General features: G+C 39.5%; 2 protein-coding genes and 1 pseudogene across 2 annotated transcripts; 1 reads left to right on the forward strand and 2 right to left on the reverse strand.

Moving 5' to 3' along the window:
• Positions 1 to 10,122: 10,122 nt before the first annotated feature.
• On the reverse strand, positions 10,123 to 17,451 carry SLITRK2 (SLIT and NTRK like family member 2). The gene is made up of 3 exons (XM_087829317.1): positions 17,359 to 17,451; positions 14,012 to 14,065; positions 10,123 to 13,535 (listed from the first exon to the last, which is right to left on the reverse strand). Exon 3 carries the CDS (start codon positions 13,490 to 13,492, stop codon positions 10,955 to 10,957), a length of 2,538 nt encoding a protein of 845 aa, XP_087685443.1. The 5' UTR covers positions 13,493 to 13,535; positions 14,012 to 14,065; positions 17,359 to 17,451; the 3' UTR covers positions 10,123 to 10,954.
• A 17,561-nt stretch (positions 17,452 to 35,012) lies between these two features.
• On the forward strand, positions 35,013 to 42,833 carry LOC148090366 (uncharacterized). Its single transcript, XM_087813593.1, has 2 exons — positions 35,013 to 35,943; positions 41,951 to 42,833. Exons 1-2 carry the CDS (start codon positions 35,190 to 35,192, stop codon positions 42,313 to 42,315), a joined length of 1,119 nt encoding a protein of 372 aa, XP_087669719.1. The 5' UTR covers positions 35,013 to 35,189; the 3' UTR covers positions 42,316 to 42,833.
• A 13,893-nt stretch (positions 42,834 to 56,726) lies between these two features.
• Positions 56,727 to 57,209, reverse strand: LOC107530057 (glycine cleavage system H protein, mitochondrial pseudogene; annotated as a pseudogene).
• Between the last annotated feature and the right edge of the window lie 14,880 nt (positions 57,210 to 72,089).

A 72,089-nucleotide genomic window follows, 5' to 3' on the forward strand; every position in this document is an offset into this window, starting at 1 on the left:
CATTTTCAGGTCAGAAAGACCAAATACATCAATCAAAGACACCTTTGTCCCTAACTAAAGCTTATTCATTTGCATTCTAAGTAAGACCCACAGTTTGTGGGTCAAATATAAACAAAAGACCAATATGTGGCCCAACATCTCAGGCTTCCGAAAGCTCCAGGCTTCAAAGGCAGCTGTGAGATTTGCCTACAAGCCATTCCTATGTGCCTGACAAATGCTTGATAGAAATCTGCATGGGCGTCTGGGGGAGTTTTTGCTTGTATAATGCTGTCATGATGTGACCTTTCTCATTTACTATTTAAAGAGTTTTGCTAAGAATAACTGAAAATTTATTCGGGTGCTGTTTAATGGAAATCCTCAAAGGCTGTTGAAGCAATTTCATTTACAATGAAGCAATAGAAAGTAATCGAAATATCCAGATCCTGTCAATCAGGCTTTAATCATATCCACCCCCGCTCCAACTTACTGTGTCAACTTTTCCAAGTTCCCTTTCCCTAAAAATGCTTCTGGTTCTTTACGATATTAAATAGAGAAAATTCTGCTCCCTGCCTTTTCCTTTCTTCTTAAGGCTGTTCTGATGAATGAAGCCTGGGTCCATTGGAAGTTATTTTTATGGTCACAGCTTAGATGACAGAGGTAAGTGGAGAGTTTTAAAAACTACACAGTTTCTTTCTTACAAAGCTTACCCAAATCATATAAAGCCATTTTTTTCCCGTGCCTTACAAAACCCAAATTGCTCTTCTCACACTGCAAAATTATTTCACTGCTTTCACCAGCTATACACTGTTGAGATAAAAACAGGCTGTGCACATAACAGAAAAACTGCACTTTCCCCCACCACAACTGCTTTAGTATTGGATGCTTTTTTCTTTTGACATTTTTTACTGTTGACACTATTGCAGATGTTCGCCCTTTGCCCCCATCCACCGAGCCCTTGCACCCCCCACTTCAGCCCTCACCACACTGCTGTGTCCGTGGGCTACGCATGTATGTTCTTTAGCTCATCCCTTCACCTTCCTTTAAGCAGCACCCCCATCTCAGATTCCTCAGCCTATTCTCTCCCTTCAGAATCCGGGAGGAAAACTCCTTTTTTTCTCTTTACCCATTTTGACTTACGCTTTTCCCTTAGAGAATACAAATATTCTTAAACTAAGAATCTGCTGATGATAAAAGATGGATGTTACTAAATATGGCTCTTTTGATCAATTTGTATTCCCAGCTTTTGAATAGTCTGTGGTTGAACACAAGAGCAGGGTTTCTTGGCTTCATTTTCTCTCCATTTTCCTAATGATTTCCTTAAACCTGAATCACCAGAGAAGGTTCCTGGACCCCAGTATCCTCCCTGCCCAAATGCTCAGATCACTCTTTATACTGGAGGATTCATGGCTTCTCTGTTTACCCAGTGAGGTCTAGTGATGGGTTCAGTACATGGGTTCAGTCAGTCAGAAATGGTTTCAAACACCTTTGCCACTTTTTGTTCTGTTTAACAAGTGCATTTTATTTTGCAAATATTAACTCATCGATGCTCATAACTACCCTGTGAGGGCGAATATGATCCTTGTCACCTTGTTTCAGATGAGGAAACTGAGGCTCGGAGAGGTTAAGTGACTTGCCCAAGGTCACTCTGTTGGTAACTGGCAAAGCTGGGTTTCAAATCTCCACATGCTGGTTCCAGAATGCCTGTTTTTCACAGGCTTATTTCTGTCTTTCCATTTTCAAGCTTGATGATTCCCCAAGCCTTTTCCTAATTCAAGGCTCTTTTTGTGGCCTGCCTCCTCCAAGCAGACTTTTCAGATGATGCCAGTCTAGTCTGCACTGATCTTTTTATTTCCTGACCCTGACCACTCATACCCTTTTCATGGATAAAGTAGCTCACCTTCCCAACTTCGTTATGCATTTCCTAAGGGCCGTGTTCCCATTTCTCCCCAGAGTCTCGTCCCAGTGCTGGGCACAGGCTGGGCCTTCAGGAACACTTGTGGATTTTAGATGTGCACACAATGAGCACTTCATAAGCTGTATTTTTAGAGACAACCTGTTACCACATAAAGACTACCAGAAATTACTCATACTCTTTGTGTAAATGGATTGATACAATTAAAATGTTTAGGAGCTAGAATAAAGATGAGGGAAAGAACGGCATGACACTGTTTTTTTAAACTGAAAGGAAAAATAGAACTTCTAATCCAAATGTTTTCACTGGTGTGTCACACAACAGGTGTGCGGTTTGTGGAAAATAATTTGTTATTAATGATAGTTATGTGTCAAGTTTGTGAATGATTTACTTTTTTTGCGAATTGAAATGGATTCCAGGTTTCCCCAGTAATAAACTCATTTGTATTCAATCACTTTCTTGACTGGCAAGACTAAGTTTAGCTGCTTTTTTTTTCAGATGAGGAAACTGAGGCTCAGAGACAAGAAAGAAGTGGGTCGATACCACATGGTGAGTTGGGAGACGCATGGAGGCTAAAGCTTCGGGCCCCTTGTCCTCTGAGCCACCTCAGTCAGCGAATCTGAAGGAATCCGTGTGACCCAATGCCCAGGTCAAACAGAACCCAGCGAAATCCAAAGCCTTACTCATGTAGGAAAATGTTTTTTTTCCGGGTCAGGCATCAAAACTTGGAAAAGATTTCCCTTCGAGAGGCAAGGCAAAGGATTTTGTGAAACTACCTATTTCCTGGCCCTCTGTTAGAAATCATTCAGGAAAGTAGATATTCACCCCTCTCTTTCTAAGACTATACCTTGTGTTTGTACAAATATCCATCCTTGGATATTTGATTTTGTTTTGGAGAAAAACACCACAGAAATTCCAACTTAGAAACAACCAACTTTATCAACACAGGAAGAGCCTTCCCCATTTTAACTTGTAAAAACGGGAAAAAATCAGTTATTTTTACATTTTCCGAACATTTGAACTGTTTACATAGTAGAACTGAAAAACTTTCTGATTAATTTGCACCAAAAAAATCTAAAAGTAATGAGATTCCTTCAACAAGCCCCTCTTTCATATTACCTAGATTACTGCTTAAAAAGTACTCCCTTTGCAGAGATCAATTTAGTAACTAAAATATATTTTGTTCCCAAACCTCAAGTTAAACATTTGAAATTTAATCATACTGTAAGTCTTTAGCATCTCAATGCCATCTTAATTATTTATTTTTTAAGGTGATGGCTTGGACAAGGATAACCTTTTTCACAGCCTTCTGGAACATGACAGAAGAAACAACACAGCAAAGCACAGCTGCATGTTCCTTTCATTCAATAATGCTTTTTAAAAGCCCCTCAGAAACCTCTGCAAAGCAGAAGACTTTGAATGGATTTTTCCCCCTTTTTCGTTCTTGCAAAGACCATGTCAGCTGAATATTACGAGATTGAGGGCTTTATTTCTTTGCTTGTTTCCAGTTAAAAATGTATTTGACCAGATACATTTATTGCTGGGCCAGAGACACGCCGGCCCAGCAATAAAACAAGGGCTGAAGTTTATGATCAGGAAGAGGCCAAACACCACTTGTCAGTGAACAGCTTTGCTCACTAGAATAAATCATTGATTTTCTGAAGCTCAGCTGAATTGTTCAAGGGTCCATCAGCTTCTGTGATGATAAGAAACTTGACAGTGTTGCTTAAGAGGGTGGCATAATTAACAACTGAATGGGCAAACTGGTCTGTGCTCTGAAATGTGATAATGTGATCTTTTTAGATTCATCATTAAACTTTCTTATCACACAGAATAATTAAACTTATCAACCCCATACACAACTCCCCTGCAAAACAGCTAAGTGAAAAAGCTATCACCTCCCCTGCTACCCCACCCCCACCACCAAAAGAAGCAGTAGAATGTTGTGATTTACAAAGAAGTAAGAAAATTGGTTTAAACATTTAAAGTCAAGTCTAGGAAGACAAATTAATCCAAGACAAATGGTGTATTTTAATCCCACAAAAATAAAATCACAGTAAAGCTAAGTCCAAATTAGACAACTGAAAGAAGGGGCGTTAGATATTTTCAGGCTTGATCATCTGAATAATTCTCAATGCCCTGTTTTGTGTGTATCGACAACTCCCCAAATAGCCAAGAAACATAGAGTACTAAGGTTGGATCTGTCCGTTGAGTCCATCCAGTCCAATGCTACTCCCAGATGGGGAAACTGAGACCCAAAGAGAACTGTGACATCTCCTCACAGCTTTTTAGCTGCCTGAAGATCAGAACCCCAGATCTCAGGACTCTTCATTATGAAACATCACCTGTAGGTTCTTATTTTGTATAAATTAGAACTTAAGAGACAACCATGTTCTGACAGAAATATAATTTAATATAGTTTTGAGCCCAAAGAATTTCTCCTATCTAGAAGACTCGAAGGGACCAATAAATACACAGAGCTTGTCAGGGAGTGCATTTTCCCTCAACTCAGAATCTCCCAATTCCAAAAGTCAATAACAAGGCAATCTCACAGCTGAACAGTGAAGCTACTTTTAACTCTAGAATGAGATCATTGGGTTCAATAGACAGACTAAAGTAGCACTTAAAACTGAGCCCGCCTGCATGTAATAAACTTTGGGTCTTGGCTGTGTGTTACCATAATTTCTTTTCCATCCTTATGGGTGTGTGTGTGTGTGTGTGTGTGTGTGTGTGTGTGTGTGTGTGTGTGTGTGTTTCTCATAAGTTCTGAAATGTTTCAACTAAATATTTTTTAAGGGTTCCTGGAACAGCTAAGAATCAATTGTAATTATGCTTTGAACTTACATCCTCCAGTTTTTAACCCTTTCATGTTCACATGAGCGCCAGAGTTTTATTCATTTATTCATTAAGGAAATATTTATGAGAGAGTTATGTTCCAAAACAAAACACTATGTCAGGTGTTGATGATGTGAAGGTGAAAGGGGTTTGAGAAGTAAGGACCATGGCCAAGGATTACCCAGACAGACTCCCTTCACCTATCCTGTCTTCCCAACTGTCATTTTGTGAGCCAGAAAGTACCTGACATACAAGTTGTAGCCAACATTCTGTCAAGATCAAATATGCCCCAAAATGCCAGGTAACTGGATCTGACAGATAATTAGCTCAAATGTTCTCTTTTAAGGTAAAGTTGACAGTAAACATAAAAAATATTTGAAAATCGAATTAATAAAAATGATGTTTAACTAATTACAGAGCAGTTTCCCGGGGAAACATGGATCAGATGCATTTCTAGTCATTCAGGAATGACATTTATTTTGATGGTCTTTTGCCAGTATAAAAAATCACATATGACTTGCTGATGTTTTATATTATATATGTTCAGAATGGAGAGTTGTACATTACTTTCATTCCCATTCCATTTCAACTAATCTTTTTAAAGGATCAGATAATCTACTGTACTAAGCACCAACTCTCATACCTCAACAAAACACTTTAAAATGAGGCTATTCCAAATGTTTCAGCTACCCTGTGAAGGCTACATGAATAAACTGAATATATTGTGCATATAGCAAGTTAATAATCTCAAGAGAGGATAATCTGTTTTAAGTCCTCACATCCACCACAGGAATCTCAAATCCTTTGTTTATGTTATACATTTGTGAATGGAGCATACCTGGCAGATATATTCTTCTGTTCAACCAGATTCAAATCACCAAAGAAGTCACTTTGGTGTAATATCACCACAATAACAGCAACAAATTCATTCCCATTCCCTGAGTCTCGTTTGTTTTAACTCTATCTAGACTTTGGGAATATAGTGATATCATTTCCATTAATGAATTTAAAATTTCTATCCCTTGGATTTGCATGTAAATCTGTCTCTTATTTTATAAAATATAAATTTATTAAATCATATATAGTATTATACCTTTATGATGAAAAGCAGTTGGTTGTGGTGTGGGTGAGTGTTCCTAGGGAGATATCTCTAATTGAATTGCTTTTGTTAATTTTTTAAAATCTGATACTAATGGACATTCATGGAAAAATATCAATATGTTTTTTAAAACAGCTCATTTTCCCCTTAATATATAAATTATGACCTTAACTTGTAAACATTTGAACAGTATATATCAAGGCCAAGAGGATGGTTCCAGTAATACTTTGTCATTAATTCCTCTTAAGATTCTGAAGAATTTTTCTAATTCAAATGTTTATTTTTAGTGAATGTTTATTAACTAAAAGCTAACTACAGTATAAAATAATGATGTAAACAGTTTATCCAATAAAATACAATATCATTTGATCACATTTCCAATATTACAGTTTGCCTATTAAAAGCCCAAAATATGACATTTATCTTTGAAACAATGTCAATATTTGGCACAGAAGTATTTACACGAGAGCTTGTTTCATTTGCCATTTATTCCAATAACTTGAGAACAATTATTTGCAACTAAATCTAACAGTATTTGCACAAGTACTTTCAAGCTAAAATACTGCTAAAAATTCCAACACACATGCAATTTAATGTGTTTACATAATAACATATATGCATTATAAAACCTGTGACCCTATGCACTTTATAGGATGTGAATACAGGAGTCACTCTACCCTCTACTGAATCACGGCCACATCTGGGAGGAGATGCTGCTGAGCAGAAGAGTTCTGTGTTCAATTGAGTTGAAATGGGTTGGCTACTCAGCCTGTCCAGGAACGTCCCTGTGCCATCACAGAATCGCTTGACAGCTCAATTCACACAAAACTGCAGCAGATTTTCAAGTATAAGCCCTTAGCAACCAAGAAACTGGCAGCACAAGCTGCACTGGCGAAACACACTCTTATTGTGCAGGTGGGCTCTGTTTTAAGCAAAGTTGATATTGAAAATCAAATATACAAAACAGAAACTAGGGAGTGATTATTTGTAGTATAAAATGGTTTTCTGCTTTATAAAAAAATTTACAAGTCTCCTCTAAATGGCAGCTCTCCTAACACATTTAAAATACAATTCAATTTACAGAACTTCAATTTACACATAACTTTTTCACAGCCATAGTGAGAAGCAAAGTACACCTATATACAGTACTTACTTTTCCTCTCAGAACTTAAGTGCCTTGTCATTGTATTAGTAAAAGACACTTAAGCCAAAATTTTATCTTCTAAGCTCACTGATATATAAAGTAAATATTGACTCTAAAACATGGATATTCCAGAAAATTTAAGTAGGTTTGTGATTTTGTATTTACAGTTTTGGGACTCATCTTTACAATGGAGATCTTTAGATAGCACATGTATGTAGCTATTTTCAGGCCATAATATTGGGCTGTGTCTTGCAGAAATTTGTTATTTTATTTTAGTGGGGTTTTTCCTTTTTAGCTGTGTAACTGCAAAGAGATGTTAATGGTGGTTACAGTGTGTAGCTAGTTTATGATATATCCATTTATACTTCATTGCACAGAATCACCTTTGAAAAATGCAACTTCCTGCATTTCATTACTGTTCCCACTGTTTAATCTGGGTGACTGTCATTCATGTCCTTTATCAGCACTACACTCACTGCCAGAGATGGGGGGATGGGGTGGGCCAGAGATCCTGTCGACTGTACCTCTGTGCCCCTCAGCAAGCAGTATAGAGCCTGGGACCTAAGAAGCAAGCACTCAATAAATATTCATTGAATGAATGAATAAATTGCTGGATTTGGAGAACTGTCTGGAAGGCTTTCTTCACTCTAGCATGCAATCCTGTATGTGTCTGGAATGTTTACAATCAAAATTAATTTCCAGAATCTGAAAAATCACAGAACTCTCTTTCGTTCCTTATATACTGTAGTAAAATCCATAAAACAGAGAGTCCTTGATGACATGGAAATACTTAGAAAATTAAATCATCTTAGAGGTCAGAGGACAAAGCAGAGGAATTTGAAGGGTCATTTCCTTACTCACCAACTGCGGGAGTGAACTAACAAGGCACACAGGTTCACCAAAGTCCAGAACCAAGTTAGACTCTTGGCAATTGTGTCCAGACTGAGGAATGGTACTTTCAAGTGTTTGAATACAAACTTAACCACAGGTATATTCAGAAACAGTGAAAGCAACTAATTAAGAGCTAGAATCATAGAGAATTACCATGTGCCATCTGCAGGGCCAGACACATAGATCAGCTCTAGGCAGGGCCAGAGGAGACTGCGTCCTGTTTCTTGGAACCATTTTGCTGAGCTGACGCTCAAACCCATTACAAGCTGCACGTGAAATAAAAACGAAATAGCAAAATCCAGCTGTAGGAGATAAAAATAAAAATCCTAAAGTAAAATATGTTCGACAGCACTTGGGTGCATAAAGCAAAGCAATATAATCAGTGGGCATGTTAATAAATTAATAAACAAAGTGTTTGTGATTACATTAGAAAATAAAGATTCAAAGTATATGGTGTATTATGCCTTTAAATGAAATAGTCTGGGCCAAATTCAAATGATTTCATTTTAAAACCTACTACAAATAAAGCACAGATCTAAAAAGATGATAATTATTAAGCAAGGGAGTTTATAAATCTGAGTTCTTCCAGGAGGCCTTTTTAAATCGTGTGACTGAATATTAAACTATCTTTATTTAAAATTAATGAATTTGTTTTTCTATGGATAATGGCATTTTACAGGAATGACTTTACTTTGAGGAGAATAAAAACACTGAAGTAGAATCATATGTTGGTAGTTCGAGTCATAAAAATGTAAACCTAAAATCTATCTTAATAGAATGCATATACTAATTTGTCTTCATAATCATTTCCCACAAAACCTACATCTGTATTCTGTATTTATCATTGTACCAAATGAAAGCAGTGACAAGAGGATTTTTTCAACTCTTTTATATATAAATACTCCACTCAAAGAAGAGTGGTTTCCAGGAGATATCTCCAAGTTCAACTAGTATAATCCTCTAGCTCCTTTTCTGTGAAATGTAACATTTCTGTACATTAACTTTCCCATAGGTCATTTCAGTCCATTTTCAATTTTGATCTAACAGATTTAAATAGGAATTGTGATCTCTAATCAAAGAATGAACATGTTACCTTGACATGGTAGATACTTAGAGATTCTAGGTTGTTAGAGGCATTCTTTTCCCTGAATTTCCTTTACATTTATATACACACAATTACCTCCTATTGTTTAAAAAACTATTTTGCATCTGTCATTATTAATCCAAATAATTTGGATTTAAGTAATTTCTAATTGAGAGCCTATCACATGAATTGTTTATAGTGACAGACAATATACTATTAGTCATTTTAAAGCCTTAAAAGTAAGTTATCAGGATCCACTTCAATCTTCACTGGATAATAAAGGATTATTATGTGCAGTAACCTATTTATGAAAAGGAAACAGTGTGCTTCTTTCAGACGCCATCAATTGCTTTAATAAGGATTTGAAAAGCTGGACTACTTTATATGCAGATCACTATCCCAGTTGCATAAGGATTTACAATAGACAAAACAAAACTATTTTTGTTGTAAAGAAGGGCTGTTTGTTTAAATCACACAATAATGTTTGCATCTAAAATTATTTACAGGCTAATAAGGCTTCATAAATGTTATATAAACTTGGTTAGGTTAAAAATCATTTTAATGCTTAAACAAAAGGCTTGCTCAAAGTGACAAGGAAATATTCAAGTAACACATAGCTAAAGAAGGCAGGAGAAAAAAAGAGGCTTACTTTCTTGGTTTATGTACTTATGAATCAATTTGGAGGCGCAAATAGTACGACTTGGTAGCACCCCTTGACGCGTCAATGAACTCAAGAGGAAAACGCTTTCTCTGAACACGTGAAAATTGAGAATTCTGAGCCTAACTTTTAATCCTACAAGAAAGTAATGTATACATTTGCCTCTGCTGCCTTGAATTTGCAGAGAATTTACTTGGGAAGTTTTAACCTCACCTTTGAAGTCCTCCTTCAAGGTATTTAATGGCTATATGTCTTTATTAAATGAGGTGTGTGGCGGCCTCTACTGGTGTGTGTTTATAGAAAATGTTTCAATAGACAGAAAAAATATTAATTTCAATTGAAAAGTTAGAAATACAGACTCTATAATTTAAATATATAAAAATATCTAATTTAATGCAGAAAAAATATATTACAAGTTGTGTAATGTACTCTTAATTAGGAAAATAATCTAAAACATTGATCATGTTAGTGTAAAATAATGATTTACAGAAGGGCATTAATTGTTCGATTCACTCTGATATTGGGTTAAATATATTTTATTAATGAATTACTAATCCCGACTGAGGTGGTTTATTACCTCTAGTCCACTGTTAAATCCCCTTAGTTGACTTAAATAAAACCACTTAGAACAAACCCAGCAGAAAGGAAATATTTTACAGTTAAATCTATAAAGTCCTAGAACTAGAATCATTTGATGACAGGCTGGTTTCTATAACTCAAGCAAACTGTACGTTGACTTAATATAGCTGACATTTCGATCTATTTTACAGTGTTTTAATTTCAAAAATACAACACATTAAAATATGTTCAATTTATCAAAGCTAAAAGCAACATTTAAGTAATGTACTTAAAGTGCAAAGGCACTTTAACACAAAGGAGAGATGCCTATTGGCTATACTTGGTAACTGAAGATGGAAATACCATATATCATTATTTACAAAAGAATTTATAGTCTCAAAAGATCTTTGGAGATCTTCTACAAAATACACTAAATAGCCATTTTCACTTGAAAAGTTTGCTTACTCTTTCTTCATTCACTATCATCTCCTTTTCCCATCCCCCACTGGAAAACTAAAAGAGAAACAAAACCATAAACAAAGTACATGAAAAACTGCATTGTAGAAACATTCGCGTTCCATGATGATGCTTAACGAGAGAAGGAAAAAGAGGCGGGGGGAGCAAGAGGGAAATAATTTAAAAGAAAGCTTGAAAAAGCAGTACCATTGCTTCGCCCCATCCCCCAAACATTTCCAAAGTCCCCCACCGACGCTGGGCGAGTGAGAGCGCAAACACACAGGAAGACAGTTCGCAGCGGCGTCCCTTTGATGCCCCGGGTTGCCCGTGATTTGCCTTCACAGCTGACTGATCGCAGTTTGTTTTTCCAGAACTTCGAGGTAGTCCGGTTCCGATTGCGGCTTGGCTTGCAGTAAAGGGTGGTCGGGTTTTGACTGCCCCACAAAGCATTTCCTGGGAGTTCCGTACAAAACGGTTTTATTGATTCTGTCTTGGTTTTGGCGTCGAGATTCGTAGGAAGGGGCGAAGTGCCTCTTCGGTAGGGTACAAAAGTTGTAGTGGACCAGGCCCGCGCTGGGCAGCTCCTTGGCGCGCTCGGCCAGGTTCTGGTACAGCAGCTCGGGCTCCCTGGGCGCGGCCTGCTTCTCCCGCAGCTCGCCGGCGCTTATCGTGTAAGCCACAGTGGCCGGCTCGTCCTTTTTCTCCTCCAGGCTGCTGTAGCTGAATTCCTGCAGGTTTCGGTAATAGGCCACCGGGTCCCCTTCCTTCTGCATGTAGATGGGGTTTTGGCACATCTGCCCCACGGGCGGGGGGATGTAGTTATAGACGTGGCCATCCGTTTTATCCTGAGTCTCGCCGTTGTAAGACCCATACTGTAACTGAAAGGAGCTCACGTCTAAGTTGTTGGCACTCCTGGGAACACTTGGCACCCCCTTTCGGCGTTTCAGGACAAAGACGAATAAACCAGCCCCAAAACAAACAGATAAAATAAAGACCACAAGCAATCCTAAAATTAAGACAGAAAGTGGGACTTCGGTGTGTAGCTCAGGATAGGAACTGGGAGACACACTAAGCGAACGAGGTGTGTTTGTGTTATGATTCATTGACAGAATGGTTCCGTCGGACAAGTTTGGACTGTCTGGACAGATAGCATCCCTCCCCAGAAACTTCAGGATCTCCCCTGCGTGCTTAGCAGGAGACTCACAGGTCACCTCATTGATGATGACAGGGGAACTGGCATGTTCTGTCCAGTCCTTTAGCCCCATGATGTCACAGGTGCAGTCCCACGGGTTCTCTTGCAGATCTATCTGGATAAAGGCTGGAAGCTGATCCAGAACCCCTTTCACAGGCAGGTGAGAAAAATGGTTGTTTCTCAGATTCAGCCTGGTGAGGGCCGTGCCCCCAAATATGTTATCGGGTAAGGACCTCAGCAGGTTGTTATTCAGAAACAGTAGCTGTAGGTTAATCAAAGCATCGAAGGTGAGCGGCTTAATTTCCTTAATGACATTATACTCTAAATAGAGATACTGCAAGCTGTGCAGTCCATCAAACATAGAAGGATACAGCACTTCAAGGTAATTGCCATTCAGATAAAGTCTCCGTAAACTGGTCAGGTTTGTGAAGGCACCTTCCTGAATGACTGCAATCCTGTTGTTTCCTAAATGTAACAAATCCAAAGAACTATAATCTAAGAGGTCGTTCTTATAGACAGTTTGAAGATAGTTCCCTGTCAGGTAGAGTTTCTTTGGACTGGTAGGTTTGGGCTGCAGGTCGGATATATTAGTGAACTTCCTTTCTTGGCAGTTTACATTTAAACCATTGTCTGAGCTCTGAGAGGTGCACACACAGCTACTGGGGCAGGTGAGGGGGACGGGGGACTTGGTCTGGTATACCATGATCGGGCCAAAGCTCTGCCGGTCCTTCGACACACTGACCCGGGGAGTTGGACGATTTCTCATTTTGGGTGGGCGGCTGGATTTTGGAGCCCTGGTTGGGTTAAGAGCAGGATTCATTGTAGGCGACAGCCTCTGGCTGTGTGTGTCAGCATGGCTGCCCCTCTGACCTGAGTCACCAGAACTTTTTCTGGGACAGAGGTCTTGCCTGGTTAGTTGGGTCACATCTTTACCATGCAATCTAAAGGGAGTTTCACAGACAATCTCCCCCACAAAAACAGTTATGGTGTCCAGCCAAGCCTTGAGAGGAAGTAAGTCACAAGTGCAGTTCCATGGGTTTTCCTCCAGCTGAATCTCCATGATCCCTCCGATATGTTCAAGGACACCGGCGAAAGGCATTACTTTCAGCCTATTTCCCCTCAGGTCTAAGTGGGTCAGCAGGACAAACCGGAACACATTGCTGGGCAGTGAGAGCAGCAGGTTGTCGTTCAGGATGAGCACTTTGAGCTTATTCAGTTTGCTGAATGCCCCTGCCTCTATGGCGCTGATGTAATTGTAGTCAGCCTGGAGGTACTCGAGGCTTTCCAGGCCCAGGAAAGTGTCCTCCCTCAGCACCTCCAGCTTGTTGTTGTTGAGGTGGAGTCTCTTGAGTGTTTTCAGGCCACTGAAGGCCCCGGTTCGGATCTCCTGCAGCCCGTTGTTACCCAGGTGGAGAGTCACTGCGTTGGAGTAATTGACGAACTCGTTTGGGTACAATCTTGTCAGGAGGTTTCCATTGAGGAAAAGCTGGTAGATTCGATACTGGGGAGGCTGAAGCAGGCTGACAGTCGTAAATCCTTTGTTTTCGCAGTTAATATTCAGTACGTTTTCCTTCTCTTCACACAGGCAGCGGATCTTGCAAATGTCTTTGGCAGTTTTGCGACTCTCTGTCTGTAAGAACCCGGCCACGGTTAACACACTGAGGAACCAAACGCTGCTCAGCATCTTTAGGCACCGTCAGTGTCAGCTCAGGTACCTACAGGCAAACCTTTGGGAGAGGGAGGAGCAGGGCAGAGCGGGGTGCAGGGAGAGAAAAACAAGGAAGCCCGATTAAAATGGCAAGGCGAGGGGGCAGAGTGGGAGGGAGGGGGAGGGAGGCAGGGAGGGAGGGAGGAGGCGGGGAGTGGACCACACGGCATAATGAAATCACTGCGTTTTGCAAAGCGGTTTCTTGTCTCAGGCCTCCCCTCCCGCCCCCAGCACACCCATACACGCATCCCCGAGCCACGTGCTTGCACCCGGTTTCCCCGCGGGTCGTGGCCAGCCGTGGAGTCATTAGTAAGCGAGATGTCCTACCAAATGCAGCCCACCTCCTCCCCCCCTGGGGTATATTGCAGAGATCTTGGGCGGCTCACCCATCTGGGCTCACCGCAGAAATTGCTTTACTTTTTTTTTTTTTTTTTTAGCTGCTCAAAAAGGGGCTTGGAAAATTAGGGGCCTGGCGGCGGGAGAGGGGTTACTCACACATCAGGAGAAGACGGGACTCCTCTCCTCTGCAGTCCGCCAGTAGTTTAGCATCTTCAGAAAAAGAGGGAGAGCAAGGTAAAGGGAGACGCCGCTTCGGGGGGGATGCCCCGCATTCTGTCAGTTGATTTAATTTGGCGTGGGAGGGGGCGCAGAAATAAGAAATCTGGCAGGCGGTCGAAGAGAAAGGGGAAGACTGGAGCGCGGGGAGGCCGAGCCTATACGGCCCGGGGGTACGGTTGCGTAGACGGTCAGAGAGCCTGCCCGCAGGGTCCGCAGGCGGCTGCGACAGCCGATCCGCGATGCGTGCTTCCAATCTGGTGGCGGCAGCAGCAGTGCGCCGAGCAGTTTGAATTTGAGAGGCTTAGCAGGCTCCCCCGGACACGGCCAGGGTGACGTCACGGGGGAGGGGCAGGCGGTGGGTGAAGCCCGCTGTCGGGGCGGGAGGGGCGCACGCTTCCCTTCCCCCGCGGGGGCTTTGCTAAGCTCAAATCCAGGCTGCGTCAGTTTATTCCGAGCTACTCCCCCTCCAACCCGCGGCAGGCGAGCGGTTAGTGGGGCTCCTCGGGAGGGCTTCTCCAGGAGGGGTCTCGCTTAGGAGCTGGGTCCCTCCTAGTGATTTCTTACACCCGCCCCTCCCTCCTGGCCATTCCGGACTGGGTGTCATTCCAGATTCCCAAGCAGTGGTCCAGACCCTCTCTGCGTCTCTATACCCCTCTCCGCCTCCCCGTGTATGTAGATGCGCCAATTTTGCTACAGGACTGGAGTCCGCCTGCCAGGCTCCTAGCTCAAATGCTCTTGGTGCGAGGGTGGAGTGTGTGCATGCAGCAGTGTGCCTGTGTGGGAGGACTGGGAGTTCTCCTAGGGGATGCATGGTTTACAGACAGAGCTTTGCTTCACTGCTTAGAGAATGACTTTCTGGGTGGTGACTAGCAAGATACTTGCCTGGACTCTGGAAAGCCAGCTCAGTGTTAGATTACGGAGATAAACAACAAAACCCTTCTCCTCCTGAGGTTTACACTTAGTCAGATAATGACGTTTTAACGTGTACTTTTGGCCCGAAGGAAGCAGAAAAGGAATCAGTGTCAGAAAGGCACTTCCAGGCCCAGCTTCAGCTGGGAGTGGGAGTCCACCAAAGGGTGCCTAAGCCTTCCAAGCTGCAGGCAAGGGCCAGGGAGGCAGGAGAACAGAAGACAGCAATGCAGGAACACTGGCTCCTGAGAAACAGAGGAGAGATGAACTGAGTCTGGCCTGAGACCTAGTAGGCCTGGGTTCTGATCTAGATCTGTTGCAAGGCATGTCACCTGTTTGTGAATCTTCCCTTCCTCATTGTTAAAAGGGGTGGACCATATGGGCCCTTCCACCTCTGCCATTCACTGGAATTCAGATAACCTTCCTACAGAATTATTAATGGCCAAGTATTGGGTTTTGCCTTCATTATCTCATTTCTTTGTTATCTTAAGGTCCCTTGGACCCAAGTGTCCGTGTGGACTCCATTTGCAACATGTGAATGTCTGCTGTTGCCGGAAAGTGCCAAATGCTGTCTCTCAGGGGAGATGAGGCAGGAAAAGGAGGGAATGAGAGTAGAAAAAAGAATTGACCAAGCCATGTGCCAGTTCCACAAAACATTCCAGCTTGCTTTCCCTGTCTCTTCAGTCCCAGCCTGCTGCAGAGGGAATCAACACAGGGTGCCACCGCCCGGCCAAATTCTGAATAGAGATGATCACATAGGCCAACAGAGCCATCTGAGAAGGGAAAGCTCCCCACTTCTCCCGTCCTCCTTCCCTATTAAACTCAGATCATAGGATTGTTTATCTGTTTCAGCTCTTCCTCTCCAAGAAGGACTCTGGACATTTTATAAACTTAGGCACTGAGACAACCTGTAGCTCTGGCAGTCACCGTTGGAATTTTTCTCCTTTCCCCCTCCTTTTTCTTAGGGGAAGAGCCTTGAACCAGACATCATGATACTCCTCCCCAATCTGTAATTCTTGCTTGGTCTTGGGCAACATCCTTTCCTTCTGGGGCCTCAAATTGTCCTTCTCTATGCCAAAGAGGAACATTGAGATGAGCTATCTTAAGAGGGGGAGAGGGCCTTCCACTTTATTGCAGCTGCATCATTAGTTGCAAGCAGAGTGATGCAGTGCAACCTGATTAAGCATCCTTTCATAACCAAGGGGCATTTCTTTCTACATATTTCCAAATATTAGATATAAATAGTTCCTAGAGAGACATGGTGTACTCCTTCAGTGGTTCACTTAACAAACATTTATTATTTATGTTAATATTTCATTGAAGTAGAAGCCAACATGAAACTGGGCAAGATCTTTGAAATCAGACTCATTTTATTGATGAAGATATTTCCCAAGTAGGGAAAACGCTGACTTGCTTAAGTTTAAGAATCTATGAAATTATAAACAGAACCCGGGAATTCTGAGTCCCAGTCCAGCAGCTTTTCTGAAAACTCACTACTGCTTAGAGTGAAGTAGAGAAGAACCACCTAAACTTAAATACTGGTACTGCTGTTTTACGTACATGTGTTCTTTTTAAAAAATTATATTTGAAAGTGAAATATTAAATATTAGTTTTAGTTCTCAAATATAGTAATTTCTTTTATGACACTGATGATACTGTCAAGACTTATTGAAAACACTCTTTTCTTAGGAATTTCAGAGGAGGGGGGTTGTAAATAGACTGGGGAGAGAAGGAAAGTTGAAATTCTTGACAATCATGGTGAAGGAAATGAGTTGGCTCGCTGCAGGGAGTAAGTTTCTCGCGGCCCCGCGGCTCCGGGCAGAAGGGCCGCAGGGCCGAGCCGGGCAGCGGCGGCCCCCGAAGAAGGCAAACGCTCCCTGTCCCTGCCCGGGCGACGGAGGCAGAAGCGGGGCTCGCTGGGCGCCGCGAGCCTGCTCCCCACGTCCCCCCGCCCGGCCGCCCGGCCGCCGTGGGGTAAGAGGCGTCCCTAAGCCTGCGGTACTGTACGCGGGCGTTCAAGTGTCTGCCGGCGGCCGCCTTCCCCGCCGTCCCCCGAGCCCCGACCCTCGACAAATGCCATTCTGCAAGGACGCCTCCGTGCGGCTCGGCGCTAGGAAAGTAGCGCAGCCCACGCAACCCTCCCCTCCGCCGCTAGACGCTCGAGGGCGGGCGCGGGCCCGCAGCCGCGACGGCACCCGCAGTTTCCCAGCCCACGAGGCTGCGCGCTGCCCGGAGCCCGACCGCGCCCGCACTGACCGTCCTGGAGCCGCGCAGCGCCGAGTCCCAGGCGGCTGGCGCCCGGCCCTCCCGCGCCGCGACCTCCGCCAGGGGGGCAGGGGATGCACCCGCGGCGCCCCGCACCGCTCCCAACTTACCCAGGGAGCGCGCCTCCGGCGGAGGCGCCCGCAGCATCTGCGAGCACGGGAGCCGCGGGAGCGGACGCCGCCTGGGCCCCGCGAGCGAGCGAGCGAGCGCGGGCGGCGCCCCCGGCAGGCGGATCCCCACCGGAGCGGCTGGCCCGGGGCTGCGCTTCCAGCGGGAGGAGGGCGGGAGCCGAGGGGGAGGAGTGAAGCGAGCGCGCGGGAGCCGGGGAGGAGGCGGGCAGGGAGGGCCGGCGCCCCGCTCCCGCACTTATCAATCACTCCGCACAGCAACTGGCCCCGCCGCGCACCCCGGCGGGGGCTGCCCCGGCCGCGGCTCCGCTTCCCTGACAGGCGGCTGGAGCGCGCTGTGCGCCCCTCGCCCGGCCCCTGGAGCCCTGCCCGGCCCCTGCAGCTCCCACCGTGGGCCGCGGCTCAGACCCAGTCAAGGGAAATGAGCTTGGCACTCGGCTGGTACCAAAGCCAAGGGGAGACCGAGACCACGGGGCAGAGTTACAGGCAAGGGTAGGAGCAGCCGGCCCCCGAGCCGGGCGCCCGCCGAGGACCCAACCGCGGGAGGCCGCGGGCAGATGTGTGACGACCCCCTAGGGGGGTGGCAAACAGCGAATTTCCATAGAAGAGGGGGCTGCGCTAGGCCTGTGCCAGTGTGTCAACAAAAGCAAACCCTCACCAAGCTGGGTCCACCAGAGCATACTTTTGGCCACCCTTCCTTCCTAATTGGCTGTGACTCGATTAAAGGAAGGCTCTCAGAGAGAGAATCACTGTGGTTCAAGAGGTAGGTGTGCTTTCTGCCAAGACCCGATTTTCCTGCGGCCTCTCTGCAACCCTCCCGGGGTATACCCCCTAAAGTAGCAGTTTATGAATGTGAGCCAAAACAATGGGTTTCTGTTGAGATTTCTCTGTTTTCAAGGTGATTTCCTATACATTGAAACCAGGTTTTCACAGCGCTGACTTCCACCTCATTGCTGTCCTTTCCCTGGGGAATCTTTTGTGCTTCTTCCTGCTCTTCTTGGCTTTCTTCTCATAATGGTTTTCTAATGAGACCATGCTGGGCCTTTTTAAAGGAAAATTACTGATAATCTTATGAACATATGCAGAGTTTACTTTAGTAATACTCCAAACAATCTCTATAATCACGTCTGATGTTTTAAGAATCATTGCTGTTGCTTTTACTTCATCCCTAAGAAAAACTTTTTGAGATTTCCCTGCCAGTCAGAAACATTGCCCTGCTTTACTAATATCCCTGTGTGTGTAAAACATCTCACCAGCTATTTGCTACAGACTACAGCAGCCGCCTGGGAACATTATTACTAGCTGTGGACAGTAAATGCTGTCTCCTCTGTCTTAACGTCATTTCAGACTGTGCCATCATTTACTGTAATTATTTAAAGGGTGCTATAGACAACCACAAAACACACAGCTAAGAGTCCATTCACAGGCAAAAATAATGTGACACTCATGCTGAATAAAAGGAGACACGTTACTGAGACAGGTGGTGTGTCCCTAGCTAACGGGAACACACACACAAAAGCAGTAACTTCTATACAGATAAGATGAGGAACGTGGCATCAATAATAAAAACAGACATTTTATTTTGGTCCAGTAGAAAATTGTACAATACTACATGTATCAATTTAATTAGCCTCATGTGTTTACCAGCCCTCAGAAAAGCATTTACAAACCTGCCTTTCCACAAGGGATCATACTGATTTTAGATACAATGAAAAAGTGCAGACTTTTCTTTTTGTCAGCATCGAATTTTCAACTGGGTGGGCAGCTTTTCAAAGGGTGTCCTGAATGCAAGCACAAAACTCTTTGAGGCTTGTTGCGTAGATAATTGCAGGGAAAGAGAGCTGGAAAGCTGTGAGAGTTTTCACCATACCAATTTATTTGAAAGCTGTTTTATACTGACTTTTCTAAAAGTTTCTCTGTATTTTCCTGATACAGTTGAATATCAAACACATATATATTACTGTACTTTTGCTAATTAATAGAAGCATGATTAATTCTTTGGTGCAGTGGCATTGTAAATGCATCTAGATATTTGTTTGCTGTTCTATATTGATTAGTTCATATCACTAAAGGGCTTAGAGATTCCTAATTGCAATGCTAGTGGGGGTATAAGGAAATAAAATCAAATTTTGCTAGTGATTTTATAATTGTATTCTAAGATTAAGGGAAAATCAGATATTTCATCTAGGATGAATAAAAATATACATGTACATACACTGCTAGGATGAAGGAAATGTTACTCTATTACTATGCAGTCATAGTTTGCCAGAGGATGTTGTTTCTCCGTTTTTCCACACCTAACCAGACCTGAAAATTTTTAAAAAATAAACAAAAAATAATACAAAGTAGAAACTTCATGCAGAGTCAGAAATTCTAAGACAGATGTGAAGCATTTCCAACACAGAGGGCACACCTTCAAGACCAGGAATTATAATTTAAAGAATATTGTAGACTTTGGTTCTATGATGCTATTGGAAGTGTAGATATTTTTAAATTCAATTTAACTTTTTTGATTATGTTGGCAAGCATGTTGGCTTGGTTGGAACAGTGCTGAACCAGGACCCAGAGTAGTCTGCCTTTTCATCACATACCTAAACCCTTGGAACAGACACATACACATATATATATATATATACTATTTATGCTTATTTAACACCTAAACAAATGGAAGGAATATAATGTACATTGTGACTTGGTGACAGAACCAGAGCAAGATGTCAGGCTTTGTCATCTACTACACCCTGCAGCCTGCCACCTTTCATGCCCGGAGTACCATGAATGGACACAGGCAATGTACACCGGTGCTGATCTTTTTGAAGAAATGTATTTCCCATCATGACCGAGGACACAGTCATGGGTTGAAAATAGGGTTTCTGAAACAACATTACCCTTGTCATAGCCATGCACCCTGAAATGTTCTATTGTAGTTGATTTTTAAAATGGCTGGCTGTGGCCTACAAAATTGATTTCATGGGTGACTAATAGATTGTATCTCACACCCTGAAAACCACTGACATACTGGATTGAGCAAGGGAGGGAGGAATAATAAGACAAAACCCCCCAAAACGCAGTAAGAACCATATTCAAGTTTACTGCACTTGAGAGTGAATATACATGGCAAAAGCCATATATTTTACAGATAAGGCTTAGGACAGCATTAGCAGGTATTTCATTTATCGTGACACATTCCATCCTATTAATTTCACTGCGAGTGGAAGTCAGTCTGGAGTTACAAGCTAATGTGTTCAGGAGAAAACCAAATTTATTGAGCTCGACATTGCACATCATTAGAATAATATAATGTAGTTGAGCCTCTGGACTAAATTCTGTTGATTTTATTTATGTATTTATGTTTAGCTAGTATAAATATGTGGTAAACTATGGGCTGTGGTAGAGAGCTTAATGCTGACTCTGCTGGAACATTCAAAAGTGTCTGCACACAAGATGCCCAGTTCTAAAAGGTTATATCCAGAAGAGCAGCTATGAAGGATTTGCATTAAGTATTTGTGATTTTTTTTAAAAAGTCATCACTTACGAAGAGGACTAGGCTATTAATATTCAAAAATATCAAGGATGACATTCCGGATCTACCCTGAATTTGTGATTTGCACAAAATGAAGCAGGGTTTAGAAATTATGAGTTCAGAGAGGAGGCACTTAAAATCTAGAAAGTAAATAAAATCATTTCCAAGGAATAGCTGAATGCAGCATTCAACCTTCATTGCAAATCAATAAGGAGAATGGATTTTTTTAGCTTGAATCTTGATAATTTATTACTCACATGTGATCTCAGTTCTTCTTTTCCTTCCATTTTTCATCTCCCAGGAAGTTTCCTAAGTGACATTACAATGACACCTGGTACACACCCCTAATTCACCTGATTACTGCAGGTGAGGCCAGCTCTAAGTCAAATGTAACGGCCCCAGGACATGTCAAACAATTTTTGCATCTGTCTGTGATAGTATTGTGGTTCCTAGGCAAATTAAAAAGAAAAATAGCTCCAAATTTCATGACACATTTGGTAACCTAAATATCCCCAAAATTCTCTCAGAAAAATACTTTGAAGTCTATCTGGGGTGGAGGAGCCATATGGAGTTTCCCTAAAGCATGACTTTGGGGCAATCCCTGGAAACCATGACAAAACTGGAGGCATAATCACCACCAGATTTGTCCCTTACTCTGGGCATCGCAGCAGCTCAAGTAAAATAATAGTATCAGTATCACTTTATTAATATTTTGAAAGGAAGCAAAAGCAAGCTCATTTTCCCCCCTACACATTATTGCTTTAGAATGAGTTTGGTTTGCTGAACCTTTAGTGCGTTATATACAGAATTGGTATGGGTCAGAAAATGACACCATTTGAATCAGACAACTTATTTACCATCATTTAAATATACTTTTTTTTTTCAGTTGGTCTTTTCTTCCCCAATATTTCCTTCCTTTTATTTCTTAAATTTATCTTCATTGTTGAAAGATCATTTAAATATATTGAATTGTTTTATTTAAATACATTTTCAATAGAAATACTAATATTTAAGAAGACATGTACAGTATTACTAAGTGATAAATTTAGGTTATTATTTGCAGCAAGGAAGAGCAATTGTCAAATTAATAAATTGATGTTCTCCTTACAATTTTTATAAAATATAATCACTCAGCCTAAGATAACTCTTATCTCGTGAATAAAATAAATAGTACATAACAATTTTGGATAAGCCTGAGTCCCTGCTATAAAATTCCAGTTGCTTGGAATTCAAATATATAACTTACTCAAGGGTCTGAACAGATCCATTATGATTTACATGAACATCATTGGGGTGTATAGGCAAAAATGAAATTATTCATTTGTTATCCCTGTTATGGCCATTAGCCAAATTAAGTCTTGAGCCGTAGAGATGATATTGATCACAGACCACCCTGCTTCATTAAATTACACTTCTCCACTGATTTTTAACTAAGTGGTTTGCCTAAAAGAGTTCTAAAACATTAATGAAACATAATACCTACATGGAGTTAAAGTACCCAAATTTTTATCCATTTCCAGTATTAATATGCAATAGCACCTTAAGTAATTTTTAAAAATCAACTAAGATATATTAATATAACAAGTAATTCTATGTAGAAAGATATGAAACATACAGGGGAGTAGGGTGAGTGATCTATAACTACAGATCTACAAAGCTGCTTTCAAGCATGTTCAATTATCTTTCATCAAGATACCAAAGAAATCAGTTACCTTGAAGAATTTTCTACTTGCAAAATGTTAGGAATTATTTTGAGTATAGTTGTTGACTAAAAGCACTTGATAGCCTAAGAATCTGTTTTGTGTATAGGCCTGCCTACTTTCTTTCATTCCTTCTTTCCCTCCTTCTTTACTTTTAAAGTTGATTTGGGATTTTTTTCATCCACTACTAGATGTTTCGGCAAAGAAAACAATAAACACCACAGGAAGCAGTCTGTATCTTGGGAAAATGATTCTTGAAATGGGCCACCACCACATAAAAGTTTCTACAATAAAGATGCCATCTTGATCGCTATTTTAACTGAATTTCCCATGCACTAGTAGAATGGTGGAGCCGGAAGGGGACTTCGATTTAGTGCATGTGGTCTGTGTGCATCTCTAGCACCCATATCCCCTGGGCCCTTGGTAAACAGGCAGGTTTCTGGGCCCCATCCTTAATTCACTGAATGGAATTTCCTGGAGGTAGATTCTGGGCACGGCATTTTTTATAGGACTCTCAAGGGAATCTGATGCAAATTGCAGAGCCAGTTCCAGTCCATTTTCATTTTATAGAAGAAGAAACTAAGACTCAGAGATGTGAAGTAACTTATTCAAAGTTCACACAGGCAAAGCTAAGAATAAAACTCAAATCTCTCAACTCTTATGTAAATGCAGGTGCTTGGTTGTTTGGATACTTCAGCTTTAGAATTGCATTTTTTTCATTGATAATCAGTGTTAAAATTTAATGCAGCACAATACACTCTGCTTATGAACCATGTTACAATATGCCCATAAAAAGTGGCTTCTTGGTCAACCACATGAAGTGATAGCATTGTATTTTCAAACTCTTTTGACAAAAAGTTTATTGCTATGTATTTGAGCTTTGGGTGATAAACTATATAAAATGCAACAAAATGGTTCATAAATACTTATTGAAAAAATAATGAGCACAGACCTCCATACTGAGTCTGAGAAGATTTACCTTATTATTGGCATATAGATGCTACAATGTCAAATTCAATGGAATCTCTGAAGTAGCTTACATTTCATGTTATCATTTACTAGGCTTACTGAATAGCTTTGAGGATATTGCAGGGATACCAGGGTTCATAGCAGGTTTTGAGGTTTTTTAATTTGCCTTTCTTCTTCATTTCAAAATTTTGAGCAAAATTATATAAACCCTTCAGAATAGGGGGGCTGAGGATGCTATCTTGAAGCTCTCTTGACCTATAAGTGTCAACTTCAAGAAAATTTCTGATAAAAAGTTTTGAAGATAAAATAGAACATCTAATTAACATTTAGAAGAGGAAGATATATATCCATTTCGAGTAACCTGACCTGGATTTCAGCAGCAGAATCTCTACTTGACACATTTGTAACTCATTTTAATTTCTAATAGGTACTGTGTGGTACATACCCAAAGCAGACTGGGACTTAACCTCTCAGAGTTACAAAGGTGAACTAACTTAAAATTAAACAATACATTTTTGCGAAGAGATATTTCATTTGGTGTGTAACAAAACATGTGATTAACAAGCACCAATTATTTTCACGGGAAATTGGGTGATCTCATGGGTAGGAGGTGTGGACAGTAGAAAGTATGTGGGCTTTGGAATCATAAAAAGGTAGGTTTGAATCCCAGCTCAACCATCTAACCAAGAGTGTGAGTATGGGCAAGTTACTTAAATTTTCTGAGTCTCACTTTCCTCCTTTGTAAAGTCTAGATAATCATGCTGATTTTGTGAGGGTTGTTGTGAGAAACATAGAAAACAGATATAAAATGTTTCCTACTGCGCTTGACATTTAGTAGGTGAAGAGAGAACCATGTTCTCTTTCTAGTGTCGTTAGCGTGGTCAGTAAAGCAAGGAACACCATCCTTTATGAAAATAATATGAAAAGAGGGTTGTTTCTTTTCTCTTTCTCTCTCTTCCAGCCCCAAAAGAGAAGTGACCTTGCTAGTGACTTTAAGTGAGGAATCTGAACAAGCTTAGTTCAGAGCCTTCTGTGTTCTCTGTCTTTCAGGGCCACCTACCCTCAGAATATGCCTAGCACTTCCTAGGACTGGGTGGCTAAATTCAATTCAGAAGTCTTCACTGTGGCCACAGACATAACCAACTTATGCATGATACTTTACTTCTCAATTAGTTGTGAACCCACAGGGGATTTCAAGGAGTGAATAGCTATCACTCCCAACTCTCTAACAGTAGATAATCAATAATTTATAGCTACTGTTATTATAGGATCTTTTGACCACACCCATATTCATTTAGAGTAATTTAATCTACTCAAAATGAACTGTCCTTATGGGAAATTGCTGTATACTCTATTTATTGATTGCAAGAAAAAGAATGACTATTAGTATATTTTATCTGAGTAGCATGATTTGGCTCATACTTTGTCAAAATTGAAATTATTTTTACAACTTCAAAGCAAGAGGAAATGCTATGCTTGGTGCCTCCTCAGCTTCAATTCTGCTTAGTCATACATTGTGTACATTCTTTTTAAACTCAGGAAGTGTCTGATGTATTGAAAGTAACTAAATTGAGAGGTATTATGAAGTAATAATCTTTATCACAGCAAGATCAATGCTCTGATGGTAGCTTCACCTGGTTTGTGAGAATGTATATGTTTGTGTGTGAATTTAATTGTCATTTATACTTTGTGACATGAATGTAGTCAGTGGCAAAGCAAAAATATATGGGTCCCAGAGAAAATACAGCAATAGAATCCTTGGTCCTGGGTGGGCTGAAAATTCTTTATCATTTTTTTTAGAATTAACAGAGTGAAAGACTGAAAAAGAGAAGGGAGGGAGGGAGGGAGAGAGAGAAATACAGAATATGACATAGCAATCCAGTTTGTTCCCACCAGCATTTTTTAGGTAAAAAAGACCTAAAGCAAATACAATATCATTAATATAAAAATAAACATGTGAAGAGTCAAGTGAAGTCAGCTTTGTATCCTATCCCCAGTTCCGTTTCTTTCACTTCTCCCCAAAGGCAAACATTGGTGTGTATAGTTCCAATCCCTTTTGCATATGGAAAATATATAGGCTTGTTTTGTGAGAAAACACTGTGCCATTCTTAATTTTGTAATTTAATATTTCTTTTAGATCTTTCCATATTGATGCATAGAAATCTAATTCACTCAGCTTAAGTGCTATATAGTAGTCATCATATAAAGATATGAAATTTTATTTATCAATCCCCCAATGATAGACATCTGAGTTGCTTTCATTTTTTCACCAATACAAATAAGCCACATCCTTGTAATAAACATTTTCTTGTTACCTTGTCTTCACTGTTCTGAATAGATGCTCATTTTTCTTCCATATTTCAGACCCCTGTTTATATTTCATGGCATCTAACACTATAACAATGTATTTATTTATTTTATTCATTATTTAATTTTTCAGAATGGCTACTTTGCCCACTAGATAAGAAGGTCTGTATGCAGGAACTGGGTTTGGTGTTGCTATTGTTCACCAATTTGCGTATGTTGGGTGCCTGGTATATAACGTATACTCAATAAATATTTGCTGAATAAATGAATGAAATGACAGCAACAAATGAATGACTCCTTAAGGTGAATTATCTGCCAGGAATCTCCTCGGTCTTTCACACAAACAGGCTTCTGGCAAGCCTGCTCCACAGATTAGCTAAAAATACCCAGACCTGTCTGGCTCCCCATGGTAAATGTGGCTTAAATTTAAGCTCAGATTTCTGCTACATGTGGTATAATCTACCGAGATACCAGACCCCATACGGACATGTCATTTCCCTGAGCCCTAGCATCACTGGTAATAGAAATGACTGTCATTCTTCCTGAATATAAAGTTGTCCTCAGAAATATTAAGACAGACCTTTAAGACAAGCAAAAGCTACTGTAGCAGGTATTGCTAGTAGCCTTTCTCCATCGCTTGCTGAGTTAACAAAGCCCAATTTTGATTATAGTACGTTGTCTCCCAGAATAAAGACCATCATTACCAAACTTCTTTGCACTAAGTTCTGGCCAATGAGAGTGGAAGTGTCATTTGGGAGTTCTGGGAAGTCTCCTTAAAAGGGGAGGTGAATCCCCCCCTTATTATGACCCACTTTGATTCTGTCCCTACAGTCATCACGGACCATAAAGACTAAGGCGGAAAGTATTACAGCTGCCCTCCATTCCCCCTCTCCTTTGCCTCCTCTACCCCGCACGCACCCGGCCCTAGGCCTTCACCACATTATTGCCTATGCCCGTGGCCTATGCATATATGCATATATATTGCTCGGTTGATCTGTAATACAGTCAACAATAAAAAAAGGTTACCCTCTAAAGTGGTGGAACAGATTCCTAGAAGGTGCTTAGGTCCCTAAGGACCACCTGGAACCATCATATCAGCTCGAAATTGTTTATTTGTGTGTTTTTAAATGTGAGAATTAAACTTCTATATTCAGGTGACAGTAATCCAAACAGATATATTTAGCTAAAGCAATGCCATCCTAAGAATCTTGCCATTTAAGTTAAATATCTATATACCCTGGCACAGGAGAGACTTAATACCAATGTAAACTGGAGCAACTTACTCTCAGGGCTTAACTTTTTTCTTCTATAAAACAACAGGATAAGCTCAAGATCATATAAGATTTTTGTCTTCTAGAGAATTCTGTATCCATATCTAAATACAATCACTCTGGTTTGTTAAACTAGCATTAGTAAAGTGAGAAATGAAACCTGTCTTTACAGTTTGTCAAAAGCTCATTAATTGGATTTTGGGGGGAATCATCTGAATGCAGGCTAGGCTGAAGTTTATCTTTGTACTATCTAAAAAAATCCTGCAACAAATCTGCAGAGTAATTGTTAGCTTACTTTAGAAACCAACTGCTTTCTAATTGAAAATTGGCAGCTTCCTATTTGCACAGAAACAGTTAATGTACTAATGTTAAATGTTTTTTTTAAAATCCATTACTAAAATAGACTGGCAAGGCCTTATTATTGTTACTCAGTGTAGTGAAGTGGTCCAAGACTGAGCCTCAATATATCTGATTCCTTGATGACTGGCAGCAGGGATAAAGCTGCCTTTCAAAAATGCAGGAAATTGCTTCCTGGGGCTGGAAGAGTGAAAGTGGGAATGTGCCTTAGGAGTAGGTAGTCTTTCTCTTTGTTCTGGAAGGGAATAACTGTGAGCTTTATTGACATGCAGAAGTAATTATTTGTCCTCTGATATTGGAAGTAATCTAAGTGACATTTTGGTAGTCAGATTACAACTTTCATGAATTATTGATCAATACCTTTCATTTCCAGGGAGAACATAGAAATATTTCTGCTATTCCAGAGTTTCAAAAACATAATAATTATGCTTAAAATATTCATTGGAAGAGCCTTTATAGGTTATAGTTAAACTAAACTTTATTTTAAAAATAATAGTATATTTGGTTTTGAATCATGATACAAAATAACAATGGGAATACTGTGTTTAATATTCTAGTATTAAATGACTTAGTTACTGTATTTACTAATGATCTTCATGATTTAAATTTGTCATGTTCCAGAAGGATTAGAGTGACTGCTTGTTCCTATTACAGTATACTTTATGCAGACTTCCTAATGAGTAAATGCAGCAAAAATAAAAGACTATATTATTAGTAATGGATAATAAAGGCAGAGAAGGTCTTAATAGTGAGCAATATTAAAGTTGCTGAGTCTGCTGCTTTTCTTAAACTTATTTTTTTACTGCTTTGCTACTATTTTACTATGGAGGGTTTAACATGTATTTCTTCTTTTTGCTTCCTTAACCAACTAGATGGTGGAACATTATATGCAGAAACGCACTCAAGTGGAAGTGGAAACACCTGGCAATAAAAACAAATTGGCCTTTCTTTTTTAAAAAATATGTATTAATTACTTGTTTTTTTAGAGAGAGAGAAAGGGTGCGGGCGCGTGAGAGAGAAACATCGATGAGAGAGAAATATCAATTGGTCGCCTACTGCACACCCCCTAGTAGGGATCAAGCCCGCAACCTGGCCATGTGCCTGACTGGGAATCGAACTGGAGACCTCCTGGTGCATGGGACCGTGCTCAACCAACTGAATCTCACCGGCCAGGGCAGACTGGCCCTTCATAAACTTAGGAGAAATACTTATAGCCATTCAAAAAACAAAGCTGGTTGGTTACAAAAGAGACTAGAGTGTGCACTTCCTCTCTTCCTTCCCCAGTCCCTTCTAACTTTCCATTAAGCAGTTTCTTATGAAGTTCCTGGAGTTACACGTCTAGAGGTGGTCAGGTTCCTGGAGATAAGATGAGTCACGATAGACACAGAGCTTAAGCTAGAGGTGCAGTCATCCTGAGAGCTGGTGGGGGCACGGGTCCTGATAGAAATCAACGAAAGTCTTGTTCATAGGGAGGAGGCAAAGCAGTTGCAAATGATTTGGCAGATTGGGGCATGATTCCCCCCAAAAGTATGGGCAGGATCAGAAGACAGGAGACTGTCATGCTGAGCATAAGGCAGGGATGAAGCAGGCCAGGAGTCAGCTTTGGGATTAGGGTCGAGGTTCCAGTAGAACTAGTTTCTAATGAGTCTTGAAGCTGCTCCAGGAGCTTATGGCAAAGTCAGCATCCCAGGATGTAAAGCCTCTCTGGACTGACTGTCCCTAATGTCCAGGGAAGGAGGCTGGATCTCGTCGTCTGAGAAGCCCCCTTCGCCCACAGCACATGATAATACCACGCTCTCTGGTTGTATTACGGGCTGTGCTCCGCTTGGAAGAGGGTGTGCACACTACCTGGGTACTGATACCGTCTCAGGCTCAGTGCCACACTCTTCTTTACAAACCTCTCAGCCCAAGATTCTAACTTCCTCCTCTCTCTCAGGTCTTGACAGCTAGACTCTTGGCAGCACGTTTTTAAAAATGTTATGTTACTTGAGCCTAGTGGGACCTTGGCTACATAAAAATGTATTAGCAGTATCTCCGGTCATTGTCTCTGCCTTCCCCATCTCTATTACAAGGCTCTATACAAATGTCAACAAATACTGTCTTTTAGATAAACTGATATGTAGTTGGCACTGCGGGGGATACAAAAGGACACGTGATACAACAATTTCCACTGAGAAGTGTTCACTCTTGGAGAAGACAGAAAATACACCCACAAATATTACAGTAACAGTTCAAAGCAGTATCCAATTAGTTGCCAAATTAGTTTGTTAGCCAATAAGTATTGTGTGGTTTGAGAGTTGTTCCAAAAGTTTCATGTAAGGGGGGAAATCTCAGAGGTTTAAAAAATAAACGGGTAGGATTGAGAGAGAGGAAAATAAGGCAGGAGAATGTACTTATTCATGACTAACGTGTAATGCTTACTATATACAAAGTCCTATTTTGAGTACTTCACATGTAGTAACTCAATGCTCACCACCACCTTATGATATAGATCAAATTATTGGAAAACTGAGGGACAGAGAGGTTAAGGAATTTATGCAAGATCATCCACCCTTTTACTATGAATCTGCCTTTGTCTTTGCAGCTTAGATGTCTCTCTTGTGGGCAGCGTATGGTTGGGTTTTGTTTTTTGATCCACTCTGCTACTCTGCCTCTTTATTGGTGAATTCAGACCATTTACATTTAGGGTAATTATTGATTATGAGGGTTTCCTGTAGCCATGTTATCTCTTGTTTTCTTGTTCTCTTGTTTTCTGTGCCTCCACTGGTTCTTCTCCTTTGTACTTCTGTGTGCTGTTTTTGTTTGGAGGTGTTTCATTCTTTTTTCCTCTGGGTCCTTTTGTTTTAAGCTATTGTCCTGGTCTGGGGAGTTTTGTGTGTGGTTACCATTAGGTTTATAAAAATAAAGTTGCATATGCAAAATAACTTTTTCTTTCTTTCGAGTGCATCTGATGTTGATGCTCCTTTGCCAGTTCAGACCTTTACCCCCCAACCCTTCGTTTTTGTTGTCACAAAGTATCCCTGTTTATGCTGTAAGGGTTTTGGTGATCTTACTCGTGGTGTTGTGACTTTGTGTTCTTTGTTTCAGGTAGAATAACTCCCTTGAGTACTTCCTGTCACATGACCTCTATGTAATGTGGCAGTTTGCTTCTTCAAGGTCAACAGGAGAGTATTTGCTGCTACTCGTCCTGTCTCTGAACTCTAGTCTCAGTTTTAAGGGGCTTACCTGATTAAGTAAGGCCCACACAGAAAAATCTCCTATTAGATTAACTTAAATGCAACTTAATAGGAACATCTGCAAAATCCTTTCACCTTTGCCATGTACATAACATACTTATATACTCACATGAATGAAATCCCATCATATTTGCAGGTCTTGAGCACGGTCAAGGAGAAAGGATTATATAGGGTTTACACACCAATGGGGTGTTTTAGAATTCTGCCTGCCACAGTTCTGTAGAGTTTAAGAAATGAATGCGTTTCCTGACTATGGAGTTACAAGGTGGAGCTATTATGTTTTCAAGAGGCTGTTTATTTTCTGTTAGTTATTTGGCCTCCAATTCATATATAATGTCAAATTAGAACCTTGGCTTTGTGGCATAACTATTTTGTCTTTTGATACTGTTATAGAAATAGATTTGTGTGTGTATTAGAGTCAGGAATATAAGTTTGATGTATGTATTAGATTTGAAATAAGTAACTTCATCTTGTGTGACCGAGTGTAATTGTGAGGCCTGCGTGCCACGATAAGATTAACACTTTGTAGCCCTGGCTTCCAAGCAGGCCCGAGCTCTGTAGGACCCTGATAAGACACACTGAAGACGCACCACACCTTCAACCCAGCTGTTAAAAGCAGCGGCTTTTCGGCCACATCTTTGGATGCTTGTCTGCCCTCCACAGACTTCATCCCCAGCTCCGGGAAAGCTGACCCTGCCTTGCTCTGCCCTGCACCTCTCTAGGAGAACTTCCAGAGGGCTGCAGTGACCGACGCCGTCGCGGCCGCACCCCCAGACCTTGTGTGTGTCTTTCAGCGGATCCTCCGGGTGGCCTGCTGGTGCCAAGAACCATTGGGAACTGGTAAATAAACCCTGTGTGATTTGCTTCATGTTTGTCTCTGTCTCCCTTCTTGAAACTTGAATTATTGGCTCGGTCTCATTGAATTAAAGTGTCTCTCGACCCTCACGGTGGTATAGCCACGTATTGGGAGTTAGACCACCTGCGTTTATGTCTCCAGAGAAACTGGGACAGTTGGCGTAGTCGGCAGGATTGTGCCAAAGAATTGGCAAGTATACGCAGGATTTTATTTTACAGCAGGATATAACCTGTTGGTGTGTATTACAGATGAATACACACATTCTAAATTCTAGACTTTGAATTTTATGTCAGCGTAAAAATTTCTTAATTGGATATACCCGGAATTAGCTGTACCAATTTGAAACTTTGAAAACTGTGGGAAATACACCTGCTCTCTGACCAAGTGAGTTCAGTGCACTATAATCTATGCGCGTTCACCGTTTGGAACTTAAGCTATTTTGAGAAAGGATCGTGAGTTGCTTTCAGTTTCTCGGATCTCTGCCCACTATTACAAGCTTTAACGCCGTTCACCTGCGGGGCGCACCCAGGAGAGACCTACTCCCAAAGGCTCAGCCGGAGGGCAAAAGGGGTTTCTCTGTCCCAAGGGATCCGAGGTAGCGGATTGTACTACCCGGCGGCTTGCGTGGGAGATAAAACCGGACTTTGGAGGAAGTTCGGGCCGTAGAACTGTCAGTTGACAATCGATGCCAAGTATCTCAATAAGCTTAAACAGGCAAGCGTATCCCTGGTGTGTAAATCGTGTGCCTGGTTCCTTTCGGACCCGTGTTGGCGGATTGTACCAACCGCGTGATTACGTGTAGGACTCAGTCGTGGCATAAACGATTTTGGTCTTTGAAATAAGGTGTATATGTTTTCAAACTAAATTTTGAGAAAAAGAAAGTGACATTTCTAAACCGTCCGGGTGGACGAGTTGTGAAAATATTTTGTGGCAGAGCTAATGACTAAAATTTCAAGAAGGATCCTTCAATTGCTTTCCAAACTACATTCTTTTCTTTTTCTCACTGATATTCGTACTTCTGTAGTCCAAAGGGCTCCCACACCTAATTCCATCTATCCCTTTGGTAGGAACGGGCCAGTAATTAGACTCACATTTAGAAAATAAGATGGAGAAACTTAGGGCCTGGTGGAGGAAATTAACACGTAAACAACCTCCCTTGGCAAACATCCCAGGAGAGAGTAAGTGGCGCACCCTAGAGGACGCGCTGAGAAAGAAACATACTGTAGCTCATACACCCAGGCTTAATGCTGACGTAACCAATAATCCAGCTACATTAATACCAGTGATAGAGAGAGCACCACCTCAGGAGATAGTACCTATATTGCTACATACTATCCACAATTTGCAAGAAGATAATGACAGAGGGAAAGAATTAGCAAAAATAGTAGTTAACAAATACTCAGCCAAACCCGCAGTAGTCAGAAAGAAAATTATTAAGAGAGAACAAGGAGAGAATCAACCTGAAGAGGTTGTAGAATTTACATCTTTTGACAGAAAGGAATTATCAGAACTTAGACAAATTATTATTAAAGGAGACAAGACAGATGTAAATTGGTTAGTTTCTATCTTTGAAAGGGGAGGACATACTACCATGCTTAGTGCAGATGAATTAGCACAGGTAGTAGATGCAATCGAACTTTCTAAAGTAAAGGATGAGGTAAAGAGAGCTATAGAAAGTAACAGAAATTTAGTTCAATCTTTATGGCAGTGGATTTCTGAAGCTTGGAGGAGAGCATTTCCAATTGTAGATTTTACTTCCTCACAATTCTCTCGAGAGTGGAGATCATTAGGAGAATTACAGAAACAGCTCAGAAAATTAGTCATTCTGAATGGTGTCTACCATCCAGAAAACGACAGCCCTTGGGAATGCCAGAATATACAAGGTATTATAAGAGCATTAATTAGAAATGCACCAGAAGGATACAAAATTCAACTCCAGAATTTAATTTCTGGTGCCACCACTGCTAATGAAATTAAAACTAAGATTACTCTTCATGAGGACTTAATTCAGGACAGGAAATTCACCTTTTCAACAAGGGAAAAAGGCAAGGAACCACCCATAGAATCTACCTTTGCTTTCCTAACTAACATTAGAGGTCAACAGAACATGTCATTTAAGCCCAGAAAACAATTTTCAGGCAACAATAATAGGCCTCAATATCCACAGAAACAAGGAGAATACTGGAAATCTAACAACCCTTTTTTCAAAAAACTTTCTTACCCACGAACAAACAACTCTAACAATAATCCTTTTAGAAATAATAATCCTTTTAGGTCCAACAATAACAACAACATTAATAGACAAAATTATCAGAATCAGAATCAAATTTCTTCTCAAAATAGAAACCCATTTCGTAGGCAGCAACAGGGAAACACTTTCAGTCAACAGGGAAACTGGAAGGGCCCCCGACCACAGTATTTGAGGGAAGGGGGCCAATAGATTATCAAAGGAATTATGAACTAAATGAGTGTAAGCAATTTGATTTCTCAGGTATACACTATATACACACTGATAACAGACCTTATATTACACTTAATATAGTCATAAATTCTAACACTATCCCTACCACCTTTCTTGTAGATACTGGATCACAGATTTCTTTATACAATTCTAATTTCTCTAATTCAAATGGAAAATCTATTGTTATTGAAGGAGTTACAGGAAATACCATTATTGCTAACTCACTTAAATGCACTATTCTCTATAGAGATAGGAAAATTCCTTGCACCTTACATACAGCACCTAACGTAGCTAACCTAATTGGTATGGATGTCATTCCTAATATATTCTGTTCCTCAATCAAGAGTTTGGCAGTTACGAAGTTTCATACCAATCTAGCAGCCATCAATATAGAACCAGTTACTTTACCTACTCCAACACAAGCTTCCTTTACTCCCCAATATCCACTCAAGGGTGGACATGCTGATGTCACAGCAGCATTAGAGAAATTACTCAAAGAAGATATTATTGAAATAGGTAGATCTCACATTTATAATAGTCCAATTTGGCCAGTTAAGAAACCTAATGGAACATACAGAATTACCATTGATTACAGAAATTTAAATAAGGTCTCACCCACTCTTCCAGGAACATTACCTAATGCAACTGAAGTTATTAATATTATCCAATCTGATCTGCCAAAATATATGGCAGCAGTGGATTTGTCAGACATGTTTTTTGCCATCCCACTTCATGAGGACTCTAGACAGTTTACTACTTTTACATGGCAAGGAAAGCAATATCAATTTAAAAGATTACCACAAGGTTACAAAAATTCACCCACCATAGCTCACAATCTTCTAGCTTCTTACATTGATCCCACAAAATATACCTCAAAAATCATACAGTACATAGATGATATCATGCTATACAACAACAATTTAGAAGTCTTGAGAAAGGACCTAGACTCCTTAGTATCTTATTTGCAGCAAAATGGGTGGACAATTAACCCAGACAAAATACAAAGGCCTGGCACACAAGTTACCTTCTTAGGCATTAACTGGAGCTCTCAAGGCAGATCTGTTCCAGAGAAAGTTATTAATAAATTAGATTCTCTAAAATCACCTACTAACAAGAAGGAAGCACAACAACTTATGGGATTATTTATGTTCTGGAGGCAACACATACCATATCTAGCAGACATAGCTAAACCAATTTACAAAGTCACCAGGAAAGCAATAGATTTTGTTTGGAATGAGGAACAGGAGCAGGCTTTCCAACAACTTAAGGAGTACATACACCTCTTTTCTACTCTCCAGTCTATAAGACCGGGAGATAGGATAGTCTTAGACATAGCTTTCCTACAGGATCATGGTCACTGGGGACTTTACAAAAAGTCACCAGATGAGCCTAGATTAATTCCAGTAGGATTTTGGTCCAAAAAATTTCCATATTCTCATTTTAAATACTCCCCTTATGAAAAATTAATTTGGACTTTGTATGCTGCACTATTGCATACTGAGCCTTTGACAGGACTTCAACCCATTAAGGTCAGGAGTACCTTGCCACTCAAGGCATGGTTAGATATGTCAGCGGAAGAATTGGCAGGTAGCCAAATTGAGGAGAAGGTACTCGCATGGAAGTGGTATATCAATTCGCGTAGTACCAGCGGCGCTGGAGAACCAGCCCTCCTCACCGAGGAGGTTTGCAAGCTTGAGGTAGAGCCACCTACCCGTGCCAACAAGCTTGCCCCAATGGCAAAACCCATTGGGACGTGTGGACCAAAATACTCACCCACCTTGAAAAATGCCTGGTTTACAGACGGATCAGCCTCCGTGTCCGGCGACCGACATACTTGGAGAGCTGCGGCTTTCAATCCCGCGACATGTCAAGCCCTGACAGCAAAGGGTGAGTCCAAATCTGCTCAACATGCAGAACTCATTGCAGCATACCTAGCAGTGAAAGACTCTGTAGAACAACATAGAGCTAAGGTGTATATTTACACCGACTCTTGGGCCATATATAATGGTATTATATTATGGTCCGGGAAATGGAAAGAAACTGATTGGAGTATTAATGGAAAGGAAATTTGGTCCAAACCTTACTGGGTTAAGTTAGATGAATTTTCAGAAAGGATTAAGATATATGTCACACATGTTAGTGCACACGCTACAGACAACTCACCTACTACATTACACAATCAAGTAGCAGATCAATTAGCTAAAGGACTCACACCCGATCAAGAAGTCACAATCCTTGATAGAACTAAATCATTACCCATTAAATTATCTATTAAGAAAGATGAGGATGGTAATTATTTTATACCTCCAATTCCAACTATCAAGTTAAAAAAGAGAGATGGCAAATACATGGTTGACAAACCTAAGGAAGAACTTATTCTACCAATCCAATTCATTAAACAGATTCATACTAATTTAGGACACATTGGACACTCTGCACTCATAAATTGGTTCTATAAAAGAAATATTAAGACCCCCATTAAAGATATTAAATCAGCTGTAAATTCTTGTGAAACTTGTAAAGGAACTCAAATGTTTAGGGCTTTACAACCACCTAGAATTAGTAAACCCTTATTTCCTAATCAACTTCTACAAATTGACTTTATTGGTCCATTAACAGTACCTTTTACCCAAAAATATGCTTGTACTTTAGTAGATGTATGCACTGGAATTCTAACTGCAATTGGTTCTAATCACCCAGATGCCAATACTACTCTTAAAACAATCCAAAGTTGGATGACCCATTTTGGTCCTCCACAATGCATTGAATCAGATCAAAGTTCACACTTTACAGCAGCAAAAGTTCAGAAATTAGCACAGGAATATGATATTGATTGGAATTTTCATTTACCTTATAACCCTACAGCAGCAGGTACAATTGAAAGACATAATGGTCTTCTTAAACATAAGATCCAAACTTTGATGATGGACAGACACTTCACATCTCTACAAGAGTTGTTAGATAGAGCTACTCTTTTACTAAATAGCAGACCTAGACCACAGAGGTTATCACCATTTGAAGAACTTTATGCTCCTCATCTTGAAAAAATCCCAGATTATGAATTTGTTCCACCTACACCTAAAATTCATAGAAATTTACCTTATAAAATTTTAACCAAAAATCCTAAAGATGGCTCCCTATCCCCACAGGAAATAATTGCACACAGCGGAGCCTCGTTATATTGGACTGTAAATAACAAGGGACATTTACAACAGACCAAGATAGGCAATTCTCAACCTTTTACTTGAGACCTACACTTATCATATTGCTTTACACACTTTTATCAGCCATACTTTCTTTCTTTCTCTTACAAATCCTTATAATCTTTATCTCACAGGATGCATTTAGGGACCGTTATGAAAATAGTTACTTTCCTTCTTACTTTTATTCTACTCCTCGCCATAGTGATTGGCACTCTGACCCTTACATGGTGCCAATGGAGAACATACACTCCACCCATCACATACTCTAATGATATTGAACATCTTCGAGGAATAATTCATGATATCATTTCCAACCTCACTACCCCCACATCTTGGTTCTATAATCACACTGTCTGTATCCTGACAGGTCTATCCTGGAGCGATGGGAGCTCAACATAACCGAATTCCTTCAGACCGTCAAAGGAAATATAGTTACCCCATCACCTAATACTATTCAACTTTCTAATCCTACTCCTCCTCCATCACCAGATATTGCTGATATTGTGGCTTTACCACAACCTCCTACTCATACCCCTTCAGCACCTACTGCAACCCAACCTTTACAACCTTCTACTCCTCTTTACCCACTTTCACACCTGAATCCCCCGCCACAACAGAGACGTTACCGCAGACTCTATCCTGATCTTATCAACCCTTCATGGTACACTAGGATTGCTTTACTAGATGCAAGTGCTTACCCACAACCTATTTGCTCTGCTTTCTCAGGTGGAGTTATAGAAATAGTTCAAGGAACCCTTGATGGCATTCAAAGCCTTTCTGAATATTTACCAGGTCAGGCTGCAATTGATTGGATTTCTATGCTGAAAGATTATATAACAATAGCTGAACAAGCAATTTATGCAGAAGATAGAAATCCACCTCAGATACTCTCATTGTCCACACCAACAGAATTTCTTACTCAACTTTGTTTAGGAAGCCTAGGAGCTCCCGAATCAACCCCAGAATGGCATTTCCGCCCAGCTATTACCCAACGAGAAAAAGAATCGGAGGAACTTATGCAAATGTTAGAGGAAGAGGAATCATTTATATAACTCTAGCTTCTGTAATACTTTTTAAAATCTGCAATGGTACAACTATTTCTCCTACTATAGCTACTTCTTTTGAAACTTCTACTAAAACTTCTACTACTACTACTATAAAACCAAATACTATAGCAGCAGCTATGACTATGGAACCACCTCTTCATAACCTTACTTTAGAACAACCTCCACAACATTACATCTTTCACCCTCCTTATATCTTCACTAACAATACTCTTTTTTCTCTAACTATAGGACACTTTGATTTCAACACTTCTCTATATTACACTGCTACACATAAACTATGTCCAAGTTATTATACACAGAAGTATTGTCAGCTACAAGCTTTAAATGAAGATCAGACTACTCTAAGAGCATATCATCACACACAACTTAAAGACTGTGTGAAACTTCAATGGTTTCAGGATGCATTACGTACTAGATCTGTATCAATTGTTGACACACAATCTCGGGAACCACAGGGAATAACTTATCATATCTCTAATGATACCCTTTTACAATTAAGAGGATCCATCATAATGCCGATACAGTCAATAGACCCTTATAGCACTGAAGAAAATAATACTTGTATACAAAGAGCAACTTTTAATGTAGTACCCTTCATGGAACACTTAATGAGTTTTTGGAACACAGGAGAACTAGATGACACAGATATAGAGGACTATGAGTATGATGATGAGAACATTACTAGTTTGAATCTAGCTGCCTCAACAGAAACAACAGAAACCTTAGAGGCCACTACTCCTACTACCTCACTAACCACTCCAACTTTCATGAATCCCAAACCCTTTTTCTCACCACCAATTTCAAATCCTACATTACCAGAAGGCTTCCCTGAAGGACATCCTATTAATCATACAGTAAAGGAAGGTGACATAACATATTATCAATATTATCTTACAGAGTTTCCAAATTTTCCAACCTTTGGCAATTTTTGCATTGGAATAGAATGCACTATAGGTGCCTCTGAAGGCACTGCATTTGCCTCTCATATGAGGACACCATTGGATGATGCAATCACACCTGAAGAATACCTAGAGAAGGACAATAATTTTTGGCCTTTTAGACATATACCTCAGGTGCTGACTGATCTAATTTCCCCTGTCACTTATGATGATTTTACCATAGAACCCAAATTATGGGAAGCACCTCGATTTGGTCCCATCTATCAAATCTGTTTTGCAGCAGGCATAGTGAATAATTCTTTTCCACTTAATGATACTGACCCTTTCGATCAAAGCTTTACATTCATAGAAAAGGCAATTTATTGTAGAGACCCTTCTTTCCTACCAAAACCGATAAAAGAACTCTTACAGAAACATACCTATCAAAAAACAATCACATTAGCATCTAAACTCAGAACACCATCGGCTCTAGGGTTTACCCAAAACACATGGAACTTACCAAATCAGAGGGGCATGCTTAATAGTACTCACTTATGTCGAGGCAGAGGAAATATTATACAAACAACTATAAATGCTATGATTGTAGGCGTAAAAACACCTATAAAAGCTCTTGAATACCCACCACAGGACTGCTCTAACATCACAACAAGTACAATGACATTTACATCAAAAATAGACACAACCTTACACAATTGGCTTCAGTCTACTCATATCTTAATAAGGGAAGAACCCAATAATCTAAATTCCTCACTTATTGGCAATATCACACTCCAATTTTCGTCTATCCAATTTCAGCAAACAACATTTCCTATATTTTTATTCAGAAGTAACACCTCTAATATCAATTTAACAAAGGAGAGTCAGACATACCATGACTGTTCCATTCACAAATTCATGATTTTACATCCTAACCTACCATATGGTGTTATTCCAATACATTCCATTAACACTAAAGCTGCACCCTTTAGATATCATCCTTACTCTTATGGCCCTTTTCCTATCACAAAGTATAGGAATATATCAGTAAAATTTGATTATACTCAGGGCACTCTTACTAGTGCAGCGCCTCACACTATACAGAAATGGTACAAGTTTCCTGAAAATGTTACCAGACCAACACCATTCCCTTTAGACAAAACTCATTGGGATCTTTGTTCTCAGGTATTAGACCCTAGGATTAATCTCACTTACAATGTCTCTTATGGAATGAAACCAACCTCTTGGTTTTCTACTTTTGGTGCGGAGATTAACACTCACAACACCTTTAGAATCGCAGGAAGTTTATCACTAGGTTATCAATCATACATGATAATGTACCTTGAAGGAGGATGGAAAAAAGCCTTCCTACACCATCACTCACCTATTACTAACCACACAGTATTACCTAATTCTGATTTCTTCCATGTATCAAACCCGAGAGATCAATGCTCTACTAAGACACCTCTAGACCCCTGCATTATCTATAGAGGATGTTATAATAGCACCATATGTTTAAGGACTTTACATTTTCCTTCCATCTATTCATATGGTATTATTAAGCCTGCACCTACCATTTTAACACCACCTCCTGTCATGACCCACTCTGATAATCCAATTCGAATTATTTACAAACCACAAATTCAACGCACCACTCTGTACTTTTCACCTTCTGACTTTCTTGTAACCTCCCTTATACCTGCATGTGCTTCACAACAACTTAACATACAATTACCACCCTTTCCCCAACGTTTTCATTCTAATGTTAGGAAACTCCTACAACTTGATGCAGCCTCATTTGCAATGGCATCTCTCTCCCTAACTGTATCTATAGCTAATTCTATTAAGATCAACAAACTGACACGTGACTTAAATGTCTTCATGTCAGAAACGGCCACGGAAGAGGCAAAGATAATGAGATTAGTCTCATCTTCTTTTGATTCGGCCTATGCACTAGCTGCACAGACCCAAAAACAAATCAGATTATTATCCGAAGCAACTAAACAACAGAATGAGGCTATCCAAAAGCTTCACATGGACCTAGAGGACCTTAATACTCGATTCCAAATGTATCAATTCAAATGGCAATGCATAAAAATTCAAGACCATTTGACTCAGGCCCACAGAGACATGCTTAATTTAATACAGTTAGGTACTGGATTTAATCCCTTATGGAGCGATGCTACTGCAAGAGTTGACTTCTCTAAGCCTGTTGGTTGTGACATGGCAGACTGCAAAATATCTATTCTAACAACTATTGGCGGAGAAAATCTCCTAGCCTACTCCACTATTGATATTCCTACCAAAATAGGAGAAGATTATGTCTTACCTATAGGCGATCTTTTGTTCGTTGATCCCTACTTTTTCAAAAAATCAGATCTTATTGAATTCTCGCCCACTGTCTACATTGCTCATAATGCACTTTATGCAGACTCTTTTCCTGTTGCTTTAATCCCACATCAGCCTAGACCCACTTTCTACTCTTTAGGAAGACATAATTGGGTAATTTGTTTCTCTAACTTTTCCTACTTTGACCATAAGACCTTTTTAGATGTCAACATTCAAGGCATGAATAATTGCTCTCTCCTTACTAATGCTATGAACATTTCTATAAATAATGTCACACATTATACTACTTATACAGAATCTTCAACTATCTTTTGGCACCCTTCTATGCCCCTTGTCCCTACTCTAACTACCAAGCATTATACCGCCCCACCCACCCTTAACGAATCTTTTACTAAGTTAGCACAACTTGAGGGTCTCACTAAGAAGACGCTTCAACAACTCAAGAAGCCAATAGACGAACTACATCACATCGTCTACGTACCAAATGCTGGGACCATCGCAACCAAGGAGGACGTCAGGAAGCTACACACCGCCTGTCATCTCGGGGACACCCTCCTCTCACTTTGGAGAATCGTACCTTGCACTCCCAACTGGAACGCGCTGAACCCCGTGACCCTCATTCAACATGGATTTTCTTCTTTACAAAATACTTGGACTCTGATTAAGGAAATTGCTCTTGGTTTTGCTTGTTTCTTTTTGCTTTATCTCTTTCTTAAGATGATTTTTACTCTTCTTCCTCAGAAGAAGAAACCCCTTTTAGTCTGATTCCCTTGGACTAAATCCGCGGGAATCACCGGGTGGACTGTTATAGAAATAGATTTGTGTGTGTATTAGAGTCAGGAATATAAGTTTGATGTATGTATTAGATTTGAAATAAGTAACTTCATCTTGTGTGACCGAGTGTAATTGTGAGGCCTGCGTGCCACGATAAGATTAACACTTTGTAGCCCTGGCTTCCAAGCAGGCCCGAGCTCTGTAGGACCCTGATAAGACACACTGAAGACGCACCACACCTTCAACCCAGCTGTTAAAAGCAGCGGCTTTTCGGCCACATCTTTGGATGCTTGTCTGCCCTCCACAGACTTCATCCCCAGCTCCGGGAAAGCTGACCCTGCCTTGCTCTGCCCTGCACCTCTCTAGGAGAACTTCCAGAGGGCTGCAGTGACCGACGCCGTCGCGGCCGCACCCCCAGACCTTGTGTGTGTCTTTCAGCGGATCCTCCGGGTGGCCTGCTGGTGCCAAGAACCATTGGGAACTGGTAAATAAACCCTGTGTGATTTGCTTCATGTTTGTCTCTGTCTCCCTTCTTGAAACTTGAATTATTGGCTCGGTCTCATTGAATTAAAGTGTCTCTCGACCCTCACGGTGGTATAGCCACGTATTGGGAGTTAGACCACCTGCGTTTATGTCTCCAGAGAAACTGGGACAGATACATAGTCTTAAAAGGTATATTTGCATGGTTTAGAAAACTAATTATGCTTAAAAATCAAAATGATAATTTTTGGCATAATTTTTTTAGTTACAAAAGTAACACAGGCTTATTGTTAAAGAAAGTAAAATGACACAGAAGCACATTGACTATGCAATAAAATGTAAAATTTACCTACCTCTCACCAACCCTCCTTTCTTATTCCCAGAGATATCCTTTCAGTTTCTTCATTAAGCATATACAGACACACATAATCCATATATATATATTTTTATTTCTTACTTATTTTCTGCATTGCAGCATGTATATTGACATTCTTCTATGTCAATACCTACAGACACTCCTCTCTCTCTCTCTTTTTATATATAGGGTGTCCTCAAAAATGTACACACACTTTAACAGCTGATATTTCAGTTAATGTTCACTCCTTTTCAGGTTTAACTGATTTGGAATAATGGGTGAAGCCAGACTAAGCTTTGAACAAAGAAAACTTATCCTAAAGTGCCACTAGACTTTTTTATGGGGACACATAAAAGATCAAGTTTACGGTACAAAACCTGCAACAGTGAACACATTGAGGGCGCACAGGTACCGAACAAAATGATTCTTGATGTTTGCGATTCCACTACTTTGAGTTCTCAGCAGTGCCTGAACGAGAACAGTCATCAGTTTGAAAACAGGCACTGACAAAAAAAATTACTCATTTCTGTAGATTCTTTTAAATTTTGAAAATGAACTATATGTTAATAAACATGGACTTTATAATCACTCAAAGTGCACATAGGTTTTTTGGGACACCCTATATATACATACGCAATATATATCCATATACATATAAATTCATGAATGTGAAGATTGAAAGAGGTCTTTCTAAAGGAAAAGTTATTATAAAGACGAAATCCTCAGTGCAATTCCTTATCTTATGCCTACAATAAATTGATGTTTGGTCTAACCCTGGTTTTAGCTTCGTTAGAACTAAGAAGAACCCATCTTTAAACTCACCTGAAACTTTAATCTTTGTTTTACATCAAGAGCTATTTTCAGACCATAATCACAGTTCCGGGGCTTTAAAGCATTGAGGCAGTTCGATATCAGAAGGATTTCACTTTGTTCTTTCTAGGAAGACAGACAAAAATGCCTGCTTGAAAAAAATCAAATGGCAGCAGAATTGGCTCTTTCTAATCCCTGCTTTCTCCCTGGATTAGGGAGCATAAAGAAGAAATTGTTCAAGGAGAAGTGAAATATAACATGTCTCAAGTGATCTGTCTACAACTTTTGGCCTGTTCTTGGGACACAGTCCCAGCTCTGATTCTAGCACCAACCCTGCTCCTTAGGCAGAGAAGATTGAAGAAGTCCTGAGACAGATGTTTTCCTGTTGCTACTGATTTGACAACTGAATTCAATTGGCTTCTTGCCTTGTTCTTTATGATTAAGATGCCATTTGGGGACATTTCTGTGAGTGAAAATGGGTGCTGTTAATAATTAATATGGGACAGGAGATATAAACCTACGTTGTACCGTGCAAACTGGACATATGATCTTTCAACTTATGATTAAGTAGTACCAGGTCCCAATGAATGATGATAATCATATTGTACTTTGATTGAGGACTTGCCAGGCACTCTACTAAGCAATTTGCTTACAGTGTCTCACTTAATCCTTACAGCCATCTACCCTGTGGGATAGATCTTGTCATCATTTACATTTTATTCATTTATTAATTTTAATTGAATTTATTGGGGTGACATTGGTTCACAAAACCTTACAGGTTTCAATTGCACAATTTAACAAAATATCATCTGCACACTCCTTTGAGGGGGATGCACACTGAAGGTCCCAGCTTCAAGCAGCTCATAGTAGAACCCACCATGGGACTGTGGTTAGCAGGGTGGGGCCCCTGGCTGCCAGAAAGGCAGGTTAAGTGAGTCCCCTTTCCAAAGCTACATAGTTCAGTCACTGAGTTTCCACCAAGAGCTTCTTCAGAAAAAGAGCTCCCCAAAGGTTTCTGCTGGGTGCAGTCAGCAGACCCCTCTGTAGGATCTGAGCATGGGCATGGCAGAGTGGTATTGCCAGTAGTTGGAGGACCGGGAAATGCACTCCCCAAGCTGCTCAACCCTGGGGAGGTGGTGTCTGGGTATTCAGAAGAGTCCTTTCTCTCCCAGGCAGATTGAATCCACACTGATTTTCACCACCAGCAGCTATGCAGGCTCCTCTCCCATCTCCGTTGCTCTGGGTTGGGAATCCCCGCTTGGGGTTAAGACCACACACTCCTTGGGGGAGGAAGTTTTGCAACCAAGATATCCTTCTGGTCTCTTAGCTGTTGTGCATGGGTGTGGAGACCAGCACTTTCCATGTCTCTGCCCTTCTTACCAGTCTCTATGTGGCTTCTTCTGTAAATTCTTGGTTATAGTATTTCAGTTTAGTTAGCCTTCAGCTGGTTATTCAGGTTGAATGCACTATAATTTAGCTTTAAATCCAGTTTGGCAATGGGAGCAGGTGAGTGTAGCTTACACCTACTCTACAGCCACTTGAAATCCCCACATCATTCACATTTTAAAGATTAGGAACCTGAGTCATAGAATGGTCTAGTCACCCAAGTTCCCATGGCTAAGTTCTCATGCGCAGAGATAAATGGCAGGAGCTTGAAGAAGATGAATGGGAGTATCAGTTAGCTTGAAAACAAGAGGTGTGGACTGGAATGAGGAAAAGAGTGATGATGTAGATGAATTCTACAAGTGTGCTGCAATACCATCAACTGAGACATTTGTGGACTGGAAGGGTTTCTTAAGGAGGTCAGGAGAGTCTGGGCTAATGAATTATTTTTGTTAGTGTTCAGTGGTTCTTTTCTGTATGACAGCACATCAGTGTGGAGATGAGACCCATTCATTGCCTCAGCCTGCCTTCAGAAGCCCAGGGAACTCATTTGTAACATGCCAGACCTGTAGCACAGTACAATGATAGATAGCCCATTGTGTCAGCAGCTCTCTAATGCCATCCTCCTGTACCTACAGAACGCTTCATCAGATGCAAGCTAGGCCCAGTGATTTATGTCTGTTTATGTGGTCAGAATTCCAGAAGTACTTATCCTCTGTATCCCTCACTTTAGCTCTAAGTTCTCTGTCATCTATTATTACCCTGTAGGCATTCCTTGTCTAAGCCTTGTTTTGTCAATCCCCGCAACAGGGATTGCTAGGTCATATGGTAGCTCTATTCGTAATTTTTTTGAGGCACCTCCACATTGTTTCCCATAGTGGCTTTACCAGTCTGCCTTCCCATCAGCAGTGAATGAGGGTTCCCTTCTCTCCACAGCCTCTCCAACACTTGTTATTATCGTCTTGTTGATCACAGCCACTCTAACAGGTGTGAGGTGGTATCTCACTGTAGTTGGGATTTGCATTTCCCTAATAGCTAGTGAAGTTGAGGCCTTTTCATATATCTGTTGGCCATTTGTATGTTTTCAATGGGCTTTCCAGATAATCCAGGATGATCTCACCATCTCAAGGTTAAACAACAGTAATTCCCCCCATAGCCATGTAAAATAACCTATTCAGTTTCTGAGAATTAGAAAGAACGTGGACATCTTTGGAGGGCCATTGTTTTGCCTACTGCACCCATCCACAAGTGAGTGGGACCGATAGGGGAGAACACATGTTTTTCCCTGTATTAGTTTCCCATTGCTGATGTAACACATTTACAACAAACTTTGTGACTTAAACAGCACAAATTTATCTTACAGTTCTGTAGATCAGAAGTCTGAAATGTGTTTTTTTGAGCTAAAATCAGGGTTGCATTCCTTTTGGAGGTACTAGCGCAGAATACAATTTCTTGCCTTTCCAGCTTCCAGAGCTGCCTGCATTCCTTGGTTCATGGCCCCTTCTTACATCTTCAAAGCCAGCAATGTGTGGTCAAATTGTTCTCACAATGAACCATTTGTACGAATGGTAAATGGCATTGGAGTGAGGTACAAGAAGGTAAAGGGGGGGATAAATGATAATCGAAGGACACTTCACTGGGTGGTGAACACACAATATAACATACAGATATTGTAATATAGAATTGTACACCTGAAACCTGTATAATTTTATTAACCAATGTCATGCCAATAAATTCAATTTAAAAAAAGAAAGGGAAATCATCTGGAAACTGAAATGTTTCTGCATTAACTTTGTGGTTTTCATTTTCTAGAATATATTATTTTTATGATTTCAGCTCTTGTAATCTTATCATATGATTAATACATAATACATAAGTTGTACATATAGAAAGATTTGATTTAGGGAGTTGGATTGAGGTAGCAAATGGAGAATAAAAAAAACAAACATAAGTTCTATGAGATCGTTCCTTCTTCTTACTGAGGGAGCATCAAAGTTCTCTCCATGGCTATGGTGGGATGAATAATATTGCTCCATACCTATATCCCACTAGCTCTGAGCCAGCTTCTGTGGGTTTAAGTTAAAAAATTCTTAGAGACCTTGGTTTTCCCAGTTTTTGTCAAAACTCTTCCTGTGGCTATGTGCCTTCATTGTAGGCTAGTGCTTGTCTCAGCTACATTGATAGAAACATAGTGTATACATCTTATACCACATATTTACAGTAACAACACCAACAGCAACAATACAACAATCATACTTAATTATTGTTATGTGTCAGTCAATTACTATGTGCCAGTTACTGTTATAAGTGATTTACATATATATTAACTTGTTTAATTCTCAAAACAGTCTATATCTCTCTTACGTTCTTTTTTAAGAGCAAAGAAAACCTTCCCAGTAGCCTTCATCAGATTTTCACTCAAGTCTCATTGGCCAGAATTACATCATTTAGTCCAAGTCAAATCAAGCATTTACCAAGAAATGCTTCACTTAGGAATTCCAATCAAAAGTAATTACTTAAGTGTGGGGAAGAATATTGCAATTTAAAGGAGGTTGAACAAAACCTGGGTTGTGCTACCAAGGAAGAAGGGGAAGGTAAGGGTATTGGGTAGGAAGCCCACGCGTTTATTTAACACAGTAGTCAGGGAGAAAGGAGTAAATAGCAAGAGACTCCAATTTGGAGATATTCTTCAAACACTAAATATCAAAGTGAAAATAAAATTCTATTAGTATTTGTACCACTGGAAAATAATGCATATAGCCTGGCCGGGCATAGCTCAGCGGTTGAGCGTTGACCTAGGATCCAGGCGATCGGGGTTCGATTCCCGGTCAGGGCACATGCCCAGGTTGCGGGCTGCAGCCGATCAATCACTCTCTCATCATTGATGTTTCTATTTCTCTCTCCCTCTCCTTTCCTCTCTCTGAGATCAATAAAGATATATATAAAAAAATAATGTACATAACCAAAACAGCCACAAGTTTTCTGAATATCTCTAATTTCTTCTTGATGGTTTGCAGTGTAACTCCAGGCAACTTCAGTTAAACATTTGGGATTTCTTCTCTCAATATGACAGCCCAATAATGAGACTTTTAATTCAAGAAACTAGAACTGTCATTTTGTGTTCTTAGTGTATCACAGATGTTCAGAAATTGATCTATTTTACTTCCCCCATCACCAGGATCCAGCAAAGACAGGAGGAAACATTTTAGTAACCACTGAAAGCATTTGGGAAGACCTTTCACTCTCCTACAACAGAGGGCCAAAGAGCTTGGTAACCACAGATGTTTATGGGCAACACCTTTATATATAAACTTCTCTTGCCCAGATTTGGAGTACAATCTTCTTCCCTCCTTTGCATAATTGCATCCAGTTAACATTACATCAATTTTGTCCCAATCTTTCCAGACATCTGGGACCACCACCAGTCTGCACAACTGTGAAAGCATCTGTGAAATTTGGCAATCTTTTGGGTTTATTTTAGATAGACAAACAGACAAACATACATAGACATATTTTCCCATACATAATATTTATTGTAGTGGAAATTATACACTATACAATTATTTCATGATTTTTCACTTAACATCATTCTCAGCTTGTAACTGTTAAATTTTCCATAAATATTTCTGGACTTTTATCTCAAATATGTGAGTCTTGCCCTGGGCCTTATGCTGCATGTACATTCCACCTCCCTTGCTTGCAGTACTCCCAGATCCCTCTTCTTTTATGAATCCATCTCCTTTGCTCAAAGGTAATCAATAAAGCACAGAAATGTGTTTCTGTCCTTGGGAGTGACACTTGACAAAGACCACATTGTCCCAAATTCTGCAAACCTTTCTACTTCATTTCTTATGAACACCATACACTTCTAGCCATTTCGAGCAACTCTAGTTTGCAACCATCTTCCCAACTATTTTTACAGGAGCAGATAAAACTAATTTCATTATTTTCTCATCAGATGTTGCTTTTGACTCAAAGAATAATGCTCAGGTTGATCATTTTTAAAAAGGAGATTTAGCTTGTAAGGGCATCTGAATTTTTCTGAAATTTACCTTCAAAGGATGAAGATCAGCCAATGAGTATTGAATGTGCTTTTGAATAAAGAATGCTGTAGGTGTTTTCAACTGACTATTATGTTTAAGAGAGAGCTGGAGACTGAAATTTGCTCATTATGAAAGACCCTGTCTAAATCCAGTTCCCATCCCATAAAGCAGTCCCTAATCATTGCTGGAAATGATATTTCTCTCCTTGGCCCTGTGGATTACTCATAAGGCACTTGATTATTTGTATGCAAGGTATCATGAAAGAGCAGGGCTAATCACTGCTAGCTGACCTAAACATGTGTGCTATTCAGCTCTCCACCTTTATGCTAAGCTGCAGCTGCAGAAGCAGAACTCACAGGAAATACACACATCTGAACACTCCAGAAGCTATTTTATACAAGTGGATTTTATAAATAACCACAAGTTCTTCTTATCTATTAAAACTTGACACCCGGCCTAACCCTGTGTTCCCTGGAGAAGTATGAACTCCCTAGAGAAGCCAGAGAGAGGAGAGAAGAAAGCTTAATGTTCACTCCTTTGACTCTTTAACTCTGAGCTGCCAATGTTTGCATGTGCCATGACAGGTAACTCCTGGTTACTGACTGAACTCCTTATCTAAAAGAAAAAATCAGGATTGAGTTTCCTTGCATTGCACTTTATCTGCATTTCCAGAAATAAAGTGTGCTTCAGGGAGAAAGAAAAAAAAAGGTCATTGGGCAATATTATCAGGAAAAGAAAATTATAAGAGGAATTCTTGAGAATGGTGCTATCCAAACTAAATTTTGAACAAGAATAACAATTTCTCCTTTATAATATCACATATTTAAAACACATTCTTGAGCTTCTTGATTGTAAAGAGGGAGGAGGAGAAGGGAGCCCCTAATCTAAAGATAATGAATACTCAGGTTGCCAACCACTTGGTCCTAGCCCACATGTCCTAGCTGTTTGCAAAGTAATATCTGATAGACCCCCCCAGGTTAAATTCTATCCCAGCCATTTCTCAGATTCTTCTTAGTTATTTAAATAGCTCATGGTCTTTCCTGCCCAGAGTAAACTTTCTGTAGCACTTTTAAAACTGCCCATCTCCTTTGCTTTGCTGTCAAAGACTCTACTGACCAATATTCAGAATGCCCCTGCCAGTGTCAAAAGGACAGTCTTCCTTCCAGGCAGAGAAGAGGGTCTTACTGGATTGCACTCTTGGATGGCGCTTTTTATTGTTTTGCTGTTTGTTTCATTTTGTCTTTTCATTTATTTTTGTCCCTCAGTGCTTCATATGATGCTTCAGAGTTACCTAAAACTTTTCTTCTCTCTCAGACCCTAACATTTACATGAAGACCCCTCTCCAGGCATACTGCATACCTAATTTTGAGAGGAGTTCTCAGGACTCTCACAGCCTGTGCCTCAATACCAGCCCACTGGGCAGATGTTGGAGACTAGAAGAAAGCGGCAGACTGGCTTAGCTATTTCAAATGCATTTCTTTCCATAATTATCATTATTGCTACTTCCTCTGTTCCCTATGCTATTTGGGCTAGGGTTTTAATCTTGTACCTTAATCAATCCCATCTCAACTGCATTCTAGTATCTCTCTATCACCTGGGATTTCTTCAGAATTTCTAGTCTTCTGCTTGCTGTCTTTCTGATTTCTCTGGCACTGCAATAGCATCCTCCCAATATTTTCAATAATTTCAAGAGGACGTTGGGAGAGAAGACAAGTAGATGTGTGTTCAATCTATCTTTTAAAACATGAAGCCCAGATTTCTCTTTATCTCTTTTTAAAATCACCTATTAGTGCAAAGGTACTTCATGTCTTATCTATCAGACAGAAAGAAGTCAACCTTGTTAACTGTTCTAGTTTAAGGAGCTTCCTAAGCACTTTGCACAAATTATCAGCCAACCTATCTTATGACACAATCATCATTTGAGCTAACGGCCTTTCAGTCAGCCTCTCTTGGAGCTCAATGGCTGCTCTGTGGTGTTTTCTGCCCCATCCTGTTTGGTGATATCTTTTATAAGTATCATAATTACAGAGATAAGTTACAGTATTTAATTTGAGCACAAAATGTCATAAAACCATCAATTTTCTCACCATTGCTTCATTATTGGTCTGTTGATCATAGAGGTGTGGAACATTGATGGTTACTGAAGTCAATAAAGAGATGTTAAAGGCAAGTTGAGCTGAAATTTCCCATTAAAAAAACAGACTTTACCCTTACAATAATGATTATTTTTGGTTACACAGATAATGTAATGCCAATCTCATTTTATCCCCACTCTGCCCACCATTGAAAAAGGCTATTTCTACAACATTCTATAAAGTAATTTTCTTCCTATTTCCCCATTTCACTTGAAGTGATTTAAGCTGTGGGCCCCCATGGAATTTTTGAGTTACACAATCTGATGCTACTGAATGTAAATAACATGTTGGAAAATATCAATAATTAATTAAAATGGATCAATGAGGTCTCCACTTGTAACTACTTTTGTATTTGCATACGAGAACTGCACATAAAAAGAAGAAAACTGTTTACTGGACAGAAATCTTGCTTCTTACTTAAAATTGCTCAATCTGGAAACACTGGAGTCATCTTTAACTCATACACCAGCCACTCATTAGCAGGTTCTCTCAAAGTCCTGTCTTCCATGCCCACTGCCAAAGCTCTACTTCAGGATATCCATATTTCTTGGGTCAACAATTATAATAACCGCAGACTGGTCTCCTTGACTCTGATCTAGTTAATTCATCATCAAATTATCAGCTGAAAATGAAAAGCATCAACTCTGTTCCTCAGAGGGACGCACTCTTTAGCCCATTGAACTGTTCCTTCTGGTTACTGATAAATTTCTAAATAATTTGTATACATCATTGTTTCTTGATTTATTGGCATTGTACATCATACATCTTTACTTACTGATCCCCAAGATTCCCCTGGTATGGTTTTTTCCACTCTTTTTAGCTCCTCTCTTGATTACGTTTGTAAGTTTAAGAAATATATTAACCATTTTATTGCACCTTCAAACAATTTCAGAAAGTATTTCTTTTCTTTTTTAAAACATCTAATTGTTTTATTTTGCCACTATGTAAATACTCAGGTGGTATTTATATTATTTATATTGGTAACATTTATATTGACACATAAATAGATGCATAACTGCTGTTCAAATACCCTTAGTTCAGGGTCACTCATGCCATGCTGCTACAAAATTTAGGACTTTCTTCAAATTTTTATTTGACGCTATGTGAATCATGCTGTTATCTATCTTTTTTTTTTTTCAATTACAGTTGACATTCAATATTATTTTCTATTGGTTTCAGGTGTACAGGACAGTGCTTAGACAACCGTATACATTATAAAGTGTTCCTTCCCCCTGAAATTTCCAGCACCACCCTGGCACCATACATAGTTATTATAATATTATTGACTACATTTCCTTTACTGTACTTTATATCTCCATGATTATGTTGTAACTACCAATTTCTACTTCTCAATCCCTTCATCTTCTTCACCCAGCCCCCCAATCCTCCTCCCTTCTGGCAACCATTAGTCTGTTCTCTGTATCTATGAGTCTGTTTCAGTTTTGTTATTTTGTTTATTTGATTCCACATGTAAGTGAGAGCATATGGTATTTGTCTTTCTCTGATTGAATTATTTCACTTAGGATAATACCCTCTAGGTCCATCCATGCTGTCCCAAAGGGTAAGATTTCCCCCCTTTTTATGGCTGAGTAGTATTCCATTGTGTAAATGTCCCACAGCTTTTTTTATCCAGTCGTCTATTGATGTGCATTTGGGCTGCCTCCATAACTTGTATATTGTAGTTAATGCTGCAATGAACATAGGGGTGCATATATACTTTTGAATTAGTGTTTTGAGTTTCTTCCGATATATACCCATAAGTGAAATTGCTGGGTCATAAGGCAGTTCCAGTTTTTTTTAAATTTTTTTAGGAACTGTCATACTATTTTCCATAGTGACTGCACCAATCTGCATTCTGGCAGATGTGAGATGATATCTCATTGTGGTTTTAAATTGCAACTCTGATAATTAGTGACATTGAGCATCTTTTCATATGTCTCATGGCCATCTGCATTTACCCTTTGGAGAAGTGTCTATTCAGGTCCTTTGCCTATTTTTTAATTGGATTGTTTGTTTTTATTTTTGTGGTTTTCAGACAGTATTTCTGAACTACTCATTGGTAAGATGATGCTTGGTGGTGTCTGCACAGCTGTGATCCTGGAACATGTCTTCACTGCTTACCTGACTTGATTACAGTGTTTCCTGACTCTGTATTTCCCTGTTTGCTTACTCTTTTATGTGTTCTCTGTTAGCTTTCTAAGAGGAGCATGAGTTTTTCAACCTTGAGAAATACTTAGGCTATGTATAGGGTTCTAGCTTAAAAGTTGACCCTATGTCGCAATGTGTTGAGGTGTGGGTCTTTTAACCTTTATTCCGTGCTCTGCACTTAGTGATCTCCTACATTTGGAACACTCAAGTCCTTGAGCTCAGGGAAATTTGCTTTTGTTCCTTCTATAAATTCCTCCCCTCCAATTCTGTCTTTCCAGAACACCTGTTCCTTAAATATCTGTCTTCTCCTCCTCTTTTGCTTCTTCTCTTCTACTCCTCCTCTTCTGTTCTCTAAATTATTTCCATTGCTATCACTTTTTCCATTTGCAGATTTTCAGCTTTATTGTGATATTATTGACATGTAACAAATGTAAGTTTTAAGTGTACAATTTTCAATACTTTTGTACTTAATCCTTTATACTTGAGTTAGGTGACTGACACACAGCAATATTATAATATTCTGAATTTGACCATAAGCTTACCTTTATCAGTATGTTTTATATTTTCACATGTTTTCTTGTTACTAAATATTGTCCTTTTGTTTCTACTTGAAGAACTCCTTTCAGTGTTTCTTGTAAAACAGGTCTCAGGATGGTGAACTCCCTCAGCTTTTGTTTGTTTAGAAAAGTCTTCATCTCATCTTTATTTCTGAAAGATAGCTTTGCCCAGTAAAGCATTTTTGGCAGTTTTTTCTTTCAGTACTTAGAGTTTATATTCCACTCTCTTGTCCTGCAAAATTTCTGCTGACAAATATGCTGATAGCCTGATGGATATTCCCTTATATGTGAGGAATGTTTTTCTTTTGCTTCTTTTAAAATTCTCTTTTTGTCTTTGATTTTAGATAGTTTTATTTTAATGTGTTTTGGAGATCATTTTGGATTAGAATTTTGGATTGAGCTTGATTGTCCAAATCTCTCTCCATAGTTGAGAAGTTCCTAGCCATTATTGCTTTAAATAAGTTTTCTATCCCCTTTTCCCTCTCTTTTTCTGGGAATTCCAATAGTACATAGACTGTCTCTGTTAATGATATCCCATAACTCTGTATGCTTTCTTCGCTCTTTTTCATTTTGCTTCTCTGACTAAATGATTTCAAAAGACCTTTCTTCCCAATTACTTATTCTATCTTCTGCTTGGTAAAGTCTGCCACTGAAGCTGTCTATTGAATTATTCAGTTCATTTATTGTATTCCTTAACTCTAGGATTTCTGGGTTTTTTTAATGTTTTCTATTTTATTGTTGAATTTCTCATTTTGTTAATGCATTGTTTTCCTAATTTCATTTAACTATGTATCTGTATTTTCTTGTACTTCACTGAATTTCTTTAAGAGGATTATTCTGAATTCTTTGTCAGATACTTCATAGATCTACATTTCTTCAGGATCAGTAACTGGAGTTTTATTAGTCGCCTATAGTGGTGTCATGTTTCCTTTATTTTTCATGATCTTTGCAGCCTTGTGTTTGTGTCTGTGCATTTAAAGAAGTGGGCACCTTTACCAGTCTTTACAGGCTGGCTACAGCAGGCCCCTGATTGGTTAGCTTGTTCAGATATTCTGAATGGGCCATCTGGTGAGCTTTTTGCTAGTCATTGAGGAGGCAGTTCTGGTAACTTCTGCATTCTTGTATTCACAAGTAATACTGAGATACTACTGCAATTATGTTAAATAATGTTTTTAGCTCTCTGCTTCCAGGACTTAACTTTCTTAATTCTTTTCCTGGATTTACAGACTGACAATGGAGTGCCAAGGCGTGACAGAGCCTCAGGATCTTTCTTAAACCCTTGAGTCCTAATGCAACATCATTCAGAAACTTATTCTCAATGCCCCCCCCAAGTGCCCCCTTTCTGTGTTTTCTTGATATATTGCCAACACCAGAATAAATTTCAGATATAAATTTTATAATATCTCTTTTTGGGGAGACTGGGATAAGAAGGAATATAATGTATTTGGGCCAGCACCTCTGTCATTTTTTGTGACCAAATTCAAGGTTCTATTACATTTTCTTTGCTATTTTTGTAAATATAAACAAAGAAAGAAATGAACCACACAGTAAAAAAATTACTGTGTGGAACTGATACCTCATACAATTGAATGAATAAATAAGAAGACAAACTTGAGAAACTCCTAGAACACAGATTGGAGCCACCAATATTATAACAATGTAATTTAGCACATACGGTCTTTCAAGTACAAGGCTTTCACTTGATATAACTGCAGAATATCTGAAGCTGAGATAAGACAGCTATAACTTGAATGAAATGGTGTATATGGTATGCAATTTAGCAATTTCTGGATTCTCTTAAGTCTATCATTGTAGTGTGTTATTAAAACCTCTTTTTGTGCCTTAGTATCTTAGACTCTTCTACTTTGCAGAGATGCATCCCTTCAGCTATGATGGAATGTTATATGCTCCAGCTCTTTAAAGGGTCTAGACAAGAATGGCCTATTTGTGAACAGTGCTTCTGTGTCTTTTGTAGAGTTACAGTAGAAAATATTGTCCACTGTGCTTCTCGGTGCTTCTTACACAGTGACCCACATGATATCATCAGACTTTTTTCTGCAGAAACAAAGGTTGTTTCTGTAGACTAATGTGTGTGTTTTCTTCAGACAATGACGAAAGAAAAGATCCACCATGCTTCCCCTTTTGGGCTTTCATTGCCAGGAATCCTGGTATCCAATCCAGTGCCAAACTAGTCATTGACTCGATTCAGCTGCCTGGTAGAATTTTCTGTTGACTTTAAATAGTTCCTGTTCCAGTTAATCCCCTGATTGTCTAGATTTGCATTTTCTAAAACTTCTAACCTGTCTCAAATGTTTTTGGAAATAGTCCAAATACTGAATCCTGAAAGAATGAAAATGTGAACCACAATTATAAACCAAGAAGACAATGTTCCAGTTCTTCCTACTATCTATCTACATGGAGATGGACCATATTATAATCAACCTTTTTTGTTTGTTTCATACTACTTTAATTAGGGGAGGGGGTTCCATTTTCACTCCTCAGTAGATATATGTATTTCTCTTGCTTCTTCACTCATTAGTTCATCTAGTTCTGAAGGGCTACTTATCGTCATCTTGATTAGCCAACCACCTTCATAACAAGATTTGTTGACAAGTCTGGATCTTCTGCAAGAGCTTCATTAATTTCAGTTACTTCTCCCGAGAGAGGAGAATAGAGTCCACTAGCAGTTTTAACACTTTCATAAGCACCAAGCTCATGTTGTTTGTTCAGTTTTGTCCCAATTTCAGTCAGACTGCAGTAAACAACATCTTGCAAAGCTACCTGTGCAAAATTGCTGATTCCCACTGTTCCAATACCATTTTCTGTTGTTATCCTTTCATGTTTCTCTGTGAGTTTACCCACTGAGAGCAGATTGGGGCCGGTGCCCAGCGAAGGCGCCAGCCAGCCCTCTGGCCCCAGGGCCTCAGGCAGGCAGGGTCTGAACTGCCTTGGTGCGCAGGCTGCAGGCCACCATATGCTCTGTGCCGCTCTGAAGAACATGCTCACAGGAGTGGGTGTGTATGTCTATGACCAACCCTTTAATTCCCTGTAAAAACTCCTATATCTTAGGCCCCAAAGTGCAAAAAAAAAAAAAAAAAATCAAAACAATACTTATGTATCACACAGGGATGCATGTAAATGCTTGGCTGTGTTGAATTCCCCAGCTAGAATGTGAACCTGATGAAGACAGGATTCATGTTATTTTGTATTCCCAGCACCTGCCATGTAGCACCAAAGGGAAAGAAGCATTTCCTGCATGTAGGGCACCTTGCTTTGTGGTGGAACTCAGGAGGTTAAGTAACTTTCCTCAGGTTACAGAGCTAGGAAGTGGCAGAGGTGGAATTAGAACCAAGTACTGTATGATTTCAGAGTCTATGCCCTTTGCATTATACCTGGATTTCCCAAAGTGAAGTAACTTGTGTAAAATTGGTGAGCCATGAGATGTTTTTGAGTGGTAATGTAGGAACCTTTTAAATTTGAAAGGTATGCATTTATTGTCATGCTTGCAAAACATCATTTGCATAGAACACGTCTGATTTTATGGATATTATGAGCTAAAATGAAGCACAATTTATTTAAATAAAATTGTGGGTCAATTACAAAAACAGTGTTACGTAAGCAATAAAATGGGTGGTATAAGGGATATAGTAAGTAGCCAGTTAGGTGCCCTAGGAATGACTGATGTCTGGGAAATAGTATGTAACTCCCAGCTGCTTAACTGTTATCTCATTCCAATTGACACATATGCCATATAACATTTATCTTATGATACAACATATTTAATCTAAGATATGTTGAGCATCTCCTACATGCCAGGCACTTAGCTGAGTACTGAGAGTAGAGAGATTAATAGACATGCTGTCTCTCTTCATTAAGCTTACAGTAAGCACCTGAAAGACACTTGAAACCAGTCACATCTATTGTGGATAGATTTTTTTTTTAGCCACAAACGTTTCTGTCCACTGTATTTTAAAATTCTTTCCATTATAAGTTTGGTTTATCTTGTGTTGTGTGGTAGTTTTCTTCTTCACTTTAAATTAGCAATTTTGATGTACGCTAATTTACCTGTGCTGTTCACACAAAGATCAATTATCAGCTCTGATTAAATGGAGTGTTATCTCTTTGCATTTGTGATATCAGCTTGAAAAACCAAGATGCCAGAGACCCAGATATCAGGGAATCTATGCCCTATAAATAGAAAAGATAATAAGGTACTTCAGCTTTCTGTTAGTAAAACTTTCTGTTAGGGACTTGGTGACTAAAATTATAGGCATTTAGAATGTCTGGAAGGGGAAAAAATCTTATTATGGTAAAATAGCATAGACTTTGCCTCTCTGTAATAGGTATGAGTTTTTTTCCTCGCTTAAAATAACATGATTTTCTGTGCTTATAATACCTGTTGGAAATTAAGAGAAGCACTGCATTTGGCAGCTCATTAAGGGCTGATTACGTAAGTATTTCTGGATGAAGTATCATTTGAATTTTCTTCCGAAAGCAAAACCGACAGTTTCTCCATCATTTTTGTTATTGTTTTCTCAATTATGTGTTTGTAAAGTGCATAATTACTCTGTTATTCTAATTAGCATTTATTTTCATATTTATTAACAATCTTAGGTCTAAAAAATGTTTTGCAAAAGAAGCAGTAGAGAAATCTATGAACTGTTAGCTGGAATGGCATTTTGAATATTTTAGTTAATTTTTCTATAGCTAGTTTTCATTATCACCACATTGTTTTCTCTATCATGTCTTAATCTAAAGATATGTTAATGTGAATTAATTTTGTTTTAACTGGAGAACACCTTAAACAAGGCTATAGCTCTGTTAGTGATAGATCCAGATAGAAAGCTATTGAGGAATGATGGGACCCATGATGGCTGAATGTTGGGCTAAACACCAATTACTCCCACAGCTTCTCCAGAAGATTAGATATTTAGGACTGGAGGGGGTGGAGGGAGAGAGACTAATATTTCAAACAAATTAATGTACTTTAACCTAAGTATATCATTTTGGGTCCAATCAAGAGATAGAAACCACACTGATTTTGGAACTGAGAGGCAATAAATTGATACTAGCACGTTGGTTTTGGCTTTCACCACTTTTGTGGTGCTTGGTCCCTCTGCTTCTCCCCTTATCCTCTCATCCACTGTATTTTGAATACAGCAGCCAAGATGAATCTGTTAATAGAGAAATTAACATGGAAATTAGATCATGTCACTCCTTTTTGCAAAATCTTAGAGTGGCTTCCATCTTAGAGAGGAAGCTGAAGTCCTTAAATCTAGTAACAATCAGTGTCCCCGCTTTACCTCTCTGACCTCACCTTCTACTACTCTTCCTCTCTCTCATGTGACACTTCAGTTACAATGGTACTCTTGTTGTTCCTCGGACATGCCAGGCTGTCCCTGCTTCAGACCTTGGCACTTGGTGTCCCCTCTCACTAGAGTGCTCTTCCTTGCCATAGCACATGGTGTGCTCCTTTACTTTCTTTACTCAAATGCCACCTTCTTAGTGAGGCCTTTCCTGGGGAGCTATCCCATGTTGCAGCTTGCTCTTAACCCTTCATATCCTTTGTTTTTTCTTCTACTCCACACCTGGACTTCTATATACACGTAATCAGCCATGCCAAGGTTATACTGGTACCTATTTTGCACGAATACTGTAAAGATTATATACATATAGTTAGATAATATAAGAAAGATTATTTATCTATCAATTATCTATCTATCATCTATCTATTATCTATATATCATCTATCTATCATCTATCTATCTATCTATCAATCATCTATCTACATCTATATCTACAGTGTAGGCATAGAGTACTCAAGAAATATTAGCTACATATAGCCAACAAGCCCTAGAAGGATGACCTATGAGAAACTGTGTGTGATCTTTAGCAACCCCTTTTTGCTTAGATTAAAGGCAGGCCTAATCTTATACTGAAAGCTGGCTAAGCAGCCACCTTGTCCCACACTCAAATAGACTCACAAGACCTTAACCCTCTGATGTCAAGAAGAGGTAAGTAAGGACAGACATAAGGAAAAATATATCAAGGGAAATAAAGGATATAGCCCTGTGGCTAGACATTGCCCAAAGAGGACACAACAGGAATTGGCCAGGATATAATGTTGTTATGTTCTAACCACAGGGCTTGGCAGAAGAGTATACATAAGTTCTGACAATATCATATCATAAGCAGCTATTTGAGAGGTTGTGCCCAAGTTCAGGCACACACACCATGACTCCCCAGGCATGTACTCCACCCTGATTTGGTTTTCGCACCATTTCCACCCATCCACATGAGAGATTTTTAGGCATTTGAGATTCCTCCCTCCTTCTCTGCTTCTCCCTCTGTTCATTTCTAAGATCAGGGTTGCTTGCTTGTGCTACCTCCATTTTATTCCCACTGCTCCAGTTTATGCCTCACCATTTCTCAGTTGAACTATTATAATAGCATCCTAACCAGTCTTCTCACCTCCCTAATCTAACATTCACAATGCTGGCAGTTATCTTGACTCTGATATCATGCACTGAGAATTTATTGTATTTCATACATTGTTTGAGATAGTTTACCTTTATCATTCATTTAATTCTCTCAACAACATTTTGAGCATAAGACTGGTAGTAATTCATATTATAAGTGCAGAAGCAAGTTTAGAAAGGTTAAACAACTTACTCTGGGTATTTCAGCTAAACAGTGGCAAGGTTAAGTCTCATGATTCTTACAACACCTCATACCTGCCTCTCATACATGTTCTGATAACACAGATCCTTTTGTAAAATATAATTTTTAAATCTTGGCATTCAAAGATTTCATTAATCTAACCTTATCCTACTTCTTAATATATTTTTTAAAATATGTCTTTACTGATTTCAGAGAGAGAGAGAAACATCAAGGATGAGAGTCATTGATCAGCTGCCTCCTGCACGCCCCCTGCTGGGGATCCAGCCTGCAACTTGGGCATGTGCCCTGACCTGGAATCGAACCACGACCTCCTGGTTCATAGGTTGACATTCAACCACTGAGCCACACCAGCCAGGCACAACTCAAGTAACATTCTTGGTCAGTAAAAATGAATATCTACTCCTCATCTGCTGTTAAGACAGGTCTGTTTTGTCTAATTTCCCACTTCAAGAATATCAAATTCTGATAGTCAATTTCAACAAAACTCAACAGGAGATTTGATATTTTACAATAATAAGTATGGGGAAAAAGACTCAGCAGAACTGAACAATGTCATGAAGGATGTCCTGTGACATTATCAACATAATGCCTTGACCTTAGTTATTCAAGCTCTTGTTTAAAAAATACAAAATATTTGCATGTATAGATCCTTCAATAATAACTTTTTCTTTTCTGCTATCAACCCACCTGGCCTGATATTTTGTAAACCAGGTGACCGTTTGATTCTCACAAACATGACATTTTTATGAACATAATAACACAAAAATATGTATCAGTGCCAAAGTATCTTAAATGTTTTATATCAAACTGTGACCTTTTCTATTCAAAGTAATACATGATTTTTCTCCCCGTGTTCACAAAACCTGCTGAGAAATTCAAATGAAATAATCTGAAATGTAAAGGTATTTTAGTACAATTGTTTAAACCCCCGATGTTTATTCAGGGATGCAACAGCTACATAGAGCTGTTGATTGGAAATGGAGCTTTGGGCTCTTAGGTTAGTTTGTCTCAATCACCTTCTAGATGAGTGAGCCCATAGGACAGACGAAATGTGTTCATAAAGAAGAATATCAAAAGGAGTTGGAAGAGATCCCCCGAGGGGCTAGATTATAGTTCACAGGCTATTTAGAGAACATTTGCCCCCTTTCCTGTGTTAAAGGTTCCTGGATAGTATGCACATGATTTGTGAGGGTATTGTCAGAATGTCCACTTTATTCCCTTCTGTAAGCCCTTTGAAAGGTCCGAGCATATCTAATTCAAGCCCCCTAGCCCCCTTACATTATCTCAAACTATGGCACAAGTAACTGGCAAACCACCATAAAATAGGAATGCTATATCAGGAAAGGTGTGCCCAAGGAGTAAAAGTAACCAATTTCTTTTCTTAAACAGGACAAAAGCTGTTTCCCTTCCTTCTTGGCAAACTCCTTCTTATCTATTAGAACCAAGCCTAAATAGCCTCCACAGAGAAAATCATGCTAACTTCTCTGGTAATAGTCATACACTTCCTTTAGGGTGCCTTCTTTTGCCAGATACTACGTGAAGCAGAGATGAAAAGACAAGACCTTTACTCTCAGAGATCTTACAGTGAAGACAGGAAGATGGACACATGAACTTAAAGCCCAAAATATTACTGTGAGATGCTGCTCTATTGGAAAGTACCTTAGTCTGCCTGGGAAACTTACAGAAGACTTTTCTGGGATGATAAAACTAACTCTTGATCTCACTTAAGCAAACAAAAATAACATTGAAAGATTTCAAAATATGGCTCAAGGATTCTAAGAACAAGGAATTGTTCATGGAACCATATACTAGGATTCTTGTTTTATGCTTAATCATCTCTGCTACTTTTGAAGAGTTGACTTCAGTTTCTGTCTTTCTCCCTCTCTCTCTCCCTCCCTCCCTACTTCCCTCCTTCCTTCTGACTCTCAACCAGCTATCAATAATTCAACATATCAATAGCAAAATATGGTTATTTGGATTCATAGCCTTACTTAGAAATGCTTCCTGAGAAAAGAAAATCTGACTGGCCCTACTAAGGTCAATATGTACCCCTAATCCAGTATGCTGAACTAGGTGTTAGGGTCATGAACAGGAACATAATTGCTTGGTCACGAATCCCTGAATAGTGAGAAGAGCTCCCAGTGAAAAGTGTCTGGACTGGCACCAATAGGTAGCTGTTACACATACCCTGTGCAAAGAAATTCCATTAGCTCTGTATAATTAAAATATAGGTCTGATATGGGAGAGGGGTAGGAAATGAGATATAATGCTAGAGAGGGGCAAAACTGTAAGGACTTTAAATTTGAACTTTATTTTCTAAAGTCATATGATAGGTTTTTCAAGGGGACAATAATATATGGGATTACTGATTGAAATAGAGAAAACTGTGTCTTTAACGACCCACCAGGACTCCATGCATCTCAGTTTGAGGAGTTAAGACCTTGGCACCTCAAAGAGCGGTGCTGGGACCAGTATCATCAGTATCACTTGGGAACTTGTTAAGAATGCATATTCTCAGACTCCAACCCAGACCTACTGAATCAGAAACTCTGGGGTTAGAACACAGCAATCTGTGTTTTGACAAGCCCTCCAGGGTATTCTGATGGATGCTAAAGTTTAGAACCACTGCTTTAGCCGATGCCTCAGGCCCTAGAAAAAATGATGGGAGTTGACATGTCACCGTTTTCTCCTGTGTCTACTCCTCTTCCAGCTGCCCAGTGCTCTTGTGTTTATCTTTTCTCCCCTCATCTCCGCCACCTCATACCACATTTTTCTTTGCCCAACTGGTCTCCTTTCCTTTCCTAGAACACATCAAGCTCCTTCCTGCCTTAGAAACTTTACTCTAGCTGTTCCCTCTCCCTGGAGCACTCTTCACCTTGACCTTCAAGTGATTGACAGCATCTTGTCATTCAGATTTCAGTTCACGTGACAGCTGTTCAGAGATACCATCTACAAGCAGCTAATTTAAAGTAGCCAACCAGTTATCCCATAATGTTACTTCCTTTATTTCTCTCCATAGCACTTATCACCATCTTCCACACCACAAATTTGTTTTCTTATTATCTGCCTCCCCCACTGGAATGAAAGCTCCATGTGGGTAAGGACTTTTGTCTGTTTTGTTTACATTTGTATCCCCTATACCTACAATATTGCCTGGAACATATTAGTAGCTCAGCAAATGCTTGGTAAATAAATAAGTAAATAGTTAAAAAGTAACTAGGAGTCAGGAGACCTGGTGTTGACAAAGAAAAAAATTCAATTGTTTGAGCAGTTGTGCCCACAATTTTTTCTAAAGGAGTTTGTGTCCAGAAGTGAGTGTGAACTTAGTTGGTCTCAGTTACCATTTGCTGCAATATGACTCTTATATTGAAACCAAACTACTTATTCTGGTACTCAACCAATAAAACACAGCTATGTTCCAAATCTGGAAAAAAAAAAAAAAAAAAATTTGTGCTGGAGTTATTTAGAGATGGTACATAAATCTTAAAAGATTTTCAAGCTCGAGTTTGACTTTACTTGATTTTCACCTTAGACTAACTCTGTAACTTTTCTCTTGAGTAATGGGTGACTTTACTGTAACTACTCTATGATCCTTTCAACTAACCTTAAAAATTACATTTATAAAATTTCCCTTTCTTCCTTCCTTTCTTCTTTCCCCCCTTCTTCTATCTTTGTCAAAAAGTGATTAGGCAAACCTGAATGTAATGGAAAGGCACTCCAGTGGTAGCTGAGGCCCATTCAAGTAGAATATGCAAGCTGTGAGGAGGTCTGGCAGGGATGGAAGATGTGATATGTACATGGAGATCAAGCAAATGAGTAAATATATCAAGTAAATATTTGAGAAAAATCAGTAAATATATTGAAGACAATGGGAGCCATTTATTTATTTATTTATTTTTTACTGTTGAAGAAGGCTATTACAAATACGTAAAGAGGTAAAGCTAGACTGAATCTTAAGATGTTGGGTAGGAATTAGAGGTATTAATGTGAACTCAGTATTTAATATATACATTATAAAAATAGATGAAAATGTGTATACATATATTTATATATGATTGTGTATATATGAATATACATAGCCACACACACATACATATATACACATATATCTCCTAACTCCATTCATTCAGCAGTCCTAGGAACAGTGATACCATGGTAGCAATAAGCACACCTAGTATCCAGATATTGGTTTCTAACTACCACACCCTGTCCAATAACAGGAGCAAGAGTGCCTCTGAGAAATAACTGCATCTAGGATTAGGGCAAGAAAAGTACCAGATGAACCTGGAACCTTTTATTGTTCCCAAACTAAGGAAGTTCTCTAGGAATGATGAGGGTATGTCAAAAGGATACAAAGGTCAGCTTAAAGAAGTTCATACTGGCCAAATCTAGGGCTGTTTGTATATATATATATATACAAGATTATAACCCACTAAAAATAGAAATCCATGGATCCACATGTAAATAAATGAATACATAAATGGAGAAAAAGAGGAAGCTCTGTCTTACAATACAAGTTTAATAAATGTTCAAGAAATGATAAATTAAGTAAATAACCATTTCACAACCACCATAGAAATAATTAATTCAGGTAAGATATAACAACAGATGTTAAGACTAGTGGGTGAGAATAGGATGAGCAATGGGATTCCACATAGTTCCAAAATATCTCCCCTGAAACACTTATTTGTTATGAAGAAGAACAAAAAGTTACTATGTGTAGTAGAAAAACAGGGCAGATACCATATTAATCAAGTGACAAAATTTAACACCACTTTAGGCTAACAAATCAACATCATGTACCACCCGATAGGACAGGATGAGAACATAGCATCACTCTTATAATATTTCAGTCAAAAATGCAGAGCTTGTATCTAATCATGAGGAAAACTGAGGCAAACTCATAATAAAGGACATTCTACAAAATGACATCTATAATCTTTTAAAAAGTCAAGGTCATGAAAATCAAGGAAAATGCAAGGAATGATTTCACATTAAAAGAGACTGGAAAGATATCAACATGTGGTCCTAGACTGGATCTTTTTGGTGAAACTTAAATGGGATCTGTGCTGAAAGGGTGCAATAATTCACCCTTATCAGTGATTTAATTTTCCACAGCTTCAAGTACCCATGGTCAACTACTATCTGAAAATATTAAATGGAAAATTCTACAAATAAACAAAAAGTTTTAAATTTTGTGCTCTTCTGAGTAGTGTGTTGAAATCTCATGCAGCTGAGCACCATCTGGCTTGGGATGTAAATCATCCCTTTATCCAGCATATCCATCCATTAGTTATTTAGTAGCTGTCCAGGTTATCAGACTGATTGTCGAGGTACTTTCCATGCTTGTGTTCAAGTAACCCTTATTTTACTTAATAGTGGCCCCAAAGCATAAGAATGTTGGTGGTAGCAGTTGGGATATGCCAAAAAGAAGCTGTAAAGTGCTAAAGTACTTGTTACATACCATCAGGTTAATAGCAGCCTACATCATTACCCCTGTACATCCACATGCAGATTTGTCCAGGCCTTATGCATTACTAGAATACATTCTCTCAGAGCTTTCAGGCAAATATTGTCTGTATGCATAGCCATCACACCCCACTCTTTTACTCAATTCTCTTTGCCTCCTCCCTCAACAAATTGATTTTTCTACATGAAGCCAAAACCTGTAGGCAAAAATAGCCTAGATCTCAAGACATTTGGGAAAACTCTCAATTGAATTCCATCTATTAAAATGTTATGGAGTATTCACTGTGGCAGGCCCTAGGATTCAGAAGTCAGTGAGACCAAGTTCTTGTCCCAAAGGAGCCCATCAAGTGGTGAGTACTTGAAGGTGAATATCACAACCCTTACCAGCCTAATCACACTTTTACCAGCCCTGGAGAAACACAATTGGGCCTCTTTGTCTCTGTGGTAGAACAGACAATTCTCATGAAATGACATTAGTTCCATCCAGCATCAGTATGTCTGTGCTGAGAGAGCCTCAGAGCTCATCAAGGCCATAGTCTGGGGTTGGGTCTGGGTCTGTTAACTGCCCACAGTGTGCTACGTGCAGAGCATGAGCAAGCATTCATGGACTTTTAAAAAATCACATAAGCATATGTTCTTAAAATTTACATAACATAAAACTATCCATTAACCATATTAAATCAATAGTTCAGTGGCATTTAGTACATTTACAATGTTGTGCAACCATCACCTCTGTATAGTTCCAGACATTTTCATCACCCCCAAAGAAAATCCATACCTATTAAGCAGTTGCTCCCCAATCTTCCCTTTCCCTAGCCCTTGGCAACCATTAATCTGCTTCCTGACTCTAGATTTCTCTATTCTGGAAGTTTCACATAAATAGAGTCTCACATTATATACAAATGCTAACTTAAAATCATTTCTGGACTTATAAAGCAATTTTAAAGCAATTTGGCATTGCAGTGACATCCAAGAGTATGATTTTGTATTTTACATAAGTATTGGTTTATGATATATTGGGATAAAAAGGTCTTTCACTATAGACACTTTGAGAAGCAATAACTCCCTCATATCACATCTGTGGAAATTGAAATCTAGAGTGAGAAGTGACTTTCCCAAGTGCTTCTGGATCTCCCTTCAAGACTGCTGTCTAGCATACTATAAAATTTATTCTGAGCTCATTAGAGGCAGAAGGCTGAATTGATACCAATGAAAGATTAATGATGACTACCATTTGCAGAGTACTGCTTACATGTCAGGCACCACATGAGGCATTGTTCACACATTGTCTCTATTCTTCACATCTTTACTGTATATATTACTATCACTACTTTGTGGATGACAAAATTGAGGCTCAGAAAGGTAAATTAACATGTCCCAATGTTACCCAGGAGATAAGTGGTAGAACTGGGATTCAAACACAGGTCTGTGCAGATCAAAGTTCTTATACCAGTGATTTTCAACCAGCGTGGTGCAAAAATTTTTAAAACATGCACTGTCTGACTGTTTAGTCAGGGGCACTGACTGACCTCTTTTCCCCTTAGACTGTTAATAAATAAATAAATAAATAAATAAATAAATAAATAAATAAATAAATAAATAAATAAATAAATAAAATGACAACAACCAACACAATCCCATTTTATAGTTAGAGAAACTAAAGCTCAATGAGATTAAATGACTTGTCTAAGATCATATAGTTAGTAATAAAGCTGGATTTAATTTGTCTGCTGGCTTTAAACTCATACACTTTTCCCACTATGCTACACTGCCTTACAATATTCAACTGAGAAATGTAAGCAAGATAATAGAATATTGTTCTCTTGGTATTGAGGCATATCAGTTTCATGGGAAAGGTCACAAGGTTGGGGAAGTTCGGAAGTCTAATCTGGGACTCATGCCAAGGTCTGAGTCCTGTCTGGTTGGCACATACTTAGAGTAGGCATATATCAGTGTGTCACCAGTGTGGGCTATAGCTCATGTTGACTGTTTAACTCTTTTTCTGTAGCCAAGTCTCAGTGGAGTTCTCTAAGATTTCTCTGGACTCTCTCTATCCAGGCAGATGCCAGTGATCTTCCCTTTAGCCTGGAATTATCTTTTCCATCTTGTCACCTAGCTAATGCCTATTCATCATTCAAATACCAGCTTAAATTTTATTTCCTCAGATAAGCCTTCAGGCAACCCTAAGGAAGTCAGATCTTCCCAGTATGTACCTTCATGGCATACTAAAATACTCAGTAGCATTCCACATAATTGTAAAAAGCTGATTATACAATTCCTATTTTTAATTTTTCTTAGTAGGATGTAGACTTTGAGAGAGCAGGGTTGTGTTTTGCTAACTCTTGCATCTTCAGTTCCCAGCACAGTACCATGCATGCAAAATACTCAATTAATACTTTTGTTTTGAAATAAAAGAATGGATGCACAGATGCAAATGTTATTTTCTCTGTTTTCAACTTGACTGGTGTTTCCTAAACTTGCTTGATTCTGAAAATGAATCATCTGGAGTGTTTGCTGAAAAATATAGATTATCAGGCAAAGAAGCCTGGGAGTGGTCCAGAAATCAATCAATCTCACCCCCCCCCCCCCCCCCAGCAGCTGTATGATTCTTGTAGGCAGACAAGTTTGGGAAACAATGGCATTGAATATCTGTGCCTTATATCTCAGTATTTTTTGTAAATTGGATCTTTAGCTCATTTTTTTCTGTTCTTAAACCTAGTACTGAAGTATTAGTTGGCTAAACATCTTATATAGGAGGAGATATTATGTACAACGTTGAACTTACAGTTCTGATCATAGCACCTCTGCTCAGTTGTCTGGCATGGATCACCCTTGATGTCAGAATCTAAAAGACCTTATCCTGGCATTGAGAGACTTCAAGGATCTGACCCAAAGATCCTTTTCTATTGCCCCTCTTCCCATGCCCCCTGCTTCACATGCACTAAACCACTTACTATTCCTCATGTACACCCTGAAACCCAAATATTTTTATTTTAGTTGTCCTATTTCTATATATTAGAATGTCTGTTCCCTCCAATTCTGTTATTTTCAAATGATACCTTTTAGATTCAGTTCAATGTTACTTCCTCGAAGCAGCCTTCTCTGGCTTTCCCTTCTTCTGACTTCTCCTTGCATTGCATAGCTGCTTCTTGCATTTGACGGCTTTTATCATATTTCACTTTGTATCACCGTTTTTTATGTCTCTACATTATCACTCCTTGTGGACCACCTCATCTTGACCCCAGGTATTATCTTCTGCTTTTCACCTTGTGCTGGGGATAAGCAATGTAAATCTGAATTATTGTAGGTGATGATATCAAAAACCCTTTAAAGCATGGACGTCTTTATCCACATCTAACTTGACCCCAGGAAACCTTGGACAAGAGAGGGTGTTTTATTATCAATCAATAAGAGGAATAAAAATGCTGAGCATCAATTACCTGACTAAACAACCAATGGAAAAGTAAAATTAGATTCAAATGTAATGGTGATAATTGCCACATTCAGGCTTCTGGAGACCTTATTCGCATGCCCTGTGATTATACATACCTTCATTATACCGCACTGAAAATATGCCTCTCTGGGGGTGCCATGAGTCTTAGGATAAGACTTAGGATAAAGTTCAGTATAGCAGCAATATCACAGGTGGAATGTGACAGGTGAAATTAGGCCAATTAAACACATACAATTTTGGGGCTAGTTAAATTTGTTTATACCAGATTGCTTGGTTAGTGTAAACCATATTGGTAAGTGAAACTGCTATTATCTCAAACAATCTTCAATTTATCAGGATTTATATGTATATACATTTTTAAACAACTTGTTTAAATCCTTGGACAGCTGCCTATGTGAGTATTTGGTCCAGGTTTCTGTTTCACAGGAACCCCTGTATGTTATGTCTCTCATGTAGTCATGCACCAGTGTATTTACTTGTATGTCATCTATACCTGGCTGTAGACTTCTTGAGTGCAGCCAAAGTGTTTTGTTCATCATTGATTCCCTAATACTTAATATGATGCCTGGCATATAGTAGGTGTTCAGTGTTATGGGCCAGCATTTATCAGATGATTTCGGTACATGGCACCATGCTTGGCACGACCCCATACAGTTATAAGGTAGTTGGTATAATTATTCTCATTTCACAAAGTAGAAAACAAAATCATAGAGTTAAAAATGACTGAGGTCACCAAGCCAGTAGGTGGCTGAGTGAGGATATGACCCAAGTTGATCTTGGGTCATATTATGCTTCTGGTATCCAAATCACCCCATCGAAGAAAACAAGTACCTGTGCTACTGTACGAAGGCTTAAACCTGATACCACTGCAATCTAGGATGGACTATCATATGTAACTCAGGATATGGTCTATGAAACCAGGGAGGTGTTGTCTAAGAAGCATTACCCTATGTAGAAATGATGGCAGATAATGGCAGACAATGCTACTGAAGGAGTTAGGCAGATGGAGACTCCAAATACAACCCCATGCCAAGGGAAGTGACAAAGAGCAAGAGGTTTCAAGTGGAGGGTTGAAGCCAGAGTCTCAAGAGACTGTTGAACTAGAAAGAGTAGCTGTGGCATTGCCTGTATTTGTAAGAATGTCAATCATCTCAGACTGCTGAAGAAGCATACATCTGTTCAAAAGTCCTCATTTATTGAAAACCTCCACTTGATCAGCCACTGAAGATCCAGAGATACGCAAGCCACATCTCCTGAAGCAACAGAAAAGGAGATTCTACACACTTGTACAGACTTGGGTGCACAGTGGGCACTAGCACTGCCTTGTATCCATGGCTGCCTAGCAATAATTGATGATAATAGGGCATTCCTACTGAGCAGTCACTACAAGTCAGGCACTGTTCTAGCTGCTTTTTACACTTTAAAACATTCTGTCCTCAAAACAGATCTTTCAGGTAGACATGACTAGCATTATCATGATGAGGAAATGGCAGGACAGACAAGTTAAGAGGCTTGCCCAAGGTCACACAGTGAGTCAAGGTCAGAGTTTAGACTGGAACATAGGCAATCGGGCTCCAGAGTTTGAGCTCCTAACTTCCACATGCACTAGTTCTGTTAGGTTCCCTTTTATTTAATCACATTCATTTATTCACCGCAGCTTTACTGAGAACCTACCAGGTTTAGCATAGGGCTGGGGGTGCTGGGGATGTAACAGTGAAGAAGATAGGCAATGTTCTAATGTCAGTATAGGACTGTTAATTGGCCAATGAGATTCAAGAAAGCAATGACAACCCACTTGTCCCCTTTGGGAACCCAGCCATGTTCCACCTCTATTGCTAAAAGCTGCACATGCTTCCCAGTAAAGGCCAATACTCAAAAGAATCAAAAGAAACTCTACCCACTCTCATGACTATGAAATCCTACGACTTTGCTTTCAATCCCTTCTGTGTTGGTATTGGTCAGTATGAGTATAATGGCAAACAATCCAGCCACTGTATGAAAGGGAATTCATACTGGAAATATTTAATTCCTGGAACTAAGGAATTTAACAGCAAGCATATTGATTGAGGATCTGTGGCCACACTGCTGCCCTTAGAAAAAAATGGACTTTCAAATAGGTTTTCAAGTTCTTGCTCTCTTTCTTCTCCTTCTGTTACCCCATAATGTGAATGTTGGTACACCTGAAGTTGTCCCAGAGACTCCTTACACTATCTTCATATTTCTGAATTCTTTTTTCTTTATGCACTTATG

The sequence above is a fragment of the Miniopterus natalensis genome, chromosome X, assembly GCF_054644295.1.
Source record: "Miniopterus natalensis isolate mMinNat1 chromosome X, mMinNat1.hap1, whole genome shotgun sequence".
NCBI classification, from domain to species: Eukaryota; Metazoa; Chordata; class Mammalia; order Chiroptera; family Miniopteridae; genus Miniopterus; species Miniopterus natalensis.

What these genes read in the sequence shown, in the direction of transcription:
- SLITRK2 (XM_087829317.1), bottom strand. Translation starts at nt 13,492, where the DNA reads ATGCTGAGCAGCGTTTGGTTCCTCAGTGTGTTAACCGTGGCCGGGTTC.
- LOC148090366 (XM_087813593.1), top strand. Translation starts at nt 35,190, where the DNA reads ATGGGATTATTTATGTTCTGGAGGCAACACATACCATATCTAGCAGAC. An exon ending in TCAAGCCCTGACAGCAAAGG is followed by an intron (nt 35,944 to 41,950) that starts GTGAGTCCAAAT and finishes TTACTAAGTTAG; the next exon opens with CACAACTTGAGGGTCTCACT.